Source organism: Corvus cornix, chromosome 1 (genome assembly GCF_000738735.6).
Source record: "Corvus cornix cornix isolate S_Up_H32 chromosome 1, ASM73873v5, whole genome shotgun sequence".
NCBI lineage: Eukaryota > Metazoa > Chordata > Aves > Passeriformes > Corvidae > Corvus > Corvus cornix.
Window position 1 is genome coordinate 93,929,663 of NC_046332.1, and position 72,089 is coordinate 94,001,751.

The window sequence follows — 72,089 nt, forward strand, 5'->3', positions numbered from 1 at the left end:
TAGATGATCATTTTCCTTGAAAGCAGTCGACCTACTCCGAGGGCAAGCTTTCCCAACCTTATTCACATAAAACTTCCACTGAAGGGGTACATTGAGAAAAGGAGGAAAGATTTTCCTCTGTAGTGTCTCTATTTCCCTAAATGTCTCTTCATATTCCTGGTGGTCTTGTGCACCCACAAATGAGATCAGCAAATGTTCTGCACGAGTAAGAATTGCACCAAAAGCATATCCCAAACAGTAAGAGTAAGCGATGATTCATAATCACAGTTTTACACTCTTTATTTTGCACAGTTAAATAAGCAGACAGAAAAAGAAAAGGAAAAAAAAATAGAGACAGAGAAAGAGAAGATTGGTTTTTTTCACTTTCAACAGTAATAATCCTGGAGCTATTTATAGGTGTATATATCACAGAAATCCAACAAAATAGGACTGGAGGTAAACATGAGATCATCTAGACTATCACACTGCCCTGAGTCAGGACAACTGTACTTGTGTCATTCCCGAGAAACATTTGCACAGCTTAAAATGCTCCAGTAGGGACTCTATAAAAATCCCTTGATAGCCTACTCCAGAACTGAATTACCCTTGCTGCTAGGAAAATGATCCTGATGTCAAGATAAATGATGGAGGAAGTTAGGCTACCTTCTGAAGTTTTGGGGTTTTTTTTAAGGCTAGAGGAAAAAGAGCTACTACCTAAAGTAGATGCAAAGGCCATGTGAAACAAAGGCAAATAGCCAAATGAATTGTAAGGTGGGGGGAAAGCTGAATGCCTGGAATGATTTTGCTGGGGAGCAGCCTTCAAAAAGCATTTAGAAAAGAACAGAAAGAGTGGCTGGAGTAACCTGCCCAGGGGAAAAAAAAGTAAACAAATAGATTTTCAAGCAGAATGCTCCCTAGTAAGAAACAGAGTTGAAAAAAAGCAGGAAACGGACAAACAAACAAACCCTCTTCTGTTCAAGTCCTGTGTTTTTTGAGCACGAGGCTTTGCAAATTTTCTGTAAATATTGCATCAAAGAAATATTGAATTCTATCATCCATTCTCTTCTTGGAGACAAAAATACCCTAAAGGACCCTAGATCTTGGCTATACATACAGATGAGAAAAATACATTACAAAATGTCTTAAAAAAAAAAAAAAAGCAAAGAGGGCTTTGTTTTCGATTATTTTAGATATTTATATGTTCTTAGAGGCAAGAGAGGTATTGACTTCAACTATTGCTTGAAAATATTTGGCTCTGTTGCTTCACGAACACTTTTTTTTCCCTAGGACAGAATTGGTTATATTCTATCAGGCTTTTTTCTTTAAATAACAATATTTGTTCAATCAGCGATCACTCCAGAAGGAATGAAAGACAGCATTTGCCCCGGGAGGAAAATTAAAAAAAAAAAAATCCGAACGAAACAGAAACCAACAAACCAACAACAGCAGCAAAACCCCGTATTTTGGAAGCTGTGCGCTGCTGCTGCTGCAGAAGCGCGCCCGCGGTGCCCCCGCGGTGCCGCCAGGGGGGGCAGCAGCAGCGCGGTGCCCTCCGCGGCGGGGGCGGCGCGGGCGCGTCCCGAGGCTGCTCCCGCGGCCCCGCCATCGCTGCCGGCGCGGGGGGGAGGCGGGAATGGGGGCAGAGGGAGCGGGGAACAACAACAAAACCCAACGGTACAAAAACCCGCGCACACACACACACACACAAACCCGAACCAAAATAAAACCCGCAACCAACAAAAATAGATGTTCCAGGAAGAAAATCCTGGTGATTGCGAAGCGCTGACGCATATCGGCCCCCAGTGCGTAATTTTCGCACCGGCAGCGGAGGGGCGGGAGCGGGGCAGGAGCTGATCCACACCCCCCGCACGCCCCCAGCCCCTCCCCCAGGCTCGCCCCGGGAGATTTACCAAAAGCGGCGATTTCCGCGGGAGGCGCCGAGCGCGCGGAGCCCCCGCACGGAGCGGCGCTGCCGGCGGCGGGAGGGGCCGGGGCCGGCCCGAGGAGCCCCCGCCGGGCCCGGGGACACGCTGCTGCAGCCAGACCTGGTCCCAAACCGGCCTTTTGCGGGTTCACCTGCCACAGAAGAACTGTCTCCTTTTTCAGACCCCGGGAACTTGCTCAGGGCTTTCCCCAAACAGCACCGTCGTATCCGCCTGCCCGGGGACTCCGCGGTTCTGAACTTGCCACTTGAGATAAAAATTTTGAGGAAGGAATGATCCAAATGCAGAAAAATATTGAAGTCTTAGTAAAAACAAAAAAACCCCTGTAAATAAGGCATGTTCCAGGTTTTCCTCAGCATATTCCCCCCTCCCATATAAGAACATACAAGGTAGTGACATCAACATTATATCTGTATCTATTTCAAGTAATTAATAAAAGTATTATTTGGCTCAAGAATTACTGAATATGCACGAAGTTCCATAACTGTAACCCCTATTTATTTAACCTGGAATTCTCTGGAAAACTGTGGGTGCGATATTCACCGAAGCAAGTAACCTTTACTTAAGAAAGAAGTATTTTTAGAGTCTGTGATTTCTGAATATCTTTCTGTCTTGTACGAAGCCACCCATAGATGTTTACACAGGACCAGGGGGAAAAAAAAATTGGCAGCCCCGGTTTAAGGGTAAGGTCAACTGTATCACTTAGCCTCACTCTTGCTATAAAGGAATAAAACCTGCTGTTAGGAGTTACTAAATGAGTAGTATCAACAAAGTCTTTTGTAAACCTATCTGGAAAGATGGCCTGTCCTTCCTCCCAAGTAACACGGATTTCTCAACTAGATAGTAGCACAGTCATGGTACATTAGCACTCAAAGGAGCTGAGAAAGGTAAGACAGAAACAAGTTGATGGGAGTTCATGTCCTCTTACGTTAAGGTTATGAAATGTATAACCAGAATTACACTGTATCAGGAATATGCAAATAAATGTACCAGGGAATAAACTGACTTCACCTGTTTATGTAGAAGTTCAAGGACATTAAAATATAAATCACTGTTGTGTTGGAACAGATAACTGTACTCTTGACAGTATAAGAAAATGTTGCTGACGCACATAATCTTTCTCTGCACCTTTTTCCCATGGCTTCACTACCATCAGCTATGTGAACCTGGCAACAGGTAGAAGGCAACAGCCAAGCTAAACATCAAATACATCCCTTTCAACTGTTACTCCTTATCCTGATATTGAAAGATATTTCAAAATTATATTTAAAATAAGAACAAAGAAAAACATATTTTTAAAGGATGTCAGAAATTTTGGAATTCAACCTACTCATGCATCCAGTCTATCAGAAAGTGTTTTTTGAGTAACTGGCTGTGACCTTGGGCAGTATTTAAATATAGCTACATATTCATAGGGCCTCATGCTTCAATCCCCTTAATGGAGGTGAGGGGGAGAGGGACAGGGAGCAGACACCAAAACCCCCAACTGGATCCTGTGTTAGGCTTATAGAATCAAGCTTTCAGATGTAACTAAAACTCATTGCATGTCCCTAGAAGTAATAAATTCAATCATTTAGCTATTATTCAGACAAACAGCCTTCTCAAGCAAAATTCACTGATGGCTTGAGAAGTTCATTGCTTGCAAAACAGTGTTGATGGCCACTGCTTAGCATTCATCCATATAGCTCAGTAATGAAAACACTAAGTTTAAATACATTTATATATAAATGAAATTATCACAACTTCTTTTTTAATTTTATTTTTTAAATACAGCTAAGGAACCCCAAGTATTTGAAGCATGGAAATGTGCAATCAGTAGGGCTCTGTGCCAACAAAACTGTATTTGCTGGATCTAAACTTCATGGTCATAAGCAAGGTCTATAATTTTCTAGGCATGTCATTTTAGAGTGGACAGAGGCAACATTTTATGACTGACATAACTGATGGCAAATGCCCCATACATACATAGTATATTTTGATAAACCTGACCATTACCTAACACAGTTTATTTTTCTTGGAAGAAAAAGGAGATGGCTGAAGCCTGGTATGCTGGCAAAAGCATAGTTTAGCAGGCAGGAAAGATACTAATATTAGAACTATTTGGCTGGTGTACTTAAATATTAGCAAAGCATTCCCAGTCAAGACCTCAAACTTGAAGGTGAATATGGTGAAATACAGTTGGGGCAGGATAATATGACAGAAGAAAAGGAATGGGAGGGTAAAATAGGATCACTTCTTCTTTCAGGATGATGAAACTGTTCTACAGAGATGATTTACAAAAACATCCTCTGGCAAATCTGTTGCATTACTAAAGATTCTGTCACCCGTATTTGTCCACTCCTGCGTTGTGCCTGAAATTGTTTGGTGGAAAAAGGGTGCGTGTGTTGTGTTTAACAATCCCAACTCACCGCCCTCTGTATCTCTGAAACCCCTCTTACCTCAGAAATTAAAGCTAACATGCTACACAATGCACAGGACTAGCTAAATCATAAGACATGCCAGCCTGTAGGAGCAGTGAATTGTAGCTGAAAGGTGGGATGGATGAGTGGTATTAGTGCATTTATTGTAATTAAGTGCCCTGTAATTACACTGAAATGACTGGGAAAATTTTTCAGAAGGGTATAGTGTTGAAAAACAATTCAGAGGAGTTCAGAGGAAACTCTGAATAAGACAGGTCATCTGTGTAAACTAGGATCATTCATTCCAGCATATTGGTCATGAAATAATTTACTTTTTAACCTGCATTTTACACACGCCTGAGTCCCAATTCTTGTGTTCAGTACACCAGTTATGCATTAAAAACCAAACCCCAAACATAACTATGGAAAAAATAATGCTTGTTATGAATCAACCCCTGCCAAAAATGAGCTGTTAAAGATATATCAATCTTTCCAGAAATAAAAACTATGAACTGCAACCTTGGATTCTAGTCTATCCTAGTGTCTTTGTCACAGAAATTGTTTGCAAACAAAGCTGTGCTGCTATAGCCAGTACATTGAATGTGTATTGCCCACATGGTCAAGAATAACATATATAACAACGTCGAGTAGATGAAATAATGTTTATCTTTTTTACATTTCAGACCTAAGAATGCTTACTCAAGGTCACCAATATATTTCATAAATGTCTGGAGAAAATATTTTCAAATTCCCAAGGGGTTTGCAGACAAAAGTTTGTGTTTATAGGCCCAGGCTATAGTCATATCTAAAAAATCAACTATTCCTGAGTTTTCATATGAAGCTGTTCTCAATGAGGATTGTTATATGCAATCATTACATATAATCTAAGTTTACAATTACCAATTCTATGCATTTTTGCACATACAGAAATCAAAGCACATTGCCAGGGCAGTAAGGATTGTCAGCATCATTTTCTTTGAAGAGTCCCACAGGTACAGAGAGGTCACAGGTGCCTTGCCTAAGGTTACACTCTTCTTGCTTCTCAGGAGAGGTCGGTGCCTCTGATCTCAAATAACTTCTCTTACTCCATTAACCTCCCCCAAAATTTAATAAACCCGGGCAACTACTACCCTGTATGTTAATGTTAGTATTTTCCCGTAAGATGATGTGAGAGGTCTTCCTTCAGAAGATGCTTTACTGCAGCATGCCGGTATTTACAGTGAAGTGGTCTTTTCCAATCACACTCTCCCCTCCCTCCCCTCCCCCCTCCCCACCCCGTCACAGCTGTTAATTTCTAAATGAGTTGTTATGACCCAAACCACGGAGAATTTCGTGCAGGAGGGAGCTGAGCTGCGACAGCGGTATATGCGGGCTGCGGGCGGCCCCAGCGCCTTCCCCGTCGGGAACACGGGGAGAGCTCGGCCACGGCCCCGCACGGCGACAGCTGGAGGCGCCGCATCATTTTCGTCTTTTTTTTTCCCTTGCTCATTTGTTTGCGGTGTTGTTTTTGTGGGTTTTTTCCCCTCGTCCTCACTCGCAAACCCGTTTGCTTCAGCTTCGGCGCAGGCCGACAAAGGAAAGCGTGTCCCGACGGCGCTCCGGGGGGAGACGGGAAAACACGGATGGATGATTTCGTGACCCCAGCCTCACTTCTCCTCTCGGGCATGTGCAAAGGGAGGCTTCCCCAGCCGCTCCCGAAGCGGGCGGAGATGCGGCTGCGGTTAGGAACACGGTGGACGGTTTCAGTACAGCCTCTTCCCTTCATCCCTCGACTTTTACTATCGCTGCCCTCCCCGCACCACTCTGCGCGCTTCGTAACGCGCCGCGACCGCCCTCATCGGGGGGCGAGAGCTTGGCATAACCGCCCCGCAGCCGCCTCCTGGGCCCCTCCGCTCCCCCTTCCTTCCCCCGCTCCCGCCTCACACAGGAAAATGCGGGCTGGACAGACCGCCGCCCCTCCTGGCACCCACCCCGGCCGGGGCCCCTCTGTCGCCCCCGCCCTTCACCTCCCTCCGGTGGAGCGGAGAGAAAGGCGCTCATTGATCCCCGGGCGCGGCCCGCCTGGTGACGAGCGCGCGGGTCCCCTGTAAACAAGCGCGACACTTCGCGCCCCCCCGCCCCCGTGGCTCCCCGCCCCGCGGAGCCCCCGCACGCCCGGTGAAGGAGCGGGAGCGGCCGCGGCGGGGGGAGCAGGGAAGCGGGGTGCCCTGAGGAGACGGGGGCCGCTCTGACCCTGCCGCCGCTCGTTCCGTAATCGCCACGCCGCGATCCCCCAACGGGGCCGGGATCGTTTCCAGAGGAAATGCGGACGCTGCCCTTATTCACCACTAAGGCGAAGCGCGCGGATAAATTAGCGCTGTTCCATTAACACGGACTACGAGCGGCAGCCTCTGTCCCCCGGCCCTCCCTGGGTGGCATTTCCCCGCCGCACGGGGCGGGCGCAGCGCGGCCCCGCGGGGAGCGGGCGCTGCGGGCGGGGGCGGCCGCGCCGCGTGGGCGCTGTGACACACCGGGCGGAGGAGCGCGCGCGGAGCCGCCGCGCGTGTGCGGGCAGGGCTGACGCACACGCGCGTGTGTGCGGGGGGCGCGCGGGGGGCGCCCGGCGCTCACGCACGCCCGGAAGCTCCGCCCGGCGGGTCCGCAGCACCTGATATGGCCTCGGCGAGCTCCGCCGGCGCCCCGCCGTGTCCCGAGGGATGACGAGGGGCAGCACCGGGGCTCGCCGGACGTGCCGAGTCTTCCCGCCGGACCCGCGTCCCCAGCACGTTCCGCGGTGTGCGCGCGGAGGGCAGGGGCGGGCTCCGCGGCGCCCGAGGGGTGCCGGAGGCTGTGGGCGGGAACGCGGAGGGGCGGGAAAGGGGTGGGGGGGAGAGGTTCCCGCTGTCCAACGGCGTCGCGCCGCCTCGCTGCGGAGAGCCCGCCCCGCAGCCCCATTGAGGGCCGCAGCCGTCCTTCGCGCGGCCCGGCGGCCAATGCGGGGCGGTGCCGGCGGCGGCGGCGCCCCGCCCCGTCTCGGTGTGTGAGCGCCTCGGTGAGGCGGCGGTCACGTGTTGTTTTGCTCTTTAGTTGGGGCACTCGGTGCGCGATGTGTTACTTACGGCGAAACTCCCGTCGGCGCCGGCAGCACCAGCGGCAGCAGCAGCGGCGGCGGTCGGGGAGCCTTAGCGGCGTCGCCGGTGCTCGAGCCGGGGAGGACGCCGGGCGGCCGCCGGCAGCACCCGCTGCCTAGAGGTGACAGCGGAGGATCCCGCTGCGGCTCTGGGCACCGCGCTCTTCTACGAAGGAATAACTTTATTTTATCTGCTTCCCTCCATCCTTCCCTTTTTTTTTTTTTTTTCCCTTTTTTTTTTTTTTCGCCCGCGGCGCTCGGGCTCCGGATCCGGTCAGCGTCGGCGACAGCAGCGAGAGAAGCCGGGCGGCGCTCCCGCCGCGGGGCTGGGGATGGCGAGCCCCGCCGTGCTGGGGCTGCTGCCCCCCCTGAGCTCCCCGCCCGGCCCTAACCTGAACAACAACAACAACAACAACCAGGGCGTGAGGAAGTGTGGGTACCTGCGCAAGCAGAAGCACGGCCACAAGCGCTTCTTCGTGCTGCGTGGCCCGGGCGGCGGCGGGAGGAGGCGGGAGGCGCCCGGCTGGAGTACTACGAGAGCGAGAAGAAATGGAGGAACAAGTCCGGGGCGCCCAAGCGGGTGATTGCCCTGGACTCCTGCCTCAACATCAACAAGCGGGCGGACGCCAAGCACAAGTACCTCATTGCCCTCTACACCAAGGACGAGTACTTCGCTGTGGCGGCCGAGAACGAACAGGAGCAGGAGGGCTGGTACAGGGCTCTCACCGATCTGCTCAACGAGGGCAAGGCGGCCTGCCAGGGGTCCCCCCACCGTCACCTCGCCTCCCCCTTCTCCGTCTCCTGCGGCGCGGCCGCCGCCTCCCTGGCCGCCGCCGGCGAAGACCTTAACTACGGGCTGATCGCGCCGGCCACCGCTGCCTACCGAGAGGTCTGGCAGGTGACGCTGAAGCCCAAGGGCTTGGGGCAGAGTAAAAACCTCACCGGCGTCCACCGGCTCTGCCTCTCGGCCCGCACCATTGGGTTCGTGCGCCTCAATTGCGAGCTGCCCTCGGTCACGCTGCAGCTGATGAACATCCGCCGCTGCGGCCACTCCGACAGCTTCTTCTTCATCGAGGTGGGGCGCTCGGCCGCCACCGGCCCTGGCGAGCTCTGGATGCAAGCGGACGACTCGGTGGTGGCCCAGAACATCCACGAGACCATCCTGGAGGCCATGAAGGCGCTGAAGGAGCTGTCCGAGTTCCGGCCCCGCAGCAAGAGCCAGTCCTCCTCCTCCTCTTCGTCCGGGGGGGCTGGCGGGCCCGGCGGTAGCGGCGCCTCCGCCACCCACCCCATCACGGTGCCCGGTCGCCGGCACCACCACCTGGTCAACCTGCCTCCCAGCCAGACCGGCCTCCTCCGCCGTTTCCCGCACCGACAGCCTCGCCGCCGGCGCCGCCACCAAGTGCACGCCGTGCCGGGTGAGAACGGCCAGCGAGGGCGACGGCTGCCGGGTGGGCTCTGCGGCCGGCAGCCCCATGAGCCCGGGCCCCGTGCGGACTCCCCTGAGCCGCTCGCACACGCTCAGCGGCGGCGGAGGGCGGCAGGCGGGGAAACTGCTCCCGGTGCTGGCCGGCGGCGGCGGGCTGCAGAGCAGCCGTTCCATGTCCATGCCCGCCTCCCACTCGCCCCCCTCCGCCACCAGCCCCATCAGCCTCTCCTCCAGTAGCGGCCTCGGCTCCGAGCCTGCCCACCCGCATCACCCGCAGCGCCCGTCCAGCGGCAGCGCCTCCGTGTCCGGCTCCCCCAGTGACGCCGGCTTTATGTCTTTCGACGAGTACGGCTCCAGCCCGGGCGGCGACCTCCGGCCCTTCTCCTCCTCCTCCACTGCCAGCAACCGCAGCAACACCCCCGAGTCGGTGGCCGAGACCCCCCCAGTGCGGGACCCGGGGGGCGGCACCGACCTCTACGGCTACATGACGATGGAGCGGCCCCCGAGTGGCCGCCTCTGCTACCGGCCCTGCCCCGATGCTGCCAGCGACAGGTGCCATCGGAAGCGGACCTACTCCCTAACCACGCCGTGCCGGCAGCGACCTGCCGCGCCGCAGGTTTCCTCCGCCTCCCTCGACGAGTACACGCTGATGCGCGCCACCTTCGCCGGCAGCGCCGGCCGCCTCTTCCCGTCCTGCCAAGCCGGGGCTTCCCCCAAAGTGACCTACACCCCCTACCCTGAGGACTACGGGGACATCGAGATCGGTTCTCACCGCAGCTCCGGCAGCAGCAGCACCAATCTGGGCCCGCCGGCAGTGGGGGGAGGAGGGGGAGATGATGACGGCTACATGCCCATGACCCCCGGTGTGGCCGCAGCCTTAGGGCAGGGAAGCCGGAGCAGCGATGATTACATGCCCATGAGCCCAACCAGCGTGTCTGCCCCCAAGCAGATCCTGCAGCCCCGGGCAGGGGTGGGTAGCGGGTCCCCGGGAAACGGGAGCAGCTACAAGACCAGCTCGCCTGGGGAGAGCTCCCCTGACGATAGCGGGTACATGCGGATGTGGTGCGGCTCCAAGTTGTCTGTGGAGAGCTCAGATGGAAGGCTGAGTAACGGCGACTATATCAATATGTCCCCTCGGGACCCCCAGAATGGGCCCCAAGTTCCCTCCCTCACTCCCCCAGACTTCTTTTTCGCCCCTTCAGGGCATGGGTCCAGTGAGCCCCCAAAGCCCAGCTGCTATTCATACAGCTCCTTACCCCGCTCCTACAAGAGCCAGGGCTTGGCGAAGGACAGCGACCAGTATGTCTTCATGAACTCCCCGGGGAGGATGATCCCGGAGGAGGCGGTGTGTGGAGCGGGCCAGTTGCCTGCAGGCACCTTCGCCCCCTCCAGCCACACGGTGCCTTCGCCCCTGCGGCACAGCCGGACCGAGAGCTTCCTGAGCCAGCGATGCCAGCGGGTGGCCCGGCCCAGCCGCCTCTCTTTGGAGACCTTGCGGACAATGCTGCCCAGCATGAATGAGCACCCTCTGCCGCCTGAGCCCAAGAGCCCTGGTGAATACATCAACATTGACTTTGGGGATGCTGCCATCTATTCTCCCCCCTCACTGCCTGCTGACAGCCCAGCCTCCTCCCTGGGCTCAGGCACGGGACAGAGGCGCTCCCCTCTCTCTGACTACATGAACATTGACTTTGGGTCACAGTCTCCCTCCCAGTCAGGCACGGTCTCGGTGGGCTCCTTGGAAGCTCTCTCACCAGGTTCTTCCTCCAGCACCAGCCAGCCCAATGGACGCTACTTGAAGGCAGCTGTGGGGGTGGCTTGTTCGTCCAGCCCATCAGATGGTGGTGATTACACTGAGATGACCTTTGGCATGGCCACTACCCCACCTCAACCCATCATTCAGAAACCAGAAAGTGCCCGCGTCACTAGCCCCACATCTGGGGTGAAGAGGCTCACCCTCTCTGGGGTGGAGGCTTTCATTCTCTCCAGCCCTCCCCCAGACCCGAATCGGGGGGCAAAAGTAATCCGGGCAGATCCCCAGGGGCGGAGGAGGCACAGCTCAGAAACTTTCTCTTCCACCACCACTGTGACCCCAGTGTCCCCCTCCTTCGCACACAACCCCAAACGACACAACTCGGCCTCGGTGGAGAACGTGTCCCTCAGGAAAAGCGAAGGCCTGGAGGAGGAGCAGGGTAGCAGTCCCATGTGCCGGGAGACCTCGGCTGGCTTCCAGAATGGCCTCAACTACATCGCCATTGACGTGGTGGATGGGTCCCTGGCAAACTGTGACAAGTCCAGGTTGAAAGCCAGGCACCTCCTGAATGGGGGCATCAATGGAGTAGAGATGAGCGCCTATGCCAGCATAGACTTTCTGCCTCACAACCTGAAAGAAGCCAGTGCTGTGAAAGGTGAGTAACTGCATCTGACAGTGCCTGCTGTGCGTGTGCTTTGTGTTTACCATCACAAGGTTGTGTGTTGATGTGTAGAGCACTATCCCTCTTTGCTTCCTTAAAAGTCACTTTTATCCCTTTTTACACATCCTGTAATAAGCAGTCTTACTATTTATAAGGAGTAACTTGGTGGCTCTTCGTATGAGGAAAATGTTTAATTTTGGAATATTTCTTCATGTTTCAATACTACTGTGCCATTATTATGAGTATATACTTCTGGGTACCCCACTAGAAGCTGCTGTTTACACAGTTACTATGTTTGGGCTGCATTCAGAGTTTTCTTATGTAAGATTTTGGGAAGTGTTTGGAAAATGTGACCAAAATAGTTTATGTTAATGCATCTTCTAAATATTATTTAAAAATGTAAAATGATTGAGTTAAAAACAGGATTGTTTGACTGAGGACGTCAGATTACAGTAACAATCCTTGGCTCTCTAGCTGAAAAACGCTGTAATATCAAAATGAGAAGGATAAATTTAATATCATGGTTTTGAAAAATCTCATGTCTTGCAAAAGTTTAACAGTAAATCATAGTGGGCATGGAATGTGAATTTAAAAACTGATAATTCTTTCCAGAAGTCCCTATATGTTTGAGCTGTTGTACGCTGTATCACATATTTCACTGAAGGGCCCACCGTGTGGTGGTGTGTTCCACAGTTGATGGTTTATGGATTGCAGATGTTGGGTGTCAAACTGAAGGAATCTGAAACTTAGGGTGAGAGAGAATTTAGATTTTCAGTATGTAGCTATTCCTTTTATTAGGTGCTCCTTATGCTGGGGAAAAAAAAAAAAAAACGAAAGAAACAAATATCCTTCCTTCTTCCCCAAAATAGTAATCCACCTTCTCTCAGTGAGTGAGGGTTTGTACACAACTGGGGGCTGGTTGAGGAGGGCACAGAACAGCCAGTCTGTCAGGGAGGAAGTTAATGATGAGACACTGGAAGGATTGTCTTGGCTCTTGGATTTATGCAAGATATGGTAGTCAGACCCTTGTGCATGTATAGCTGTAATATGTGTTTATGGGTCTAGCTGGGTGAAATGACAAACCATGAAAAAGTAGTTGCTTGGAGGGGAATAGGTGTTGCTTCTCTATTCACGGTGCTGATAGAGGCATCGATAACAATGAGCAGCAACAGCTTTTAAGAGCTACTTGCAGGGTTTTTTTTTCCTTGTGTTTCTTCAGTAGCTAGTTGATTTTGAAGAAGAAAATATTTTCTCTCTTGATAGGAAGTACAGGAAGATGGAAAAGATGAGAGATGCACCGTTTGCAGAGCAAGCTTTGAACCTAATTAAGACGAGAGGATTGTTGAATGCAATGTCAGAGTTTGAAAAGATGAAGGCTTATTCTGAATGACTGGAAGGGTTGAGGGCCGAGCCTTATTTGTCTCTTGCTTTTAGTTTTGGTGGGGTCGCTTTCAGGATCCTTCTGGCTTGCCCGAGCCCGGTGCGGATGCTGCAGCCCCCCTCTTTCATTGCCCGGCCTTGGGATGGCGGTCCCGGGCGCCAGCAGACGATCACGCCCCTTTGCTTTGCAAACGGATTTTTCGCAGAAACGAGGAGCTTGTCTTGAGCCACCTACAGCCCCAATTGCAAACGAAGCCCGGTGTTGGGAAAGAGCTATTTCCACAGCATTCCCCAAACTGCTGACCCTAAGGGGGGGGTGGGGGCGGGCACCGGTTACCGGGAAAACCCGGCGCGGAGCGCGGTCGCAGCAGGCGGCACGCGGGAATGGGAGCGGCGGGCGGTCAGATAAGGAGAGGGAAACGACCGCTGTCCTTCCCATCCAGTAAACAAAAGGATAATGCCGTGAACGCCACCGTATTAATGTGGTACGCGGCTTACAGCGGAGAGGCCTCAGTGCTGCTGCTGCGTGTGTTTGTCCAAGGATGGTTATAGGGTTGCCTTATTTTAATATTTAATCTGCATGTGTGTTTGTTTTTCCTCTTTCCCGTAACCTTCTAAACGCAGATCACATGGAGGAGTGGTGCGGGGAGGCTCGTTGGAATTGACACTATCTGTAGGAGGTGGGCTGTCTTCTCCAGCACCTTGCTTCCCTGAGAAGGGTGCCAGCCTGTAGGGTGCACTCAGAGGTACGGGATGCAGGGATGGATGGATGGATGGATGGATGGAACCAGAGTCAGGTCAAGGTAGTAAGGAAGAACCTCACACCACCAGCATCCTCAGCCAACAGTGGGTTGGGTGCCATTAATGGGGGGGGATCAGGTTAATTGCACTTGTGGCAGCCAAACTGAGGAAGTCAAAGCATGGGGAAGGGGAAATACATCACAAAGGTCTTCATTGGTGTAAGTTTAATCAAATCATAAACTTCTGCAAATTTCCTAGATTCCCTTTTGGTTTTCATTGGGACTTCACAACCAGAGTTTGTTTATGGCAGGTCTTCTGCCAGTGCTTAAAAAGGTCACCCAGCATTTTGCTAATGTATTTGAGTTTTAAACATTGTGATTTGGGAGACTACTAAGAATTTCAGTTTTACTGAGAAACATACTCTGTTTAAATAAAACTATACTTTGCTTATAGGCAAGATTATTTTAACAGTAGTAATTTGGGTAGATTTGAGAAAATGTAATTCTGTAAAAAATACTGATTTGCACAAGAGAGAGCTTATATAATCAGCATTGTTTAGTTTGCACTTTTTTCAAACTTTGTTTTTAGCTGCATGAGAAAAGTGAGAAGTTTTCTTCAAAAACCAAGGGTGGTTTCTAGTAATTTTAAAATGATGGATAATCCACTGTTTAATATTTAGAACAGGAGACCGTGATACAGAGTATACAAACAAGCTCCTTGTAATTACCTTCTCAGTAAATTAATATTTTGATTTGTGCAAAATACATGTAAAAACCCAGTTTGAATTCTTTCTTAAGGTCTGTAGCAGTAGTTGTATTTTCACGTGGATAAATGTTTCGAGGGAAATTATTTGTGTAATTTAAAGGTGGCTGGCTTTCACGTGTAGTGTGTTTCTCTGTTATCAGTAACTTGCCTCTGCTGTAGGGAGTGCTGTGCTTTTGGAGATCTCTGTCCATATTACCCTGTCATGGCAAGAGCAAGGAGTGCATCCACAACTGCTTTCAAAACAGAACAGTTAAAAGGTTGCTTGAAATTATTGCTTCATTTAGTTTTACTGTGTTCTGAAAATGTGCAACTATTTAGGAGCTGGAGAAACAATTGCCTTCATCTGATATGTAAATAAAATAATACTGTTACTGGTGGGTTAAAACTTGTTACTTGCTAATAATAAATTATGACTGCTTTTTTGCTTAAAAACATATGAACTGTGTATGGATTTCTTTATTTATGGAGATGTTTACACTCGTTTTTCTCGTATAAGTGTGAATTATTTATTCCAGTATATTTATGAGATTACACTCAATAATGATGTGAATTTTTATGGTGGATCTTAGTTCTGTTGAAGTAAAATGAGAGTTTTGTCTCTGTCTCAAAGGGGTTAAGATTTTACCCTTTGTGTGTAATCCTAGAATTCTTAAGATTACCATTAAATTTAGTGGGTGTATAATAGGGAATTTTCCTTAATCGAAATCACCAGACTCGAGTGGGTAATCTTTAATTTTGTTTTCTTTTCCACTCACAGAGTGCTCTGTAGTTCTAATTTGTAAATGTTTCTAGTAGTTGGTCTAGTTTTCTAAAACTGAACAGGTATTATGTGTAATAACGCAAAATCCTTGAGGGTTCTTTCCCTCCTGTGTCAGTTTTTTTGCCTTGATTTGTTTGAAGAAATCATCATCTGTAATGCTTCTACTTAAGATCATAATAAGGTGATTTTTGGTAATAATGATCCTCCCCCTGCACTCGCCTTGTCAATTAGTTTTTAGTTTTGTGAGGGTTTTATGGCTGCACCTAAACAATAAAAAGCCTATTTTAAGAAATCTCTTCCTCTGTCTTTCTAATGACATTTTAGATTGTTGAAGATGTAAACTTTGTTTTCTTTTTCTTTGGGATTACTTTGCACAATGAATTATATTATTAAGTTGTTTTTTGACCTCCTCTTCATATGCCAACTACCAAAAAGTTTTGGTTCTCAGAGTGACGTGAGAATGTTTAATTGTCTCTGTAACAAAATTAATGCTCATTTCAAAATAACTTCTTAAAAGTGTTAAAAGAACTATGTGCTGTGTTGGAAATTTATACATCTTTTAAAGTCTTTTTTGAATAAATCCATTGTAGTATTTTCTCTTTCTGTTCTGTAAGAATATCAAACTAACAGCAGAAAGAACTGAGCTACTTTTAATAACTTAAATAGCTTGAGCTTTTAACTTAACCTCAAATTTTTAATTCTAAGTGTTTCTTTTAAACATCTCGAAATTCACTTACTGTCTTTCAGATGGCACTTTGCAGGTGACCAAACCAAAATGGTTAGATCTGAACCTAGCAGTGCCACTTGTGAAACACAAAATGTAAACTGAAATGATCTAGGATTAAATGAAGCTTTTGATATTTTAAATTATGTTGATTATATGGGTGTCAAGCTTTTTACAAGCAGATAGAATATCATGATATCTATTAAACCTTTTTTTTTTGCTTTATACTTTATGTTTAGCTCTACTTCTCGTAGAAAGAATGTCATGGTTACTTTGAGTCGTTGAAGATAAATTGTTACAGACCAAGTTGAATGGTGGGTTTGTTCTAAAATGAACCAGTACAGTCATTGCTCAAGGCAGAGGAAATGCTTAGGTTGATGATTGCTTTTGATTACTTGATTTCTTTCAAGATAGCTACAGAGACTAATGTTCGTTTGTAAGTAAAAAGAATAAAGGAGTATTTGAACAGAAAGGGTATTAGGACATGTTTTATATGGTGGGGTTTGTTGGTTTTTTTGTTTGTTTTGGTTTTTTTTATAAAGGAGAGACTAACATGGGTTTCTTTACACTTGATTTACTCTTATTTTTAAATAGCGTTAATTACACTGGAGTGGTTTATAAACTGAAACACAGCAAGCATCCACTGAAAAATTTAGCCAGTTACTGTATGTAATCTAACTTCCCTCCCTATTCTGCAGTTAAATGGCAGCATAATTACATCCAGGTATTTTCTGTCTATATCAGTTTTTCTCCAAAAGCACCATTAATGTTTCTTTTTAAAGTAATAAACATCTTAAAAAATGGTTATATCTGTGGCTTTTTTTCTTCCGAATTTGTTGAAATACAGTACACTTTTTATACTGGTTATCCATATGTTTTTTTCTTTGTGTCTGTGTTCATTGTGTTAGTCATGATACAGCAAATTTTGTGGAAGTTTTAACATTAAGTTGATGCAGTACGTGTAATAGCAATTTAAAGTGTATATGTTGACTGATTTGATAAATTAGGATGTGTAATTACGAGAGGTTCACAACTCTCTGGGTTTTTTGTACTTTCTTCTGTGTATGCATGGAAATCAGTATTATCCCCTGAGTTTTCAGAAGATGGTGTAGTGACCTCCAAAGTTCAGATATGTTTTTTTGTGTCTGTTGTCTGGCATATAGTTATTTTTAAAGTTTTGTGCATATGTATGTAGGGGGTCGAGTTGTAGCTTTGAAAAGCCAAGTTCAGCTCAATAGTCCCCTTGCTGCTGGTTGTTGAAAAGGCTGGCTCTCCTGCAGCTGAGTTTTCAAAGGAAAACTTGTTTGTTTGTTTGTTTTTGTTGTTGTTTGGGTTTTTTTTTATGCTTGTGTTTGTGTCAACTGCCTTTAGCTATCCAGCATGTGCGCTTCTTGGATTAGTCAGTCTCCCAGGGCTCTGGAGAAGCACCAACAGTAAACAGAACCAGCAAAGGTGACTGGTCCCATTCTTTTAAATACGAGTTATAAAGTAGCATGCATTCTCCCTTGCATCTCTGTCAGCTTTGGAGGAAGCCAGGATTACTGGTTTAGATTGTATTTGCAGTTTCCACGCTAATGCAGATAGAACGGATCCCTCAGCTGCAGGGTTGGTGTTTGTAGTTAACGCAAGCTTTTAAGACTTAGGTATTTCAAGCCTGATGCAAACCACAGAAAAATCAATGTGAAGATTGCTTACATCTTCACAGAGGGTCACCTAAAAGTACATTTCATGGAGTGTTAAAAGTGCTAAGACATGTCTAGTAACATTTGAGGCTCACTTAAAGACAGCAGGAGTTTGCAATCTCTGTGTCGCCAGTTAAACAATAATGAGTAACTTTCCTGAAGAATAGGTAAATTCCTGCTTATTTCCATGGAGTTGTGCTATTGCTTGGTAGCTCTGGTGACAAATTGGCTACTAAACTGGGACTGTTTAGGAAAGATTTTCAATCTGATGATGAGAAATCCCTTTAGAAATTGATTTAAAAGGCCAAGGACAATACTTGGAGTTCTGTTACTATTTTTGCTTTAAAAAAATATTTCAAAACATTCTCAGTGTTTTTATCAGTGATGGTGACCCCAGACTGTGTATAGCTGTATCAAAAACAGTAATTAAAAAAAATCAAGTTCTTGCTCACAGTGCAGGACAAATACACTCTGGAAAGAGGCTTGTTACAAGTGAACAGTGGGGAGATACTTTCCAGAATAAACATCTTTGATGCTAGGGTGGGTTTTTTTGTTTGTTTTCAAATCCAGAATTGCCCATCTCAGTTAAATAAAAGTTACTTCAGAGTGTGTTTTTTCTCAGTAAATCAATCACAAAAATAGTTAGGAAAAAAACAACCCAAGCCACAAACCTAAGCCCCCACCTCTGATGGTAACATCTACACTGCAGAAGAGTAATGTAATAGCTTTATTGCGTAGATTAGGAATGATTCAGTGTTTTGTTTGCATTATTTGTCAATCTCTTCAGCATCCTAGAGGAGAACACTTCCTTCCTGGCAGATGGCAGCCCCAGGGCCATGCACCTGCCATTACAAGCACTACACAGTAGTAATCCACCCCAGCATTGCTGTTGACAAGAGGCTAATGATTGGAGACTGTCTGCCTGACAGCCTAAACAAAATAGGAACATACTTGTCCTTCAGCAAGGGTCTGAGAGATCTTAGGTAGGACAGTCAGGACAGTATGCTGAAAAATTATAATGGGACTTAGTTTAGACCCCTTTGGTGGTGTTTGCAGTATGAGCCGCTTGCAAGATAATGATGCTTCAAAAAGCAAACAGTGTCTCAAAGCAGGGATTTTCTGTTTCTCTGGCAGAGCCATAGCTGACGGGTATTAATAGCTCAGTGTTGATGGGAGGAAGGCTTGCGTGATTCCGCTGGCTGTGCCGCTGTCCTCTGCGGCGCAGTCTGCCCTCACTGGGAGCAGGGAGTTGGATGCACTTGTGCTGGTAAATGGGGCCCTGAGTGCTGTTAGAAAGTCAGAATGTGTCTTTAATTGTTTGAGTGGTGTGTTTGGTGTTTGCATAATGCATTCCTATTTCAGTAATTTGATTTGTAATTTTATATGTTTTTATTATGACATTGGACCACAATCTCTTACTTTGTTTTTTCGTTAATTTCTCTTATGCATATATGTGAGTTTGCTGTTCTTATTTGAAACTAGTGTGGGCGATGTTTCTAGGGGACACTACCCAAGGCAAGGGTATCTTTGAACTAGGCCAGGATGTTCTTTGCTAAATTTAAAAACTACCCAAATATTACCCAGAGTTTGTAGGGTATTAAGCAGGATTACATGACGCACGGATTAGACATTGTTGAGCAGCTTGTTTTTGTTTGATGGGGTCAGAAATGGAGGCACTGGGGCTCTAGTGTAATGCCAAAACAGCAAACTTGCTGATAATCACAAACAGCAGAAGTTTCTTAGAAAAAGTAGAGCACTTTGGAGAATTTTCCAAGCTTTCTCCAAGTGATGCTTTTGTAAATTTGTTTGGTATGTGCTGTGATGTTGAATGTGAGGTATAAAACTCATTGTTCCATTGAGTTTCAGTTACTTTAAAGTAGATTAAAAACACCACTCTAAGTGCAACTTGAGCCAGAGGACTTTGATTCTCTTCAGTCAAAGACAAATCAATAAATCATTCCAGTAACAGTGGGAAAATCATGTCAATGAAATAAGATCTAAGCTGGTTTAGATTTGTCTCTTACGTTGTGTCCTCTGAGGCAGTATATTATTTTAAAAAGTGTTTAAGACAGTCATGATGTCTACCTCCTTAGATTGAGTGGCATTGTCAAGGTAATGTATGGAATTGGAATTATGAAGACCTTTTTTTATTTTGGGTTTGTTTGTTGATTTTTTTTTTCCTGTTTGTGTCTTTTTGTTTGTTTGGTTTGGTTTTGCTTTGAATCTAGGCTTTTTCTCACCAGAAATCACAATATTGATTGAATGAGACATATAACAGTCTTTTGGGGCTGGGTTAGGCTTAACTCTTAAGTAGAAGGCAGTGGTGTTGAATAGTTGATCAAGAACAAGAAAACAGTGGTGTTCTTGCTTTGGTCTGACCTCAGTGATGGAGGTAATTGAAGCTACAGAAATTTACTTGCAATAACTGGTAATATTACCTTTTAGCATTATTTAAAAGAGTAAGAGTGGAGTTGACAAATGGATACAAACCTCATCGGTTTTCTAGTTAATGCAAAACTTTTACATCACCAAATTGACTGCTTCAAATACTGTGGTCTCTCCCATGCTTGAATAACTGAGATGTTGTGGAGTGAATTTCTTATGTATTCTTTTTACTGGTTTGTCTGGTACTGATTTTTTTCAAAAACTCCAGTGAGTGCTTTTTAGTTTACTTCAAAAGTCAAACCAAAGTCAGGTAATGTGTCTAGCCAAAATTTTCACTTACACCTAAAAAAGACTTCTCGTGATGGAATAATGAGATCTGGAACTGAAAGGTGGAGGTAAAGTTCTGAAAGTCAGTTGCACTCAGTTGTGTTGTAACATCATTCAGTTTACATCATAAACATTTGGTAAAGTTTATAGGAGGGTGGACTTGCATCTTCTACAACATCTTTCAGTCCTGAGCAATTAGTTCTGCCAAAATTTATGATATATAACTAATAATACTGTCTCTTTAACATAACAAAAAGAAAAGTTACACTTTCATTGTAAAAATCCTGTACAGAAATGGTAAAGATTTGTCTTGTTGATTACCATGAAAGTTGTTTGTGAACTATGAAAAGTCACTTTGTATAAAATTATTTACAATTAATTAGTTTTAATCTAGCATAAAACTTCAAACATTTGTGTTTGGATTTGGAGTCAATCTTGTATAACAATACAAGGTTACAGAATTTTCTGAATGTTGAAATTACAGAATTAGTGCTCATGACTTCAACAATAGTTATAGAAAATTAACTTTGTGGAGGAGCATTAGGAGTGTATATATATATATATATATATATATTTTTTTTTTTTTTTTACCCTGATGCACAGAATACTTGAAAAAATTGGCCATAAACTTAAAACTGTTAGTACTTACTGTTTCATTATCCTAATAGTCTAGCAGTTACTCTCACAAATACCAGCGAGACTCTAACATGCTCTAGTGAGTGTTAGGATAATACTACTTTCTTATGGATATCTACAGAAAGGTGACTTCTTATACTGTTCTGTTTTAATCTTCAAATGTCAAATGAAAGTTAAGTAAAAATAAGCTTTTAACTTTAACCTTAACTGATATATTTTTAAATAAATGGTAGATTGTGTGGGCTCTAAATAAATAAATAAATTGATGATACTTGGATGTCGAATGTTAGCCAGTAGGATGATTTCCAGATACAAATGCACTGATGTCAGCACTGTAAGTGATTTCTAGAGTAGGTCTTCTTCCCCAACTTCTACTCCCCCCTGCCTCCCTGCCCCCCTGTTAGTGTGAATATTCAAGCAACAGTAAACTGAAAAGTTTGTAACATATGGTAACATGAGATAGTATATCTGTTATTCAAAAAAAAAAAAAAAAATCAGAACTTGATAGTAGTGAAATATTATTGATTTTTAGTAGAACATGGATTCAGCCCCCAGGAAATAAATTGATGGACATTTATTTTAGTGCATGTACACTTGACTGTGCGAGGAAGTTGAAACAACAGCTTAGATCTTGCAGCTTGAGTGAGCAGAGTGGAACTGGTGTGCCTGAATGCAGAGAGCAGGACCGCGGTGTGAATGAGCTGTGTAGGATGTTTGGATGCCAGGCTGCTGTTTGATGGAGTCATTGTGAGGGGTCATTTAGAGGTCTTTGGAGTCTGAAATTATTCCTTAAGTCTTGAGCCTTCTTCATCAGTCACAAACATGGCAAACTTTGTCATACTGGTCATGTGGATGCTATGTTGTCATGCTAAGAGAAAATGCTGCAATATTTTCTATTCCTCTCACTCCTCAGTAGATGTTTTCTATTTTCTGTGTTTTCATAGATTGGCTGTTGTCACTTTTACAGGGTGACAACGTTTCAACCATACGGTTTTAAAAAACCATACTGGGAGTAATGTCCATGATATTTTGTGTCATGTAGACTTGGGCTGGTATTCCACTTACTTTGCTAAAGTATGCTACTCTACTGTGCTGAAAAATAGTATTGATTTAGTGCAGCTTATGCTGCTTCCTTAATAAGGCATAGGAAAAAGAGAATGAAGAGTTTATAATAACACAAAAGAAAAAAAGAAAAGGTGCTGGGACTTTAGAACATGTTCATAGGAAACTGAGCTCTTTCGAGAAGTGATGCATAGGAGACAACTTTTAACTCTCCACCCCTAGTGGAATGAAGTGTGTGCATTCTGTCTTTGGTCAGGTGTCTTAACCCCTTTATCAGGCACTCATTTTTTGCCTGTCTTCTTGAGGGATTTTCCAATTTGTTTTCTGTGGGTTACCTGAGCAGCTGACACTTCATTCTGTTCTGAAGACAAAGTTCTATTAAGTTCTATTAAGAAACAGTGGACAAAGAAGTCTTTTATTGAATCTATATGTTAAATTTCTTTGCAATCTTTTATTTTTTCTACCATGTAAACCCATTGTTTTATTGGGCTGTGAAGTGGCTTTATCTTATTCATTAGTATAGCTGTGTTTTTCTGTGTGTGTGTACCTGAGTAAGATCTTGATTTTGAGTCTGTATTAAAACATTTTACTATGTCTCAAAATATATTACCTCATTATTTGCATCAGATGCACGTTATTTTCTTACTCCAGGTAAGAATTAGCCTTGTTTGTATTTGATACAGAAATGATGTTGTCTCATCAGTTAAGAAAAGCACTATGCTAAAAATAATTATATTTGGTAATTGTAAATTAATTCAGGAGCAGGAGGAACTTCTGTAAATTCTGTGATTTAGTTTAGGAAAAACGTTGAGAGTAAGTGGTACAGGATATAGTGTACAGTGGTTATGACTATAATGGTTGGAATGAACAGCCTTACCATCTGTCTTTTAAGTTTGGAATTCTGTTTCTTCACTGAATCATGTGCTACTGGAGGTTTTTTCCTAGTAGGTGTATTTTTCTTGGTGTATATGGTGACAGTATTCTTTAACTTCTCTGTTTCTGGAATGTGGTAACTTTTAATTTGACAAAGATTTCCAAGATTTTTTGTAGTAATGATGAGATTTTAATAGGGAAGCTCAGAACCATTTCTCTTCTTTGTCGTGGATTGTCTTAGGTCCTTTTTTTGGCCATTTGTAACCACATAATATCTTTCTGGAATAGTAGTGATTAATTGCTTTAAATAATTTTTCAAGGTACTTTATCTAAAAATAGCTACTGGAAATAAGGACCTCTAATACAGTCCACAGACTATTTTGTACTGTAATTTGAAAGGCTTTGATATAGAGAAACCAGTCATTTACAGCCTGTTCATGCTGGGTTTATTTTATGTGTCTTTTATGGATATGGTTAGATGATTTTGTCCAAGACTTATTCCTGCTCTATGGGAAAGTGTATCTGTGGTCTCTTATCTCAAACATAGATTGAATCTGAATTTTTTATCTTTTTTTGATGATAGTTGGAGAGGCATCAAAGTGAAAAACACTCAGAATTGCTGTACCTTTTATTAGTCCCTCAGGTTGCTTGGTTGCTTGATTTTTTCCTCCTTGTAAACAAGCTTGTGTTCGCTGTGGAAATGTTTTGGTAGGATTGTTTAGCCCAGACAGCATGGGATTATTTGCAAGATGAGGGAGGCTGTTCCAGAGGAGGCAATTTCTCTGTGTTTTTCTTAATAGGCTTTGTGAAATTCAGCTGTGCTGGGGTCCTGTTTTGGTCTGATGGACATGACTATAATTAAAAGGCAGAGGCTATAGGTTAACCGCAGGATGTGAGAATCTAAAGGGACCTTCATGTATGTGTCCTGAGTGAAGCTGCTTAATGTCTTCTGTGTTGCAGATTGCAATCAAGTGTCTCCAGTATGTCCTAAGGGTCCATGTTCCTGGTTTAGATTTCTAGGTATATAGTGGGGTTTTTTTTCATCTAGCTAGTGTCCTTGCACTTTATGCAGAACTGAGAGGTTTGGTTCAGCCTGTAATCCTTGCATTTGCTCCTTAGGAGCCTACCAAAAGACTCCTCTTCAAAGAAGGATCTGCCTTCTGTAAGTGGTCATTAGAAGGATATAGGTGCCTTTTAAGTATTGAAGAGGCTGGTCAAAGCCAGACTTGGAGATTGGCACAAAACCACCTTCCTTGACCATAGAGGGAGCCTATATGCTGTGCATAAATGGAACATCTAACTTCCAGAGATCTGCAGCTTGTGAGAACAACTTTGCTGTGTAGAGTCTTATTTTAAGCAGAAGGACTTGAAATAAGACTAATATTTGTATGTGGATCAGCTAGCATAGCTAAGTATTCCTGGCTGACCTGGACTGTACTTTAGTTAGTTGATGATGCATTGTACTTGTTCAGTAAATGTGAAATTGAAAGGGATTTGTGTTCTCTCTAGCTCTGCAGCTGCTGCACTGTTGGCTGAACACTTTTCAGTGTTATTTCCTGGTCAATCACAGTATGTGAAATATACAACAGTATCGGGGCCTTGGCACTTGCAAGCAAACTTGGGCTTTAAAGGTGCAGATGCCTTGGGGGAAGTGCTGGTGTTTTGCAAAGCATTTCTTCATGGCATTGCCTGTGATCTTTCTGTTCTTCTAGAACAGCGTCATAGCTTTATCAAGTCTTTGCTACTGCATTGTATCCTGCAGGAAGTCATAGTGCCTTAATATGATATCCTGGGGTGTTCATCACACCTATTTGCGATGTCCTAAGCAGCTTTTAAGAGCTGGGATGCTGGCAGTAGGAGAAAATGCATGCAGGTCTTGATGTACTGGAAAGCCTCCCTGAAGTTTAGGGGAATTCTCTGCTAAGCATTGTGAGACTAGAGCCGAATTCTAAAGTATTCCATCTTAAGTGACAAAGATGGGCTTTAATCTGTTTTATAAAAACAGTCCTGGCAACATAATACAATTTCAGAACGATGACAGTGTCAGTTATATAGTTGTGTGGTCAGACGTATTGCTATAAGTAAAACGTATTTTTAAAAAATGCTGTATTGGTACTGGTGAGCATTTTTTAGAAAATTAGGTATAATTGGTTGCTTATAAACATATTTGCTGGCAACAAATATGGGGAGCCATAAAACAAAACAAAGACACCTATGTAAGAGCACTTGGGAGAGGAGGAAAAAAACTGGTAAAACAGTACAACTCTGTTTCTGTAAATATTTACTGAGAGCTCTTATAATTACGGAAGAAAGTGCATCTTGCTCTGGAGCTAGTGATGTTGCATGTAATTCGCACTATTTTTTTGGGTCTTTTTAAAGAAATCCCTTTGAAGCTTTGAGAAAAGTGCTGTGAAAGTGCACTGTGCTCTGGCAGCACAGTATTTTTCATATCTTAACAGGTTGGGGTCTTTTTGTTTGCTCGTTTGTTTTTCTTGAGGAAGGTAGCATTTTGTACTGCAGTCTCATGGCTGAAAAAACAACGAAATAAGTGCTGTTTTCTAAACTGAGATTGACTGCATGTCTCAGATATTCTTGTTCTTGAGGGTGGGTAAAACTCGGTGCTTTGCATTTACCTTTACCTTTACCTTTCTTAAAAAAACATGGTCTTAGTGTCTGCTTCGTCTTGCAGAGCAAATCATTCTGGGCTTGCTTCACTTTCTCTGCAGTAAACTGGGGAGGATTCAAGGTGCATCCAGTGGACCTGGCAACAATCGCATTCAGTATAATCAGTGTTTCTTGCTTGAAAAAGAAAGTAAAATAAGAGTAAGAAAGAGGAGATAATTATATTCTTTCTGCTATCACAAATTGTTTTATGACCAGCTTTCAGTTTTGAAACTGGTGTTCTCAGAAGATAAATTTTAACCACCTAAATTACTTCTCTAAACAGTTCACTAAGCTTTTTGCCTCTGCTTTCCAACTGAGTATCAGTTAGCCTCTGGGAGTGATACGTAGATGGTATTTATCATGCCCATGTGACAAAAATACATCTTTTCCTTTCATATCTTAATAGACTACCAACTTCTGTATGTAATAAAATCAATATCAGCTTCAGAAAGGAATGCTAATTCATCTCTAGATTAAAATCAGAGTAAGAAGTTACAGATGGCCCTGTTTGCTTTGAAAATGCAACATAAAATATTTTAAAATTTTTTCTAGCATTTCTCAGCAAAATATTTGATGCAAGGGAGAATAGAAGAAAATTTGTCAATACTAAATCTACAAGTATCGTTCTTTGAGACATCATTTTGGTTTGAATTCTGGGACGTTTGTTTATTGAAGGAGTAGTGGGAAATGTCTGCTGGGGGATTGTGTTAGAGTGGCTGTTTTTGAAGAGACTTAGTGGGCTTCTGTAGAGTGATAAATATTAAGGTGACGTTGTTGAAATCAACAGAGATGGGGCACCTTGCTAAATTTGTGAATCTGGCTTTTGGAAAGTATCCACTGTGCCAAGGGCTGCTGTGTGTTGCTAGTCTACAGTACCAAGGAAATTAAGAAGAGCTTCCCTCATGGTCTTTAACAAGCTGGTTTGTCCTTACAGGTAAATCATTAGAAAGTAAGTGAGTACTTTGGGTAGTATCTCCATTTGCGTGTCTTGGATTTTGTATGCGGCTGCTTTTGACCCACTGTCAGAGAGAGGAAAGTGGATTGATGCTTCAGTGCAGCGCTTTTGTGCTGTATCGCTCACTTCACTAAATGGTTTCAGGGAGGATGGGAGTGGTGATGCATTTTCATCATAGAACATGATGAAACTTCCTGACTGGGTTCATCTTTTCCCCACTTCTGTTACTGACAGATTCACATTTACAAAGGTGAGACCACAAAAGGTTTTCTAGAAACCATTGATAAAATTGGAAAATAATCTTTTAAAATCTTCATCCTACTTCTGGATGCTCAAGAGTTTTAAGTGAGAATGTGGCAACAAGAGAAAGCTGTAGGGAAAAGGTTGCCCTCCTGTGCATGCCAGGTTGTTCCTCTTACCCCTTCCCTGCTTTCTTTTTATCTCACTTCTCTCCCTGTGTATCTCTTTTGCAAAAAGATGGATTTCTCTGGACTTGTCTCCTAACCTGAAAGTCCAAAAGCTGTAGCAGCCAGTTAACATTTAGTGTGTGACCATCCAGTGTGTTTAGGTGGCAGGTGAGATGCCTAAGTGAATGTATGTCATGCCAGGGCTGTCTGTCTGCTTGGTAAGATGTCTGAAGGTCAGTTTACAAAACAGGAGGGTGGTTGACTGTGAAAGTTGAGGAGAGCCTTGTGTTCTAAAACATGCTGCTCTCTGGAAGATAAATATCTTCCTCTAGGATGCTCTTATAAATGTGAAGCCTCTTTTGATACTAGGTGCCTAAGCCCATTTGGCAGTGACGGAGGCAGGGATTAGTCTTTGAAACAGAGTGCCTGGATGAAGTGTTTCTGTCCCCCTCTCCGCAATATTTATGAAGCAAGAGCACCTACCTGGCACTGACCAGTGTCCAGTACCTTTCTTGCTGAAAAAAGATCTCAGTTGTCTTTTCCCCTCACCAGTTTATAGCATGTCTTAGCCATATATTCTTCGGTAGAGTGCTCTTGTTCTTTCTTCCTGCAGCTGTTTTCACGGAATGATTAGATATCCACTGTAATGGAAGGGGAGACTGAACATGACTTCCCACAACTTACATGAGTCCTTATCCCTGTTCCTATGAATATTTAAATTTTTAATGTGAATATTTCTTCAGTTTAACCAGTTGAAAAGATTGCTTTTTGTCCCAAGTGAGAGAGGGAAAAAGCATATTTTTAAGCTCTTTGAGAACATTCTAATATTGTGTTTTCAGGCATGTGTTTTCAGCCTAGTGGCTCAGGAACAGCTCTTGAACTTTGGTATTGTCCATTGATACCCAGAATGGCAGTCAAGCTCTCACTTGTGGATCTGAACCAGTAGTCTGAATGTACTTTGTTTGGTTTTTTGGTTTTTTTTTCCACCTCACTGTTACCTGCTGGAAATAGGACAACTAACTTTGATGACATTTCAGTTGGCAGTTGTGTGAGAATATCAAGTTCTGCTTCACAAGAGCTCTTCCTTGTCAAAACTTGTTGACCTTGTTAATGACTACTGATACAAATTAGAAGAGGCACAAATATGCCTTTGACATCCCAGCTGAGCAAACTTCCCAGCAATTGTAAAGGTGTGTAAAAGGATATCATCTCTGTTCCTAAAATGAATACCAAGTTTATACCTCACAGAGTTTGAGATCTTTCAGAACTCTTACTTATCAGAGCACAGTATGAAATAGGGCAGAAGAATTGTTGCTTAGAAGTTGCTGGTTTTAGCCCTTGACTCTAAGGAATAGGAATGGCTGGCTGCTCATAGGATGTGTAGGTCAGAAAAGCAGAGGTACCCACAGAGTTTGGTAGAATTTAGCTGAGTGTAGCCTGGTATGTGCTTTTGGGGCAGGCATGCTAATTCAGTTGTTGTTGTGTCTCCAGAGATGGGGTTGGTAGGTAGTTCAGTGTGTTAGTCACCGATCCCTTCCACCCTCACCCTTCATCACTTGGAAGGTGAAAATGTTGTTTTGCAAAAATTCTGTCTCTTAAGAAACTTCAGCCTCACTTTGTGTGCAAAGTGGTATTGCTGGAGTTCCCACATTGCTGGCAGACTGCATGTAGGAAAAGCTGTTCTCTCTCCCTGGTGTAGTGAACAGAGCTGTAAAATCGAGCCAGCAGCCAACATTGAGGCCGTGTTTGTGGTGTTGGGTCTTGAATCTACACTGGTATGGGAATAGAGTGATGGTTGTAAGGTGGGAGGCAATTTCACATGTATGATAATGGTCATCAACCAAGAACATGACTTCTTGTTCCATGATGGTTAAGTGCTGTGTGTGTGTATTGTAGAGTGGATCTTTGGCTGGCTGCCACAGACAAATCTCTCCAGTGGCAAATTTTCTAAGTATCTTCCACATCTGCTTCTGCATATTTGTTTCCGTCCGTTTTACAAACTCCCAATGGAAGGGCAAAAGAACTAAACATTTGTATTTACTAGCATTTTGTTTGTATGGAGAAAGCTGCTTGATTTTGTTTCATTTCAAGTAATGCTTTTGAGTGGTTGTACACCCAGCTTGCAAGGGAGAGGATAATTGAACATATTTCAGACAGTTCTATATTGGGGGGTTTCTGTCTAATTTATTTTATTCCTAATCATGGGATTAAATCACGTCTATACAAACTTGTTTAATAGTACACAGTGGCTGTAGCTCTGAAATTAAGAGATATAATAGCAGTTGTATTAAATTAATCCTGGGAAAAATGAGCATGTCTAGTTTCTTAATTTTAAATTAGAAGTGCCTGTATTTATTATAATTGATATGGAAAATGTATTTCTGGACCAGCACTATAAATTCATTGTAATTACATTTGTAAGTTTAATCCTTTATTTTCCACATAATTACATTTTAATATTTAGTTATTAGTACTACAAAATCTATAAAAACCTTGACAAAATTATATGAAACACAAATTATATCAAATTCTGAAGTCAGCTAAGCATAGCACACATTCTCATCTGTACTTCTGCTATAGACTCAACTGCTTAAACTCTGATGCAAGACTATAGGTAAAATAAGCATTAGTCATGTAAATATATGGCATCAAATACAAATAATTTTGTTTTTTAGTACCTTTGATTAAAAGTTGATGGTCATTACAAATTTTGGGGGATTTGCCCATGATGTCAGATGAACATTTTAACCTCTTGACAGTATGCTTGGGCATACAAACCTGAAAGGTGTTTACATGGAACATCTTTTTCCAGATAATCTAGCAGTTTGTTTCCCACTTTAAAAGTTAATCTTTCCCCATGGTTATATTAATGAAGTTCGAGGTGATACCATTTCTAACCATTTGACACAAGAGTTAAAAGTACTGTGAAGCTCATTTTAATATAGATTACTGTGGATGCAAAATCCCTACTTTACTACTTTAAAGAAATTTAGTGATTTTTTTATTATTTGCCATGAAGAATCTATGTTGACCAGATGCTTGTTTTTTAAAATTCATAAAACAACAGAGACATATCTGAACAACATTATGTACTGTTTCTTAGTGGAATAACATATCAAAAGAGCCTAGTGACTTGGTGCAGCATGTTTCCAATTATGATCAACCATGACTTGTTTAAAAAATAAAAATAACGTGGCTTTTTCATTTCATGGTTTAAATTGTTTTTCTCATCAAATGTGGAAACATTTTACTTTGGATGGATATTATTCATGAGCTTTGTAAAGTTTTAGAGCGTAGTACTTCATGTTTTCCTGCAAAGTGTTGGTAAAGTGAATGTTTAAGCTCTGATTGAAACCTGTTCCTCTTACAGTGTCTGTGCTCAGCTTTTTTTGATAAGAGTAGTCCTCCTGAGTGGAGCTCAGGTTCCCTGGAAGTACTTGTGGAGAGCCGTAGCTCAGCACATGAGTTGTTCTGTTATCTTTAGCAGGGTTACCTATGATGTTAAGTACAGTATTCATTGCATTGCTTCATGAGAGTTGGAGCCAGGTCAGGATTTGGTTCCCACTGTGCACTTCCCAGTAGTGTCCTGGGTAGCAGTCAGGCTCCATCTGCATTTGGATGCTTGGCCAAGTTTGTGACCGTATGATGTGTGTGCATCCTGTGATCCCTCCAGTAAGGAAGCCCTTGGAGACTGTGGTTCAGACCACCTCTGGTTGCTGTCAGTGCCCTGTCAGCAGGAGTTTATTACCATCAGACCCTGTGCTGTTCCTTCCCACCCTCAGCCTCCCTCTCTGCTCCCCTTGCTTGCAGACACAGACTGCTGTAGGCATGGGGACGGTGCTGCCAAGGCTCAAGGCTCCAACCTGTGTGGGTACCTTTGACCCATCTCCTGCGGGGAGCTCAGCCAGTGCGTTGCCTGGTGCTGGAGAAAGCTGCAGGGCTGGGCGGGCAGTGTAACCTGCTGATGGAGGGTGCACTGGCCTTTTATAGGTGGCCAGCTGCCTTGCCCAGGGTCATACATCTCCTCTCAGGTGTCTGGCATACCAAATCCTCCCTGTGAGTGGGGTTCAGTTCCTTGGGTTGTGCTGTTTAATGGCCTGGCCTGATGCCCACAGACGCATGTGTTGTTAACCTCCAGGTTCAGTTGTATCAATAGGGTTGCTCTTCCAGGAAAAGTTAGTTAGCAGAATCACAGCCTTAATCAATTTGGCAGACGGCATGTGGAGGAGAAACAAAGGGATAAAGCCACTGAGTGATTTGCCTGGAGTCAGGGCAGAAGCCTGTAGCAGAGCTGGCGGTGCTGTGTCCAATGCCTGCTGTACTCTGGCAGTCACACTGCCAGTGGAATAAATTTACTGATTATGAATAACCAGCAATGTGTTTTGCCACGAACCACATGAATAACTGTTTCTGCCTGCGTGCTTGTTAGCAGATGAGAATTATTTTTAGAAATTTAAAAAAAATTGTATTTGCTGCTTACTGACTTTGAAAATTAATTAGCAGAGTAGATCTTTAATTGACTAACCATTGTATACTCGTCACAGTATATTTAGCAAGTCTATGAATATTTGGTAGTTTCATAGCAGTTTGTGTGTGTGTTTATTTTCTGATTTATTCCCCAAGAAGCACTGGCAGAATCAGATGACTTAAGTAGTTTTGGAAATTCAGCAATGATCATGGATGCTTTTCTTAATAAAGCCCAAAACCAAGAGGAAACCTTTTTTTATTGAGACAATGCTGGACTTTGTATTTTGATTAGTGCGTGCCCATGGGGAATAAGCTAGCAAAGAATATATTTGTGTCCTGTAGGAATTTTGAGTTCCTGGGTAGAGACGGTGTATGCTGGTGTGACTTGCTGTGTGAGCAGAATGTTGACCTGAGGCTTGAAATAAATAGAAATACTAATCACTGAGGTAAAAATTAACATGATATTGATTTTTTTTTTGTTTGGTTAGTTTTTGTTTATACTTCAGCATGGAACTTGAAAATTTTTTTTCTTCCAAGTGGGCTCCCTCTGAAGCTGACATTGCTATTGCATGGGTCAAGTGGTAACAGTAGTTATTTTTCCTTTATTGATTCAAAGCTTATTCAAAACGTGATTCAAATCTTATTGAAGTCAGAGGAAATTGTTTTATTATTGAAGACTATGTTTGGGGTGGTTTTTTGAGTTATAGGTCATCATTATAGACTCTTTGGATGATGTGTTTATTGTATCGTAGGCTCTTAGGCTTGTGCTCACAGTCCTATCATCCACCTACAAAACCAAGCAAGCTAAGTTTGGAAGTGCTTTGAAGCATCTTCCACTTTACCTCCTCCAGTTTAATTCTGACTGTACAGTATCTGTTGTACTGTAAGAACAGCATCAGATTTACTCAGTTGCTAATAATCTTCCCTCATGTCTGCCCTAGGCTGGCATACTTCTGGAAACATACTTGTTTGTGTCCTTTGCATTTTCCACCAGTTTCCCTATCTGAAGATGAGGATTTAAAAAATTTTTTTTGTAATACTTTATTTGGCTTTCACTCTGAAGTGGCCACTTTGGGGAATGTAAATTTAGTTGTCGTGTTGGTTTCCATGTGAAGGAGGAAAGCAATAACATAGAATTAGCACATACCTTTGAACACTCACTTGTTTGCCTACATGATGCATCTATGCTGCTTCCCTAAACAAAAATGGGAACAAAGTGGTTTGTGAAGTGTTTCTTCCTCAAATGAGGAATTTCTGCTCCCATCTGAGAGCTGTCTGTCCTGCCCCATTGTTCCCCCATGCAGCCCTTTGGGATGGTATTGGCAGATTTGGAGCTCCCCCATGGACACATCATAAGCCAGTGAAAGGTCTTAATCTGCAATACCCTTCCAGAACAAACAGTGAAAACTTGTTTACTGAAGATTGACTGGATTGATTTGACTTAGTTTCTGACCAGAAACGTGGCAGTGAATAAATGGCTGGCAGTGGGTGGGGGCAATGAGGTGCTTTCCTTTTGGCAAGCTATTAATTCATCTCAAAAAAAAATGAAATAAAATCCCAAGTAATATCCTAAGTATTTGATCATGTAGTGGCTCCAATTGACTCCAGCAGGACTAATGCCTTAGGTAAACCTTAGCTCTCAGAGATTCAAAGCAATTCAGCAGGTCTTACATAAAAGCCAAGATACATCAGCCTTTGTTTCTGTGTAAACTTGTGGGAAAAGACCACGTATTTTTGTCAGAGGCTTACATGGATTTGAAACTTGCACAGATAAGCACTGGACTTACTTTGACATCCATGTTTTGTATTTAATTTGTTTTGGTTTTATGGTCCCAAAGGAATTAAAAGATACAGAAATAGTGACTTCTTGTATCAATACAGTCAAAACTATAGACTTTTCTAAGTAACAGTGTTTGTTCCCAAAATGTTCCAAATAACTTCAGTTTTTATAAAAACCTGTGTAATACAGCATCTAGTAAAATTTTCATTTACCTTGTAAACTTGAGGGCAACATACAACAAAGAAAATTTATATAACTATTACATTTTGATTTTTAATGGCCACATTATCAAATCATTTTAATGTTGTGAGTTAATCAATGTAATAATGTCCCTTTGTGGGGTAGGCACATACTATCCATTAATTCTTTGCAATGAAGAAACACTAAAGGAGTCAGCTGCATTCTTTAAAATAGAATGGGTCTCATTGTAATCAGTTTCTATTTTACTCCATAATTCTCAATGACTGTTTAAAGCAGCTTTGTAGACAGTAGTTGGGAGAAGATTCTTTCCTTTTGCATACCTACTCATTTTTTTACTTCTGGAATAATAGTTGTTTAGTAAATCAAATAACTAAATTAAAAGAAGGTTCTTTCTATACGTTGCATATGTCTTTAGTAGACTCGTCCCTAAAGACAAAGTAGTCTCAAACTTGTTTTTAATGTCTGGAAATGGAAAGCTTTTTGTAACATCCAGCTGACAAAAAAGGAAAGAGTTAAGCTTGTACCTATTTTCTCCAACCCCTTTTCCTTTCCACTGATGCAAAAATTGTGATGGTCATGACTTGAGTTGGGGGGGATTTTGTGTCAGGTTTTCTAACCCATTCTGTGTCCTGCAGTTTGTTGATGTGAAGAGCCTTAGCTGAAAGGTTCTGAAAAAAGGGAGTGGTGTTGGATTGGGAAATACTCCCTTTATTGCCTTTGCAATACCTTATGGTGTATACACATATGAAAGCAATTACTGCACAGCTGCTTTTTTTCCCCACGTGAAAACCCATTCTGAATAAGCTCTTTATGGTATTTTTTGTGTTGTCTGTATCATAGATATGAAAAAATTTTGCAGCTTTTATTGACTTTCTTTCATTTTTCTTTTCAGAGTGAAGGAGTTAGTTTTCTCATCATGACCTCAAACAACAGAGTACAACATTCAAAGAAGCTGCTCGGCATATACCTTTTTGTTTATTTGGTTTTGGGTTTTTGTTTTTGGTAACTGAAGCTGCTTAACGTTTACTTTTTATTGTTGTTATTGTTGGTCCTAACAGTTGCTTAACTGTTGTGGGCTAAACTGTACAACAAATCTGGGAGGAAGGGAAAGCAACCTGCCTAACTCATTACTTGTCCATGGCATCTGTTATCATTTTGCTGCTGTTTTGACAGAAGCTGGAGATGCTCTTTAAACCATAGGAACTTTTCTGCTGGCCTCTTTAATTAATGGCCAATGCCTTCATTTTCTTTTTCTTCAAAGACAAACTGTATTTATTCTCTGGCATATTAGGGGATTCTGTAACACCTGCTGAAGCAGCAAGATCTGGTATTTACTGGCATAATTTCAAGCCTACGACAGTACTACCTCAGTTCAAAGTAAAGCCGGATTTGCCGTGTTGGTGTATGACAGGAACTCCTGTATCTCTGTGCTGAGTCTCTCAAGAACAGTCGCCAGCCTTACTGAACTTGCAACTTGTACAGCTGCTGCTGCTGCTGGGTTTTGAATCACTAGCTGCAGGGTTTACTTCTCAGACAAAGCCGAAGTAGGGCACTGAAAAGTCTAAAATGGGATGAAACTCTGTGAATCAGACTTAGAGGATTCAGAGTAGTTAAAAAGTATAAATGTGTAACTGAAGCAACGTAAGTTAAAAACATCAATCTATATTAGGGGTATCTCTGTACCTTTGACACACTTGTTTAATCCTCTCTATGTAGGTGTTTATGTAGGTACTTCAGATTGCAAAAGCCTTTTCTTCTATTTACAAGCTCACTTTTGTCAGCTAACTGTTCTTAGCTGCATTTCTTGTAACCAAAAAAATCCACATAGGCATGCTAGGAATGCAGGGATGGTAATGGGTATCGGGCAGATTCAAGAGCTATGTTAACACAGTATTATCTTGCCATCTATAAAGTCCTGATATTTGCCTTTTACCAGGAAAGCACCATTGTAGCTGCAGGCACTGTTACAGGGAAGAAGAACCATTGCAGTCACTTATCCTGAGTTCTTTTCAAGGCTAACTGTGCATCACATTTCCAGTGGCCTGAAAATCTGAGTGGTGTGGCAGCTACTGTCACGAAAGTCACATACAACTGTTGCACCAGACTAGCAGAATGTCATGCCACCTTGCTTCTCCTTTGATTGAAGTGTTTGTGTACATTTTAAGGGTACCCCGCCAGTGCCTGCTCTGATAGACATGTAAGTATTACTAAGTTATGAGTTATGTGAGACTTTTTTCTTTTCTTTCTTTTTTTAAATCATTGTGCTTGTTGGAACCTGTACTTCACTGTTAACAATGCATCATCTTCTTTTGGTTTTTTTTTTTTTTCTGAGGAAGACAAGAGTCAATGTCTTAAAAATACAATGAATGGCAATGCAGTCTTCCTGCTTACATGCTGAATTTTTAGAACTGAGGATTGTATTACAAGACAAAGATGAATGTAAACTAATTCCTTCCCTACTTCATGGCACACTTTATTTTTCAGTGTAGTTTTTTGGATCTTAAATCACAGCAATGCATAGGCTAATACAATATTGGATCTAAAATCAATTTAAATATCTGATCTGATTGAGTTTTTCTCTAATACTAATGCTATAAATGGTTCTAAGACATTCTGAAATGCTGCTTGTTCAAGTCTGGAACTAAAAAACCCGCATACCTTTGGCATTTTCTGTCTGACCCCCTCCTGCCCCCGCCAGCACTGAGTGTGGTACCTGCTGAATTCAATGTTTTGAATGTGTCTATTTTGAAGAATCCCTCTGTATCAATTAAGAAATTATGCCACTAAAACAAATGGCTAAACAGCATAGAGCAACTTAAAAAAAAAAAACCAAACTTGACTAAATAATCAATTATTCTCTATCCTGTATATTTCACAAAGGCATATGCAATACTTACATTCTTAATTTAGTTTACAGAATGGAACCAAAATGTATAAATGTTATGTTTGCTAAAACTTCACAATGTATATTGGGTCTTTGTACATTTTGCCTGACTTACCTTAAATTTAAAATATTTTTTGCTATATAACCTTAACAGTTATTAAGCAGTGTTTTCTTTTTGGGTACGTATTGTTTCTGGATATCAAGATGTTAAATATATTTCTTGCTATTGTGATATGACAAGAGACTTAACTTATCTTGCTGTGTCTTCCAATGTACACGCTGTATATAAGGATAAATGTGATGCTGCTGGAGACCAGAATAAATGGAACTAGAGTAGTGTATTGTATTTAGTCTGTATTGATTATGGATGCTCTCCTTAATAGCCATATGCAATAAAATACGTTATTTATGAAAGGAGTAAAGCATTTGTGTGCCTATTTTCTCTAGGGGTGAAGTGGATTTTTCTGGCTGTTTACATAAAATCAGTTTATTCTCTCTTTTGAATGGAAACATGCTTTCTGTGAACAAATGTTACTGCACTGCACGTACCTGCTTTCCTTTTAACTCCTCAAACATCATGAAATAATTTTAAGTCTTGTTTAAGGATAAAACTATTGGTTTTATAAAGTGAAGTTTGTGTATTTGAGGAAATAAGTAGGAGCAGAAATCATCTTAATTTTTAATTCCAGTTTTAAAAGTGAGTGGAAGACTATGGGAGTCCTTCTGGCAGCCTATTTAGTGAGAACAGACTTGCCCTATAGAAGCTGTATAGTCTCTTACACTGGTACAAGGTGAGTGGGAACCTAATGCTATTTGTAGTTATGTCCTGCTGCTGGTTTGCATGCAGGGACCGTGGCCTGCAGTCAGAGACACCACAAGGTCGCTGTAGCCTGATTTGATCAGCAGGAACGTCTCTTACACCTGACAGTAGACCCTTTTTCAATTTTCCTTGCATCCAGGAAAGTCATGTATGCGGGTCATGGGCTCATGTCAGGGAATGTGGTGATGAGGAGCAGGGGACAACAACAGTAGCTTTGTAAAAAGCTTGATGTCTTTTTTGCAGCAGTCTTGGTGAGTACTCCTTTGCTTAAGCTCAAGAGTGACATATGTTTGCTCAGATGCAAGGCCTGCTGGTGCAAGGAAGAGACATGATCTCACTGTCTTTCATGTTTAAACTCATTTGAGGTGAAGTCCTGCCTTGGGATGTGTATGTTATATTCTTCTGGTCACATCTCCTACTAAGTGGCTGGTATTTTCATGGTTACCTGATGTTTTGGGGATGGTTGAAGGACCATACTTGTACAACTTGGCCTTTAAAGGACAAAACCTGGCTCACTGTGGTATGATCCTTTCTCTGAGAGTGGCTTGAATAGAAAAGAGCAGTTCTCTTCCTTGCAGCAGTAGGATCATCCTGTGGCTGCTGGAGTGTCCATATAAGCCACAAAGTGCAGAAATGAATGTGTATGTTCCCTAAGAGAGAACATTCAGTTCCTTCTCTCATCTGCCCTGACCTTCTTATCTGTAGGCTTTTCTAGGGGAGAGAAAATGGGACACTGTGAGTTTTGTGGTGCCTACATCCTTGGCAAAGAAAAACAATTGTTTTAGTCTTTGAAGTTGCTCTGGAGAATACAGCTATCCAAAAGAACCTCCTCATTTTTTTGCTGTCAGCAGGGTATGAGAGTGGTACCTTACAATACCATAGAAGAAGAATGTCTTTGATAAGACATCTGGAAATCCAGTATCAGATTCTCTGGAAGGTACAATTTCTGATAATCAGAAAATAAAGAAAACCTTTGGGTCCTCCACATCCCTGCAGCAATTTAATGTGGTGTAGGATGCTTTCAAACAGAGCAACATTTGCACTGACTGGAAGTGGTGCTCTTCAGTCGTTTCCCAGTGTCTGTACTTCTCGAGGATAAGGAGTCCATGGCTTCCAGCCTCCTTGGGAAACCTGCATTTACTCTGTGTTACATGGTTCAGAGAACGGTTGATACGTGTCCAGATGTCACCCCAGCTTGCTTTCCATTCTCAAAGACCGTGGGAATAGGAAAGGGAATAGGAAATTTAGGTCCTTGCTGCACTAATTCTGCAGTAATTGTGAGTGTTCTGGTGTTTGCTCTTGGGAGAGTCATTGCTGAATAGTGTAAAGGGAACAAATTAGGCTGGAGGTGCAAGCCTTAATACTCTATGGGAGGCAAATCACCCACCAAATCTTTCAGTATATTACTACAGCTTCAGTCTTTTATGGATGGCTTTTCCAGCTTGAGAAACTTCAGCTTCAGCCAGCTCTTGCAGAGAGCAAAAAAGTAATAGGGACAGAAAATGTCATTATTTACTTTTGAAAACATAGATCCCAGTTAGGCTTTTTTTTCTTTTCAACTTTTCTTTTTTATTTATCATTGTGATGTGTCCTGTCTATCTGTAAGAGTAAACATATATTTTATAATGTTCAGTGTAGGGATGGCCTTTGGGATGGATATGGCACATAATATTGCTTCAAATGAGCTATGGCCTCATTTTTTTTCATTTTATCAGGCAACATAGTGTCATGTGTTGAATGCATGGCAGCCAAAGTTTTTGAAAAGTCCACTTGATCCTCAGTATTTCTTTACAAGGCCTCCTTGTGTTTTCTCTTTTCATGTTCTCTTTTCCCGTTTGCATAAAGTGAGTAATAAATACAATCATAAAAATGCATTTTAAGTGCTAAACTGAATGTAGAAGGTTTATCTGGGAGATGAGGAGCACTACTGCTAAAATACGAGCTCCTGTGTAGGAAGAGGATGTAAACATCGGGCTATGTTTACATGTCTCAAATGGAGGAGGCAGAAGGTGGAATTAAGCACACCTTGAAACATCCGTTAATGTGAATACGAGGAGGGACAAGATAAAGGAACAGGATTCCCTTAGTTGGAAACATGCTTTCTGCAGATGGACCAGTTAAATTGAACTCCCACATTTGACAGCAGTTAAGCATTAGTATATTATTCTGTCTCAACCTTTAAAATTTCTGCTACTGCTCGTAAAAATAGTTTTCCTTCTCATTAAATAATGATCCTGTCTGAAAACGTGGGTGCGCCGAACAATTCATTCATAGTGAGTAAGCTATATTGCAGAGCTGAACATCCAGGCCTACCATTCTACCTCAGACAAACTTCAACATGGAAATTTTGCTCAGCCAAAAGGGTCCAGACTTAGATCTTGTAATATGACTCTCACCCCAAAAGGTGAGCTGAAGGGTACACTTAGTTCAAAATATTAGATCAGCTGATAAAACTTGTGTATAAGGGATGAATTAACTACATCTCCACTAGAATATTGTTGTGTAAAAGTCTGACCTTAAAAGAGTAGAGTTAATATGCTCCTAATTAGTTAAAAAAAAGATTCACCAAGGCATAGTGACTTTTTGAACAAATTGATACACTCAGTGACTGTGGAATGGTGTTCTGGTACCCCCTATAAGGTCTCCACAGCATAGTCTAAATATCTGATCCTACAATACATTACAGCTGTATTCGACAGAGCAGTTACTCCTGGAGGAAAAAGGAAAAAAAAAATTCTGTATCACTGGCCCTTTACTGGTAATTTAGCTGATTTAGATGCAGATGTTGAAGAGAGTGGACTATCCTACAAAAGGACAAGAAAGTGCAGGGACAGGGGGTGTATTATGCCATTACTTGAGCTGTGTGATAAACATCGGTGAAGGTGTCATGGTTCACGTACATGAGTATACACTTAAACAAGCTACCTAGATAAAGGAGAAATAAGGGATACAAGGCAACAACATTGCCTTATCTGTTATTTTACTTAATCCAGTCCAGAGGTAACCTTGAGGTGTTTACCCCTTCCCTATGGAACAGTGATTGCCTCAAATTATCTCACACTTGGGATCAGGTATTGTGACAACACAAACACTGGGGACTAAGTTTACACTGGTCACCTACAACATGGCCACCAGTTGCCCTTCCACTGCTGCCCGTTTGTCGTCTAAATAGCACAAGCTATTGCACAAAGATAAACTCTGGAGCCCTGGTCCCAGTGGCCACAGGTCAGGAATATGCCACCATTGCATTCATGGTGATTTGCTGCAGCTCTGATTCAGAGTCATTTGGGAGGTTGTTTATGTATTTGTGATACATTTTTTTTTTGAAAACTTATGTCCTCTAAAGGCTGTTCTGTGTTGTGGTATAAGATTGCCTTTGGGCAGTACTTCAGGAAATGTAATTATAGTCAGTTATTTATCATGTCTATCAAGCTGTTCCATATAAATATCTTGGTTCTTAAGTGGCATACATGAAGAATTTTTTTTTCTAGAAGGCCAAACCTCACAATGATTGCCCATTTTCTCAAGGCTAAACTGCTTTTAAATGACTTTTTTTTTTTTATTCTAGTTCAATGTGTCAATGGAAGTAGAGTGGAATTTTCACAACTAGTCTATGGTTTTAGCCAATGAATCAATAAAGAAATCCAGCATTAATTTCAACTGCAGATAAATGAATGTTTCTGTAAAGGTTTCATAAGAGTAAAGGTTAAATTTTAATCTTATTTATCTAAACAAGTATTAAAATGTTTCTACTTTTAGTAGAGCCTTTTCTTAGTAACAGACTTGACAGAAGAGGAATAATGTTTTCCTTTGCCTGTGATGCAGCATGTTTAATATCCCAGTGCTGGATTCTATATTATTTTAATCAAATAATGGTTTTACTATTTCACAGGAAAGACTTTCACTGTATAAACATTTCATTTTTTTATTGACTATGCCTGTATTTCTCAGATGGTAGCAGGATTTTTTCTGCCCTAAGGGAATAAAAAACAAAGGAAGTTTCTAATTTAGTATCTGTAGTCCATTGCCTTCAAAACCAGAGAAGAAGCACCACAAAGAAATTCAAGACAGCATAATTTTCATTTTGGAAACTTGCTCTTTTGTTTTTGGACAATCACACTTACGTGATGTACCTGGAATACACCATTGCCAGGTTATTTCCGTGATCTTTGCTCTTCATTTACAGACATGCAGATTAGGAGAAACATCCAGGGGCCGTGGACAGAAGAACCTCATTTATGTTTGGACTTATCTTTACACTTTCCAGCCATTGAACTCCCTGTCCTGTGACAAATTATACATTCCAGAAATTCTGTCACTGTACACTGTGATTGTCCTCAATTTGATGTGTAAAGCAGTGATATACCATCTCAGTTTGAGGTGCATCATCCCTCTGTGTGTGAAGTTCTGAAAAATGCTCTGGTTCTCCTCTTACGCAGCAGCAGGACAAGGATATCAATGGGTACTCTTGACAAAGGCCTAATTATACTTGTTACTACACAAGAAATCTGGTGCTTTGTGTGCATTCAGATAGTTTGTCAGATGTCAGTGTACCATTGACATGTATCTGGAGGATGTTGGTTGGTTGTTTGTCCTGTTTTGCTAATGAGAGGGTGGCTATTTAACTTGTCCTCAAGCACAGAAGATCCACAAGGTGAAATCTCTGAATGTTCCCTGAATGATAATTCAAATGACTGTCCAACTTTTGTCAGCCACCAGACTTCATCTTCCTGCCTCAGAGCCTGAAACACCGGCTGTGCCCCTCTCTTAGTGTGTCTATGTAAATCATCACATTGATCTGTGGGACAGAGATGTAAGTGAGGGTAAAGCTCTTTTTGAACCCCTGTCTCACTACATTAATCTACAGGGAGGCTTTGAGAGATGTGTGACTTGAGCAAAAGTGGGATTTTTTGTATTTCCTTTTGCATTTCAGGTTTTTCAGGAGCCTTACAAGAGAAGAAATAACCCCTCCAGCTAAGCATAGAGCTGAGTGCATCATTGCACAGGAAACCTTTATGGTGGTGGGTATGGAAGCAGTGTACTACTGTATGCAACTTCCCCGGCCACTGGGGCTGGGAGAACTGATGGGATGGATGCCTCATCTGCCAGCTCCGCTCCAGCTGCTCCCGCTCCAACCAGCCACACCACTCGGGAATGTCACAAAACATCAAACTCAGCCTCGGCGGTTCCGCTGTCTGCTCTCCCCAGTGAGAGGGCACGAGTGGGACCCTGGAGGTGTTTTAGCCCCTTCCTCGCAGGCGGCTGCGGAGGGAGGTGGCCCCGGCAGCCTCCCTGGCTGGCTGCGCTCGCAGCTTCGCGCTCGCCGCTCCGCTGCGTGTGTGGCACGGCCATCTCTCACATTGTGTCTGCCTCATTGACAGCACTAAAGAGGCTTTGTCAGCTGCTTTGCTGTGCTTTCAGGGATCCCCTGCTTATTTCCATGCATGCCTTCTTGGCGAGAAGCCAGCATTTTGTTTACCTCTTAAAAGGAGATTCATTAATATGTTTTTCCTGTTCAAATTTATTTGTGTGTCGTTTACCCTGCATAGACAATTTTGCTTGCCTAGTACTGTTTTTTTTTTTTTTTCTTCTGTTGGCTGGGGAATAGGGGAGGTTTGTTTTTATCAGTAATATATTGGTGAGTTAAGTAATTATTTGCAAAATGAACCACATACTGCTTGTAGTTAAAGGATTTTTTTATTATTATTTTTTTAAGTTTCTGAACCAAGTTTGGCTAGCAATTATTTTTATGCAGCCCCACTTAAGTCAATAGAATTCCTTAGTTATAACTGAGCATCATATTCAGCCTGCTGTAGTTTTCTCTCAAGCCTTGTATAAAGGGTGTATTTATGTGACATATCCAGGATTGCCAGACCCAATGGCCCTGGAAACGGGCTAGATGCAATGTGAATGTTAGCAAATGAAGCCCCATATCTCTAAACTGCCAGGATAAGATAACCTGACAAATCTAAAGAAGCAATGCTGAAGATTTTGATCTGCATTAATATTACACTACTGCCAAAAGTGGTGGTGCTATTTTAGCAGAGAAATCAGGTTCAGGGTTTTTGATGGTGTAGATAGGCTCATCAAAATGGTGAGAAACTAGTAATTTCACAACTTTCACTGCACTATTCTACAGAATGTGTAACTTTTTTTTGTATTTTTAAATGATGACACAACAATGAAGCTAGTGGAGTCCCTTCCCTTCTTCTTACATGCATCAAATGATTTTTCAAGGTTTCTATGATCAGTTTGTGTATTCTTGATGGGCTGTGAAACGAGAAGATGCTAAAGAGACTCTGCTCACAGTGCACTCTGCTCCCTTCACTCTGCTTTTAGGGAAAGGAGCTGTGTCTGAGGCAGTGAGACAGGCAGGGAGCAGTAACCTATGGCTGCTGGGGCTTGGAGAGCCTGCTAGGTAGAGGGGAATCAGGGAGGCCAGATGTCCAACATATTTCAGGGGATTACAATGGTCCTCATGTGTTTATTTAAGCATAGGAGTTCATACAAAGTAGGAAGCATAGCACAAGCTTTTCCATTCTTCAGTCCTGGAGCTTAATTAATTTTGTCCTACAAACTATCATTTTGGGATGAAATTCTTTTAATCATTTAATCAAATGCATTCAAGGTCAGATTGAGAGAAGAAGCTAATGAATATATTCTGGAAAAAAGAGACTTTCTGTTCAGTGCCACTCTGTCAGGGAATAGCTGAGATCAATTTCCTCTTCCTGTAAAGCCATAGCACTGAGGCTTAAAAGATTTATGTTAAAAAAAAAATAAATCTCCTCCTTTCAGGATGGAAAAAATGTGATTGATTGGGTCCCTCAAAGAAAGGAAGTCCTTGTCTAATTAACACCCCCATTTGCTTTCTTTTAAGGTAAAGCATTAGGAGATGATGCGGAATGATCTTTTGTTCCATATTCTGTTTCCAGTTCTGCTAGACCAGTGAGTCAGGGTCAGCAATGCAACATTTTCCACTGGCCTCATGACCACAGTGAGGAGGATTTTGAAAGCCAGCTTGCACATTCACTCCTCAGAGAGACGTTCCAAAAAAGTGTAAGATCTCTGTTGTCATGAATACCTATGTTTCATGTTTAAAAACCCGTTTCCTTGGTAACTGGACTTGTTAGGCTGGTCTGCTCATACCATGCATGCAGAGGCCACCAAATACTGTACAAAGCTTATTGAGCCATTTAGCAAAAACATTTAATGCATTAGACTTTTTGTATTAATTGTAAAGAACTCCTGAGAGACAAAAGATAAACTTTCTCTGCTGCTTGCCTTGTGCTGTATAAAGTCTTTTCCTGTGATGCCAGAAGGTATCATGATGGAGGATGGCAACAGTGACTTCGTGAAAGGAAAGTCATTTTTCTCTGGACTTGCCTTTCCATTGCAATTCCTTCCTGAATGCCTCCCAGGCATGGTCAGCTGTGACACCCATTTACTGGATTTTTTCTGTCTATGAATGCTGCTGTTGCGGAAGACATTTTAAACTTGGCTATTCATGGCATATCTCTGTGCTGTCGTCACATAGCTGTGTGATGGGCATTAACTTGGATATCCCTGAGTGGCAATTTGACTCTCCACACCCAGACAATGTACATTCATAGCATCTTGGTTTCCTGCCATTTAGCCCATCTGTTGGATTGACTCTTTGCCCATTTAAAAGTCAGTCAGACAGGGGTGTAGGTGCCAAGAAATGTGAATTGAGAAGGGGAGTCTGCATAACGCTGCTGGCAGAGCATCTTCAGTAAGAGCCTCCTCCTTTGTGGCAGCCATCACTGCCAGATGCCTCCCTACAGTAGGTTACAACTGCTGACATTTGCGTACCAAGAAAAGGATACACGAAGCAGGGAAAAGGAGGGAAGAGTTTCAGGGTAGCCTTGGCAACTTGCAAGATAAGCTGTGCTCTTGCAGGTACTCAGTTCACAGCACAAGTAAGAGATGCATGGAGATTGCAGGGTATTAAAAAGTTATTCAGTAGGGAGAGCACATTGTTAGTGTGCTAAGGTGAACCTGAGGTAGCTCATTACACTTAAGGAGAGAGCCAATGACCCAGCAGAGGTAGCTGCAGGAGCCCAGTAAAGGTATTTCTCCTCTTCTTCCATGTAGTAGACTTACACAAGAGTGTTAGTCCTGCCTGGAGAGCGTTTCTGAATGTAGAGTAGAGATCCAAAGATAACATCCCTTAAGGTCATCTCTCTCTTAGCCACAGTTGGGTTGTGCAGTGAATTAACTCATCTGTGTGTAAAATTTATAATCCAAATCTCGAGAGTGTCGGGCACGTGCATGCTTGCAATAATGTCCATAAATGCATGTTTCACTTCAAGTTTGGCTCACCAGAATTACTTTATCTGTGAGACTAGCTTGTGTATCTGTCTTTGTCTGGACAGCCCTTCATTTCTGCTGAATAGGCATTATTGCTGCTGCCCTTCATACCAGAAGCACAGGTAGCCTCTTTCCATCATCATTATTATACTTGAATATAGCAGAGAAATATCTCCAGTCTGTCAGTGGCTGTGGTTCAGCAGTGCATTGCAACCTAACTAGTATTTAATGGATAATTTTCTTTTCCAATTAAACTTAAAATATAAATAGATGTGAGAGGCCAGTCTGAACTTAAGATTGTTTTAGGTAATTCTTTATGAACTGACGAAAAGTATCATCCCAAGCCAGGTGAACAGCTCTCTTTGATTTCAATTACTTTATTATGTTTCCAGACTTTTTTCAGTTTGTTGTTTGGGTATTTTGTTTCTTTTTCTGTCAAACAAAGATGTGGCTTTCCCAGTTTCCTCATGAAATACAGTATGGCACAAGGAGCCCATAACCAGTGCAGAGATGGTGTCTATGTTCTCATGAACCTGAGGAAGAAGTTTGTGGAAGGAACTGAAAGCAAAGAATTGCCCAGTGTTTTTTATTTGAGGGCCTGCTTTTTTATTTGAGGGAGCTTTCAGGCACCAGAAAAGATTGTTTTTGTGATCATCCAACTCCTTTTCCATCGTCTGTTATTTTCTCTTTCTGATGTCTTTTGCCCAATGTCTAATCCCAAGCAGGGAACCCCAGCTTCCATGAGCCTGGGCTAATGTACTGAAGAAGTAGCACACCAAAAGTGATGTCTGATGCTGTGCTCCACTTTCCCTGATGTCAGCAAGTAACACTGAGGAATCTGGTATTCAACATTTTGTCTCTGAGCCAAGAACTAGGGACCACTGCCTGAGGGGACAAGAAGCAGATTTAGTGTGCCTACTTGTCACTTAATAGTCAGCCTTATGCTGTACAGTAACCACTCTACTTGCTCACTACAAGGGAAGATAAAAACCTGTTAGAATACAGGACAAATTCCAAACAAGAGCAACAATTGTCCCCCCATCCCCTATTTACATCACTGTTAGGCAGCTTGCCACAATTCTAAACACACATGGTATCAAGTAGTACCAAAATTATTGGGTGCTGATGCATGTGTAGCCTTTGTAACACCAGTCTTCTGTTCTGTGGTGTGCTAGCCATGTGGTCACCTTCTGTGCCTCTTTCCCTACCCTCATCCCCTCTGATCTTACACCCTTGATCTGTAAGATGCAGCCTGCACAGTCCTCTGCCTGCATGGTGTAGATGCATAATGGGGATAGATAAGAAATGAGTGCCCTTGCTTGTCCCCAGCCATGTAACTGATCCATACTCCAGGAGGGTGTTGTGGGGGGCTAGAATGAGTCTGGAAAAGGACCAGAGCTTTAGGGATAGAGGGACTAATGGGGATAAGGTAGGCCATGTTTCCAGAAAAAGGAGAAAAGCAGAAAGACAGGTTGGAAGGGAGGATTTCAGTAAGCCATGGGCTGAGAGAGAGAAAAAGAGAGTTCTAGGGATAAAAGAGGAGGAGGCTGGAAGAAGAAGAGAAGGCACTGGAGGTGCATGTCTCATGGTGCTACTTTCCTGGGATAGTCCCAGAGTGGTCTGCTGGGAAAATCCCATTGTCAGGAAAACAGAGGTGTTAATTATTTAGTGCAAGGTGCTGCACCTGGGTTGGGGCAATCACAGACATAAGCACAGACTGGGAGAAGTAGTTGAAAAAAGCCCTATGAAAGAAGGACTTGGGGGTTCAGATGGGTGAAAAGCTGGACATGAGCCAAAAATATGCTCTCACAGCCCAGAAAGCCAATTGCATCCTGGGCTGCACCCAAAGCAGCGTGGCCACTGGGTTGAGGGAGGTGATTCAAATGGCAGTGTGTAAATCCAAGCAGTCAAATCCAGGTAGTTGCTTGTCAATAGATCAATCCATCCTGGGAAAAGAATGCACAGAAGAATGATCAGCATCACATAGGAAATACTTAATATTCAGTCTACCTGGTACTAGGAAATAGGAAAGTTCTAAGAACTGAAAAAGAGTAAAATACCCTCCTAGTGTTAAAGTGCTGCAGTCCAATAATAGTTCCAGTCAATGAAAGAAGCCTTTTAAAATAGCACAGCCTAATTCCTCACTCTTCTTCCGTGTACTCTACAGGCAATCTTGCCAGCTGTTGAACTGCTGCTTTTCGGTCCCAGAAAAATATTGGGTTTGTTTCCCCTTATTAAAAACTATCCTCAACTCAGCTGAGAAAAATATTGTTTATTTAAACTGTTTGTTAAAATCAGATTAATTCTTTAGGCATTTATTTTTCACTAGCTCTTTTTCAAAAGCTCTGTTGTATCTATTGGTAGCCATAGATTGTGAAGAGTCCTAACCTAGGTCCCTTCCCATTTTGGATCACTTGTTGTTACGCCAGTGTTTGTAAAATGCATCCTTTTGAGTTCTAGATATGGATACTCAGCATTAACATAGTTAAAACCATTTATAAACCTCTGTAATAAATGTACGCTGCATGTTCTGTATATTTCCTTTGTGTAAGCTTTATGCTGTCACTTTTATAAATATCCTGTATAAGTAACATCCTCTTAACACGTTTACAGCATGTCGCTGTGGAGGATGTACTTCCAAAACAGGTCAGTGAATTTGGAGGCTGCAGCAAGAAGGAATGACTCTGATGCCACAGTCATTCCTAGCCAAGTTTAACTAGCAGACAGCACTGCCACTGGAATAGGCAGTCCTGCATTCTCCTTGCCCCTGTGCATATTTAGAATCATAGAGTGGTTTGGGTTGGAAGGAACATTAAAGATCATCTTGTTTCAACACCCTGCCGTGGGTTTGCCCCTCGAACTTACACAATCCCTGGTGCCTCCTGAGGTTTCATGCAGCTGCACAGCACGCTAGGCAGGGAAACCCACCCAGGAGAAAGCTGTGTCAGGAAAAGGGGCTTGGATAGCTCAAACGTGGGTCTGGTCTCCACTCTGGTCCACTGCAGCAACATGCACCTTCTGAATGCCAGAACAAGGGAGAGGGCAATGTTGAATCAGAAAAAAATGGAATTGCTTCTTTTGGCCCCAGTGTTGGACCAAAGTGTTTGTGGAATTAAAGTCTCTGAGTGGTTAAACCATGAATTAAATCCTATTTTGGCTGAGAATTTTCTCTGGTCAATGGTAACCAGCATCCATTCCATCAGGCTCCTGGAATACAGGCAATAAATCTATTTATTTTTTATTGGTTTTTTGTGTAACTTTGTGTATTAATGCTTGACTGCAGCAAGTCTTTTCCAGTCTGAGTTAGGCTGCTTTCCCTTTGCTTGCACTCCAAACTGAGATATTAGGGACTGACACATTTTTGCATTTCTTGGGGGGCCTTCATTGTCTCCATGACAACAGTGCCCTTCAGCAGTCACTGATGGGGTCTTGGGTACTTCCTGGCCCAAAGCCCATGCCGTGGTGTTCTTGCATGTGTGTAGTTAGCAGGAGACAACCAGAGAGCAGTAGGAATGACGACTGCCCTTTGGAAAGTTGATCTGGCTGATGTCTTCCAATCCAAAAGGCAGATGAGGTTAATGTAACAGTCTTCAATAAAAGACACTTTTTAATGTAATCACATGGGGATGTCTCAGGCACTTGCTGGCTTTACCAGTGGCATTTATGTGTGTAAGCACAGCTTTTACCCCACACTTAGACTACAGCTGTTTGCACAATGTGTCTGAGTGAGGTAACCACGTATGAAGCAAGGTCCATCATGACCAGCAGTCCTCAATGAAAATATGTGCAGTTCAGCACAAAAATTGAAGTCTTCCAAACATTGCACAATCTCTCAATCAGGAATCCCAATTAAAAAAAAAATCAATCCAGGTACCCTACATTTAGGGAGGAGCTATGGGTTTTATGGCCTGTGTAAGGGGTTAAGAGAGTAGCAACGGGAGTCTTCATTCACAAGAGTGCCAAGGGTAGGTGGCAGACAGCCCCCAACAAAACCAGGCTGGGTGATGGGTAAGAGAGTGGCCTGGTGCAGCTCAGCTGAAGCACAGGCATCTCAGGTGTTTGGAGGAGATACCTTAGAAGGCAAATGATCTTGGGATTCTGTAGACAGCTCAAGGTGGACTGTACAGCAATGGGAGACTGTTTTTGTCCTCTATCCTTGTTAAATCAGACCAACATATGGATATCTGAGGTTGGAGGAAAACACTTCTATTGATATGCAAAAATAGTGACACCATAATAAGTAAATAGATCAAAATACAAGTTCTTTTATCAAACACACTGTCAATATTACGGTTGTGAAGTGCTGAGAATATATAAGTAACACTGAAACAGCAGGATATAAAAGTGCTTTCCCATCTTTACAGACTTTTCCATCCCTTAAAAAACCTGTATTTATTTTCTTTTATAGGGTAATGCATTTCTTCCTTCCCCCTTCTCCTCTGCTCCCCCAACCTTTTGTTTTACTATATTTATGTTGGGAAACATCTTCTTTAGTGTCAGTGTTGCTTTTGTTTGTAGTTCTACTTTGTTTTGCAAAATAATTCAGGAATTCTTGATCCAAAGGCATTTGTTCAAAAGCATTTCAGTAAAGTCCGTAAGAAGAAAGACATCTATTCTTCCACTGTTCACTTTCCTGTAATTTTTCTTCTCTCCTTGTCTTTGCTAATGAGTACTGATTTATCCATTTAGAATCCATGAAAAAACCCACTTTTACGTTTTTCCGAAAAAGCCAGTGTTATTTTCTGTCCTTTGCAAGATGCCACATGTGCAATTTCCTTCCTGCCTGGAGGTCTGAAATCACCACAACAATGCCTTCTGCATCAAGGGCTCAGGGGCTCCTCTGCAGCAAAACACTTGAACAAACCCTCAAAGTTAAGCCTCTGCATAGCCTCATTGAAGGAGGTGAAGAAGTCTGAATGTACCTTGAAATGCACTGAGTTCTTGTATAAACATTTGGAAGATTTGCATTCAAAAGGGAACTGATGAAATTTTTACACTAAAGGTTGCTTTTCACTTGAAATGTCTTTTCCTTGATAGCAAAATCATTTGACTTTCCACAAGAAGAAAAATGACAAACTCCTCAAAGCCAAGCCTCCAACGGGAATAATTATTGTTTTTTTAATTCTCACAAAACATGAAAAATTACGCATATTTTAGCTGGACTCTTTTTTTTACTCAGGAAGACGAAAACCTAAGACCACTGGCCCTAGGTCTGAACTAAAAAATGACATGAAGAGAAAAAAATATGTGGAGTTTTATTTGTTTATTTCTCCTGCTTTGTGGTATATAAACCAGCCTGAAAGTTTTGAAGATTAGATATGGTGACTCCTGAGTCATAGTCCACTTCCCCATGTTCAGCATGGCTGAATTTGACATTCAGGTTTGTTCAGACTGTTCTCTTCTTTGGAAGGGGAGTCTGCAATCCCTGCTTTCTGGGGCAGTAAATGACTGCATAAGCTGTAAAGTACTGGAAAGCTCACCTGAAAAAACTCTTCCTTTTTACTTAGCACAGTCAGATATGTGTCAGGGGTTGCTGTACATCCCTAGACATGCTTCTGAGATCACCATGCGGATTAGGGTATCTTGAAATCTGATAGGATGTCCAAGGAATGGAGCTGCCTAATAAAGAACTGTAAATATTTGCATCAGACAAATGCACTTGAAAATAGATGAATAACCTGTTTCTGATGCAGAGAATTAATCAGGCAGTCTTCACACAAAGAGTCTGAAAGATCAGGCCCCATGTCATTTGGATTAAGATGTTGCTATGTTGTTATCTGGGATGAAGTGTAGGATTTATATAAACATCATCTTCCCCTTGCTGAGGATCAGCCAATTCAAACAACTTGTGTAAGTGGTTTCCACGCTAAAGAAGACTATGTTTACATTAGTAAACACAGCAGCTGTTGCTGTGGTTTGGTCCTGTACAAACCCAAACCAAACTGCTGTTTAATTTCACATTTGTTACCATGTTTCCAGTCTTCTTGGACATGTTGGTAGTTTTGTTCATCTGTCAGCATAAAGCCCAGGCAACTTGGCCAGGGAAGGAATATTCCTGCCTAGTGGGACCACCAGGTTTTGGGAAGGGCTGTTGTGCTTCCTCTGCCACCTTCCAGAAGTGAGAAAAGAAGGGAGAAAGAAGGGGAAGTGATTTCTTTTCCTTCTAGTTGTCTTTGTGTGAGCTGTGTAGAGACATCCTCTACTGACATCTAACGTAGCCATTGCAGCTCATTTTCTATCTCTTTCTGAGATATAGGGCATGAGGTGGTATGGGGCAACCTCAAATAGCAGGACTCTGGATGGACAATCACTCTTTTGATATTAAATACTGAGTGGCCATCACAGCTTCATTTGGCACCTGCAGTGGGGTGACTTGCAGAGTGCCTTCAAGATCAGGGACTCGGGATTAGGCATTCGTAATCAGTAATTTCAAACCTGTTTCTGACCACCCTCATCAATTACACTAAGTTTCCTGAGAGAACATCAGGGTCCTTATTTCTCCCTGAAGTATGAAATATTAAATTTCATTCTTTGGTGTTTTTTTGCTTCTGTATACAAATCCCTCCTTGGGTAACTGTGATAGCTTTAGTACTTTAAACAAATGCAAACATAAGGAAGAACACAGCTCTTTATAGCTTACTCATTTTGCAATTCATATGGCCCTGATGAGAATGTTTTTGCTTTAAAATTTGGAACCTGCATATATTAATGCGCTTTATCTTGCCTAGCTAGTTCAAGCCAGGTCTGATGAATGCCACCTTTGACTTGATTTTTTGTTTGCATTAAGTGCCTTTTTGAACTTTGGTGTGGATGGCTGACCTTTAGAATCAAAAGCTATACTGGTGCAATGCAGGTAGAAGCATTAAAACATGTGTCCTGACAGTTAAATAAGAAGTGACTGGCTGGGCTGAGGTACACCTGTCACATTAATGCTGCCAGGGAAACTTGGTGCTCACATGATTGTTTTGTTGTTATTTTTCTTTTTTCCCCTGTAAATCTCAGTTATATAAATTTGCTAGGGGGATTTATATCTACAGCTCTGGCTTCAGAGGCACCTCGCATGATATTTAAAAGAAGTCTAGTTCCTTTTCTCTGGAATGCAGGATCAAGAGAGGGCTTAGACATTAAAAATGAAAAACTAAATCAAACAGCAGTAGTTTATTCTTTAAAGTAAACAGAGCAAAGGCTATCAGTGTCAGCCACAGCAGCAGTCAGGTGCATGCTGACAAAAGAGACTGAAGACATTTTTCCTAGCAGAGGAAATTATTGGGTTTTATTTACTTTTTCCAGGGAGAAAAAGATCATTTTAAAGGATGCAGGATATTACTACTACTACTAAATCAGAAGGCAGGCTTGTTTGCAGCAAAACCCCTGAAATGATCCTGCTTTTGGCCCTTTTTGGAAAACTATTGATCACTCCAAGTGCAAAGAGGTCAGTAGAAAATTAGGTAATGCTCTCAGAATCCAGCCCAATGGCGGGATGAGGCAGTGCTTTGGGGAATGACTCCCTGATTTATCATTGATAAGCTGTAGGCAAGGAACTCCAGACTCATGCATAATTTTGCCAATAGGTAAAGCTTTTTTGCACAGTCATGTTAAACCAATTTTCTGGCAGTGCTGCTGTTTACCTTGCTTCTACATGAAAACAAAACTGGTTTGTTCCTTAGGCTGCCTGGATTCTGTAATCTATTTTGGATTTCCTAATGCCATGCTGAATTACTGTGGGCTTGACTACTGTTTGCTCCATCAAGAGTTAACTCCAATGCAAAGGAGTACAAAAATTGAGCATGCCAATGAAAATCAAAGTCTCCTCTATGAAAATGGCAAAAATCAGAAAGAACTGTATTTTCATATAATGGCGAGTATGTAACAGACAGATTTTAGTAACTTATCAATGATAACATTTTGTCACTGGAGTCACTGATTTCAGGGTTTTTACTCCTTTTTCCTTTGCAAGTCTGTTACTCTTGAAAAGAGACTGGTCTATCCTTATTTTGAGTCATGTAGTTATTGCAAAGAGGACAAAACCTGCCTCAACAGCAGCACTGCAGTGACTTTTGGCAATGGCATCCTGCTGTTTGTTCTTGCTTTGGAGTCATGTGCAACAAGTATTGCTGGATTAAATGAAGTTTAGGAGGAGTTGAAGGAAGTGCAGGTTGTAAGCTGGGATGTTGTGGAAGGAAGAGTCCCTGAAAGATGGTTCAATTTCATAAAGTTGCCTCTCAGTTTTAAAAATTATGTCAGACAATGCACATGTTTACAACTTTGTTGCACTCCCTGCTCCGAAGTCCAGCCTGGCAAGGTTGGGGTGCAGCCCCTTGTCTCCACCTCTGGAAGTGCAGTAGAATAGACACACTTCTGTGAAAATAGTATCACACAGAGGAGTTTGGCTTACTAATGATGATCTATTTCTGTCTTGTATACAAGAAGCCTAACTGCAAGGGAATAACTGTTATTGGTTGCAATGGTTATCTTCCTATTAGTGCTGCTTTTTTTTTAAGGAATAATGGCAAATTTTCCTGACATAGCTGAGCCAAACTGATAACTGCTACCCTTGAAGGAAGAGATTCCATCCTTGTCCTTCTCCACTTTTATTTTCCCACCCTGATTCTTCCACACATCTCATTTCTTTTCCCACTCACAAGCATAAGTCCCTTCCCCTTTAAGCTAACTCCCTCATTTGGGGAAAAAACCCCTAACTCAACAACCCCATGTTTTTGGTTCCACTGAATATTTGTATCATTTTGATGAATGGAATTCACTAAACTTCTTGGTTGTCCCTCTGTGCTGCCAGACAACCAGCACAGCTGGCACAAGGTAAGCGACAGACATATGTGTCCAGTGCGCCATGGCAAAGGTGTGTAGGCTCCTTTCCTGTAGCAAAACAATTATTTGGCTCATCCTGCTGAACAAAGCCGTACTCCAACAACTTCATCCTAGTGACATTCTCCAGTAATAGTTTTCCTATCATCAAAACCAGCTTAAGAGGTTTTAATTTTCCTATTCCTCTGTCTGTTCCCACTGTCAGCAATGTTTTTCCTACTAGTTTCTCAGCTGTGCTGATGCAACTATTTGTAGAGATGTGTTGCAAACTGGATCACTGAAATTATCAAAATCCCTTTTCAAAAGTAGTTTTAAAAAACAAAAAAGAAACCTTACCTCTGATCCTGCTGGTGATTGTGATCAGAGTGCAGCCAAAAGAGCCCAAGGCAGCCCTGCAGCCCTTCCAGTCAGCAGAGCTGGGAGGGCACTGAGCTGCAGCTGTGAACCAGGTGGATTTGCAAAGTAGGGAACCAAATGTCCAGGAACAGGGAAGCAATAAGCTATTTTACAGTGCTTTGCCATTAGAGAAAACAAATGTCTAAGTTATGTGGATTTAGGTTTTTTTTTCCATTAACGGCTGCAAGGAACACGACCAGGTAATGTTGAGCAGCAGATGAAGCAGAACTTCTAACCACTGATGTAAGTATAAATTTTTACACTGAAAACAAAAGGCTAAGGACATCAAGGTGACACCTGTGTTTTCAGCTTTGATCATATAAATTGAGAACTGGTGCCAGCTGGGAACAGTTCAGCCTTTCCTGGGATCCAGCTTTAACAAAGAAGCAATTTTACTGTGGGAGCTTGTGGGCCTTATTTGTCACACCTGACTGACCGATACCTAAAAATACATATAATAAAGAACAGTTTCTCGGTTTGGAATGAAAGAAATGCTCATCATCATTGCTGTGGTTGCTTGGCATAGGAGCATGTGAAGTGCAGTATAATATTCTGCTAAGTCCAGGTTAAGGAAACCTACTATTTCCTGATAGATCTTTGTCTAGTGTTATGTCTAACCTCAATCAACAGTGTGTAATGAGCACCTCATGCTGTAATTTATAGGCTTGTATAAAATGCAATTGTCATCTTAGATGTTTACATGGGATACAGATTTTTTGGTTTTAAAGAATATATACACTGAGAGCTGAGTTCTTTGACCACCATGCATGAGGGAAAATTGTCTCCCTAGGGTGTTGATGACTTGTTTATATTAAATACATAGTCCCTAGCAAGTTCCTGTTAATGGGGAGAGGACTTCACCTGAAAGAGACCTTAGTAAATCCCCAAGTTAAATGGGGAGAGCAAATAACCCCTCAGAAGAAGTGTCACAATTATCAGTCTGATTAAATTATGGATCACAGGTGTCTGTGATAGGGTAAAGGTTTGAACTTGAATATGAACTCAACAGTAGCCTACCTTCAACAATATTTTCTTCTGAGAACAAAAGACAATAGTTTCATCCTAAGAAGAGTGTGCATGCGAGCATTTTAGCAGTACTTGAAACAAAGAAGTAAAATGTCATTGAGTGGATCTAAAGTACAGACACATATAACCATTATTCCCTATTTTATTTCTTGAAATTTGAATTTAAACCAAGTAATCAGTGTGCCACTATTTGAACCACATGAAACAGTTGTTTTCCATGACTTTCTACATCTATCTCTAGACCTATTTTTAAGTCTGTCTTGGGATGAAGTTGATTTGAGGGCAACTAAAACACCAGAGCATTTTTTTCCTCTGGATGTGATGATCCTTAAATCCTGGATTGTTTCTTTTCTGTGTCACCACCACGTGAACATATTCTGAAGAACCAACAAGTTAGTGTTCCTTCCCTAATTTATAAACATGATTTGAAATGTAGAACACCACTGTAAAGAAGATCTCTTTCAATAAATAGTGTTAGCCAGCATTTCAAAGTCTTTCGTTGATACAAGAGAGTGCTCATGCCGAACCTTTGGTGTAACTGGATAAAAGATATTTCAAAGAACTGGAGCATAGATGAACCATATTCTCATAGTAGGAGAATAAATATTTTTTTTTTAATCTCAAATACATTAAATAAGCAAATAAAGAGCAATGCAGCACAGGCCAGCTATTATTAGCATGTATTACAGTGATATGGAACATATCAGGTCTGCAATTATGTGAATAAGAAACAAAAAGGAAGAATAGTTATTGTAGAAATTGCTGCAGGTGTATGACATTTAGGGAGCATTCTACCTAACTTAACCTCAGTTCAGCCTCAGAGTTTCAAGAAGGTTTTAGGGCCTGTGCAGATGGGATTCTAATCAGGAATGCATGTTCAGTGCCAGAGGGGATAGAAGTCTCCTTTGTTTACAATCAGAGCTGCCTTCTGACCTTCAGCCATTGAAAGCTCTCATTCAGCTTTAAAAATATGAATGTTCTCACTACTGATGCTTTCCAGGCTTCTTATTTCTTGTTACCATGACTAAAGCTGAGCTAGGCGCACACTGTTTACAATTGCTACTCATGCTTTGCTAAGCTGGTACCGATGTTGTTATCTCAGACTCTTCTAACGCTCTGATTTTCTGATTCTATCTTACAATATTCAATACACTAAGGTCTATTACAAGCATCCAGATTAAATTTTTGATCTGAACCTCAGCAAAATCCTTTTGGAAGGCTTCTGTGGAGTTTAGAATTCCGTTTCTTTCTGTTTGAACATGTCTGTCTAGCTCCTGTAGAAAACAAGAGCTTCAAAGGAGCTAATAAGGTTTGCGATTTTTATGAATGATAGAACCACAGCAGTGACATTATATAGGCTAAAAAACATGTAAGATGCACGCTCTAATGCTTTAGAGCCAGTGTTGTCCAGGTAGAATTCAGAAAAACCAGCATCTGTGAGGCTATTTCATCTGTCTTAGATGTTACTGGAAGAATTTTTGTCTGTTTCCAAAGATGTGTATGGTCTGCCACTTTGAACTGTTGCAGGCATTCTGGGGCTATGAAGACTTATTTTTAAAGCGCCAAAAAACTTGCAAGTCATCACCAAAAGCTAACAAACATATAAAGTATGTCCTATCAAAACTTCAAAGCAAGGAGAAAATAAAAGCAGGTGCAACTGAGGACTTCACAGGAGGTTTATTTTCCTAGTGCTTCTGTTTTGACAAGGAGAGGGCATAAACACTAAGGTTGTTGGCACGGGTGGAGAGGTCTGTTTTACTACAGAATTACCAGGTCACATTAGCCAGCCCTGTGCAGAAATGCAATAGAAATGTAGTAGAATCAACATTTTCTTACAAGGCAAGTGAGATATTAACCATGTGGATACGCTTCTAGTTACTTTGGGTGATACTTAATTTACTACAGGATTTTAGCAAGGTGTGTAACTGGAGATAATTTCTCAGAAGAGGTGGTGCTAGAATGCTGTTGGTGGCTGGGGGATGTGTTTTGCTCTTGACTGGTCAAAACAGGTCCTACTACATGGTCCTTTATGGTTTGTTCTAGCTGACATCTTCCTCTCTTTATAAATATTCGTTGTTAAGGTGAAAGCTTTTGAGTTTGTGAATATAAATCCCCAGATGAGATAGGGATAAGAAGATACAGCAAATAGAGATAAAACTGAACATTCAGGAAATAAGACCAGGCGTAGATGTGAGAGTAGGAATGCAGAAGAATTGTAGTCCGTTTGGACATCTGAGGAAGTTGTTTAGGAGAGAGTAAGCAGGAAATTACATTACTGAGTAATTTTTTTTAACTAGTCTAAAAAATTTAAGGATTTTGAAATTGGGTTCTGTGTGATTTTTAACTAACATCTATAGAATCCTTCTGTCTTAATCCAGGGATATAAAAAGGGATGGAATTGATCCATCATACTTCTCCTTTAAATGAAAAGCATGATTTCTCAGTTTGCACACTATCGGGTTTTTTATCCCAAGGTCTAAAGAGCATGTTTGAAACAGTTTTCTATCTGTTACTAGTACTTTGTCCTTTTTTCCTTTCCCATAACTCACAATTGGCCCTGAATCAGATTCCAAGTACAATTCGGACTGTTGTACAAAATCAATAGGAGCGTTTTATTGCTTGTTTTCCTTTCTGCTTTATTTCCTTGTTCCTTACTGTGCTGCTGTCCTGTGATTTTTATTTTTATTTAATTGGGAGCCTAGTAACCAACTTGTAAATTGTCTTGTTGGTTCCTTTTCTACTTAGTCAAAGGAGAGTTCAAAATATAGCTTCTTAGGAAAATTTCTTAGTGGAGGTAACAAAAAGAACTTCTTTCATTGCTCCTGGGTAGGAGGAGGGTGGTTGGAAGAAATGAGTGCAGGGGATTTTTCTTCCTTTGAAGCTTTGTTCCACTCTCTGCATCCCTAAACAATACCCTGATAAGAAAGACAGGCTTTACTGCTGGTTTATGAAGGACCTGTTCCCACATGTACAGAACATCTCCTCTCCTATAGGGTATGAAGAAACATTTCAGATATGCCTGAACTGAAACTAAGTCATAATTCTGGCAGTCACTGTGAATAGTCATTACTTCTGGGTGTTCATCATCTTACAAAGTTGTGCTCAAAGACACTTATCGTGAGATGAGGGAAAACCTTGGCCTTTAAAAGTCTTAGGGAGTTTTGCTGCTGACGTGACTGAAGTAAAAATTTCACCCTGAATATACTTAGCCTGTTCAAAGTCCTACATTCCACTGTCAGGTAGAAGCTTTCCCGTCTTTCTCTGGTGGCTAATGTCTCAAGGAGTTGTAGATCCCTTCAGAAAAAGAAACTGAAATTTAAATTATTATGAGTTTGCCTTAGAGTCTTTTCCTTCAGGTTCATGACTCCAACCTTATGTATTGAAATGCAAGGGATTAATCTGATTTTAAATGACAGGTGAATGTCTTCAGATCAGGCATATGGTTCATTTCTGTCTATGCAGCAATCCTGCAAATGGATCCTTCCTACATAATTAACAGATTTCAATTCAGTGACACAGTGATAATAATTCACTCTAGAGTTCAGATACATACTTGATTGACTTTAATTTAAATATGTTAACATAATAATAATAATAAATTCTATAATTCAGGCATTGTAAGAGCTTAAAGGCAAGTGTCAGTTTGTTCCACACCTCCTAGTAGATTAGTTTTCTAATATATCTCTTTTCTAATGATATTGCAGTGGCGAGGCTGTAATTTGGGTTATCTGCCAAATGTTCTTATGCCTATTTACATTTTAAGCTTCAACTGGAAGTGAAACGTATCAGGTATTTCCAAAATACATGCCAGATTTATACAGCACACAGAGAGAACGAGATCCTTTTCATTTAAGATGGAGACTCTTGCTGATCATAAGTTTTTCTCTGTCATTTCATCACAAGCTTCTTTTAATAAATATGAACAACAGTATTGTTTAGGTAGAATCTGAAAATACCAAATCTCCTGCCACAAGGCTGAATGATCTAGCTGCTCGACTAGTAAAAAGAAAACACACAAATATTATTTTTTTCCTCTCAATAGTCAAACAAAGACATGTGGACCAGGGTTTGTTTGGGTCCCAGAAGACTTTGGGGCTTAGTCGAATGATCTCCAGTCCCTGAGAACGTGTCGGTCACCACCACATTGGTAGCCCCTCTAGACACATGGAACAACAACATTTCAAGCATCTGAAAAAGCTTTAACCAGCAAATATGGGTGTTCCTAGCACTTGTCTTTGGTGCACTATGTGTCACTATATTGACCATCAAAATGCAATGTTCTTACTTGGTTTTTTGGCTTAGTCTGCAATTTTATGCTCCATATTTCCTGCAATATAACTGGCAAGGGGCAACTCTTCTGCTTATGAATTACTCACTGATTTTATCATCTTATATCCTGCCTTTTATGCAACTGAAAAGAAAGGGGTGCTTCTGGTGTGCCTACTTCTGGTGGCAACAGTGTGGAGGTTGACTCTGTGCCACCAACTGCTGCTGCATATGGCGCTGATACTGACCACGGCCAGGATTGATTCCCAGAGCTACCTTTCCCTTTGAATGCCAGGGCACACCTCCACAGAAATGTAACAGCAAACTGCTCTGTTGCCCTGGCTATACCTTTGTTCCTTACCCTCCCTTTACCGTGTACCCACTCCTCCTTACTACTCCCAGAGCATTTTTTACAAGCCTGTGTTGTTCTCTGTTTATGTGGTGGGCACCCTCTGACAAATTGGAGAACTCATGAGCAAGTGCCCTTTGGAAAGTCTTTATGTTACTGAAAAGAGTAAAGGGAGAATACATCACTGAGGTGGAGAAAACCTAAAGAGTATAGCTTGAGAAAAAAATACATAACGACAAGAGTTTTTCATAAGGGGAAGGAAATGTGTCAAGATTTGGTGCATGGTTTTTTCAGACTTCATGCACTTAGTTTTGAGTCTGAATACTCAAAACCTTAAAGAGAAAAGAAATCCTATTAATTATTCACATTAATAACAGGAAATTATGGGATTTTTGTATATGATCCTTATATATGATTCTAGGTCTGGGATCTTCGTGAGGAGTGTTGTCCTCACTTAGTGGGTCTTAGGGTTTCACTTTTCAGCTCCCAGTATGACCCTCAATATTTAATGAAAGAAGTTTGGTCACAAAAAGCTTGGTTAAAAAAAAATCTGCCATTGTGAAAAGCTAGATATTTTCTTCAGAATGGTGAATAAATAGTCTGCTCCTGATTTTACTGATGCTGGGGTAAATGTGGAGAAACTTTAGTGAGGCCATGAAATTACATTTATATTCATTCAAATTGAGGGAGAGATCAGAATCAATAATATTATACTTTTCTATTTTAGAAAAGATTGCCAATATTGTCAATATTTATTGCAGTCATATTTCTTAAGGAACTGTGCCTTGATCTCATATCTTTAGTGATTAGCCCAATGAGCTCAATCAAAGCAAAGAAAGCTTTTTAGCATTATGTTTACTAAAAATAGATCTGATTCTTACAGCCTCATATTAAATTATACTTCAGGTGGTGAAAGGACACATTTCTGTGGCACGATGTTATTATTGAGTTATTTCTCACTGAAGCTAAACTTACATGCAGGGGAAAAAATAGATATTTATTCCATGCTTCTCAGAACTTTAAAAGAAATCTCTGTTGTCACCTCCCTGTGTTTTCATGTTGGGCTTTTTCCTACCTTCCCACCTGCCTACAACACAAAAAGGATTAGCATTGAATATTCTTTATTTCCCCAAATTGTTAATGGATGATAGATTTGTTCTGCCTGCCTTTCTTCTGATTGCATGTTAGGAAATGATTGCAATTGTTTCACATTCACATATTTTTGCACAGTAGGTCTTATAGTCAAATTAAGCAATTTTCCTGTATAATTTTATTCTTGTTTTAGATTTAAAAAAATCCTTTTCCTAAGCTTTTCTTAAAAACACTGGTGTCTATAGTATAGGGCTAAAAGCATTATCTGTCTCACTGCAGCAATTAAGCTGCTCTGTGATTAGCAGCAGGTTATGCAATAGAATAAAAGACATTGCATCTGCTGTTTTGCCTTTTCTCTAAGGCCTGGTAAAGTAACCTTTTATGCCATCAAGGACAGGAGCACCTTAGCACCTAATAACAAAGATTTTTGGTCCTAGGGAAAATACAAGTGCTGTAAATACAACGTTTTGTATTAACTAATGTTTGTGTAACTTATTGCTTAGTCCAAAGCTTTTGGAAATGAAAATCTTTTTAATGGAAAACATTTTTTGATAGCTCCTGTATATAAATACCTATTATTAATATGCTATCTCTGCTGTGAAACAAAACAAACTATAAGAAACTAGATGAAGCATTATTAGGAGAAAACAGGTAGAGCACTGTTACATTTATGATATTAGTGAACTAGAACTTAAGCTCTGAGACATTTAAGTGCTTAACTCCTACTAGTTTCAGTGGGAATCAGGCATTCAAATATATTTTTAAAATGCACAATTGTGCAGGTACTGTAAAGAGTACAAAGGAGATGCAAAAAATGAATATTTGACACAACATTTTTACTTTGACACATTTATTTCTTACTTTTTAGCAGTTTTGGGCTAAATCTTGAGAGAGGTAAACAATCTGGGAACTGCATTTAATTTTTAAAATACATTCTTAAGTAAACTCTCAAGAAGACCTCTAAGATCATCAGCTCCAAGCATTAAGGTAGCATTGCCAAGTCCACCACTGAGCCATGTCCCCAAGTGCCCCATCTGTGTGGCTTTTGAATACCTGGTTCTCCTCTTTCTTTTAGATCAAGGGGCATCAATGGCATCACTCTACTAACACCAGAGTGAAATCTGTCCAGATGTGTTACTGTCTCTTTTTACTCTGACATGCCCTCCTCCTCCTCCTCCTCTTTCTCCTCCCTCTACCCCATGATCTGTCCCTCTGCCTAAATGTTTGCAGGTTAGGCAGGCAATGAATGAGGTAGCATTTACTCTCTAACGCTCTGTGATCTGATTCCACAAAGAGTTTCCCAGGCACAGAGTCCTGCTAAGATCAATGAGATCATTCACATAAGCAAATAAAGATTTGTAGGATCAGGCCCTTGATTATCTCATCTCTTCTCTTGGGACTAATGTCCTTTCCCAGCACCACCATAATAACACTCCTCGGCATCTCTTTCTTGTATTGTTTTCCTGCCAGTTTGCCCATTCAATCTTTCATTTCATCCCTTAACTTTTTTGAAAGCCCCATCTGTCCTTTTACCAAATCGTCCAAAGGTGGGGGTTTTTAAACAGTGGAAACTGAGGTAAAATGATTTAAAATGGTTGATTTCTCCTACGCTTAATTGCTGGAACATAATCTCTTCTCTGAAGCCTGATGTATTAGTACATGCTTTCTCCAGAGGCTTGCTATCCTTCAGTGGTTCAGCTCCCATGATTGCTGTGCCACAGAGAAATATTATTATCACTGAAAAATCACTTCTCTATTTCTGAACATCTGTACACACCAAGAGCATAATTTTTACAGTGGGTTGCATCATGTGATGTCAGAGCTTTAACAAGAATGATTTCTTATTGAGAAATATGGAGAAAACACCAAAGAGCCTAGGGCTTCTTCATTTGAAGTCAATAGAGATTTGGCCACTGACTTCAGTGGGAGCAGAACTGGGTCCCGAGATTACAACTACAAGGCCCCAGAGGGGCTGATTTGCACAAACACTCCTTATTAAAAGAAATAATAAATTCCCCAAAGCATTAGGGAGAAGAGCATATGAATGCTTAAATGCTTCCCCCTGTGCCACCAGTACCTTTCTACTTTGTTGCCCCCACTCAGTCCTTTTTATTGTGAGTTGGGCAAAGGAGAGGCTTTCAACCCCCAGACAAATCTCTCTCTGGTAAGAGAGGGGTTTACAGATGTGAACCCTGGGAGATCAGTGGCAAGCTGTTCAAAAGGGAGAGGGATCTTGGGAATTTGAAGGAAATGGCATGGAGCTGGAGACTGTGGGGAGGGTCACAGAGGAAAAGTATTTCCACGCTTCCTTTCTGTTTTGAGACTAAGAAGCTGGAGCTTGTTATGTATTTGTTCCTTTGGAATAGCTTGCAAGTGATATACTCAACTGTCATGTAGGTATTCTGTAAATCTAGAGAATTTCTAGCAAAGGACCTGTGAGGACCCTGAAAGCCTTCCACACTTGCTCTAGAAGACTTCTGAAAAGGAGGAAGTTCTTTCCGAAGATGAGGTGTTTTGTGGAGAATGAAGAGGGCTGTGAGCAGATTTCCTTCTCAGCGAGCCATGGCTGAGCGTAGCTCACGTGTGTGGGCTGTCAAGAGCTGAGGTGGGAGTTTGCAGACTATCAGCTGCCGTGTCAGCTGTCCTAATTGGGCTGTATGGTCAACAAACAGCCAGCTAGAATCAATATATCCTCATTTAGAAAACTCCAGAAAGTGCCTCTATAGGCCTGGCCACAGGTATTTCTGTAGACAGGACATAGAGTTGCCAAATTCATCCTGAGATCTTTTTATGGGAAAATAAGAAGAGCTGCTTCCCTGAACAGCCCATCACACTTTCAGGCTAGTACCCCATCCTTGCTCCTGGTATTTTCTCTGACACCTCCTGTGCAGTGTCCTTTGCCCTTGTGAATGGAGATGGGGTTGATTCTATGAATGCCAACCCAATGGGGCTAAATACCATGACAGGTAGATAGAAATGCATCAGGTATAAGCCACAAGCTTTGGAAACCTACCTAAATCCAGTCCTGAAGTTTACCCTAATCTGCTCTATTTTATTCTGTTGCATTATCCCTGAATGGCTAAGTAAGCCTGTAGGATGGCATTATTTGTTACTGGCAAAACATTGGCTACACGGCTTGTCTTTCAGTATGGTGAAGTAAAAAAAAAAAGTGTAAAAACTGTGAACTAGCTGTTCCTGGGCTTACAACCATTATATTCCCAATGGGCATGTTGACAAAGATCTTAATGGTTGTGAACCAGCTATTTCTGTGCTCATGGCTATTAGAAAGGCTCCACTGAGAAGCCAAAGGAGTTCATAATGGTCATGAACCAGCTATTTCTGAGTTCATGGCTATTACAGATTCCAAAGAAATGCCAGTGAAGTTTATCATGTTCATGAGCTGCATGTTTCTGTCTCACAGCGCCTATAAACTCTGCTGAGAAAGTGAAGGGGTTTGTAATGGTCACACATGAGCTATTTCTACGCTCAGTACTATTACCAACTCAGATAGGAAGCCAAAAGTTCACAAAGTGGTATTTCTTTTGCCCCTGGCAAACTCCATGTAGAAACTGATAAAACTACTAATGTTTCTCAGAAAACCACACTCCAATTCACAATAACACCTCTCAGAGTACTACAGTGGTGCAAAGTCTCTGCTCTGCTCAGAGCCACTGTGGCAACTTGCCAGGACCCTGAGGGCTGCAACTCATTTATATATGCATTTACATAAATTTACATGAATTTTGCGTCAATTTGTATTCCATCAATGTTGCGATGAAACCTATACTGAAGAGAATAAATAACATATAGATGACTAACACTAGTACTGTTTCTCTGTTTTTAATTTTACTTATTTCACTCTCATTTTCTTTGCATCTTTCTGATACCTGTCCTGTAGCTGAATTGACATCCAGTCTCAACAAGAGTCTATTTTGTAGAGTAAAGAAAATTCCTGTTTCATCTACGTTCAATTACAGGGAAGCAGAGAGCTGTGGCTTTGGCAAATTGCTTATGCTGCACACTTAGCAATCTCCCCAACCACCAGTGGCTAATATACATATTAAAGAGGGCAGTGCCAGCACAGTCCCTTGCTGACCTCCACATGTGAAGCCCTCAGAATATTCATGAGATTTTAAACATACACATTAAAAAAATCCTGAAAATAAGAAGTAATAGGTCTCCTTTTTTTTTTTTTTTGTATGAAAATTACTGCTAAGACAGAATTTTAGAGATAAAAATAACTCAGTGGACTGAATTAGTAATTTAATGGCAACAGTCTCCTTTGTAGCAGGATCTATCAGTATTTAATAAAACTTGATGCCATTATGCACCTTTGTTTTCTCTTACGGATCCACAGTTTATAAAATGCTGTTTTATTCTTCAGTGATGCTTTAAAAAAAGGTCACTATGACTTTGGAGAATCATCTGTATGAACCACAATCTCATATTCTGCCATCCTCATGAAAACAGTGGCTTTGAGATGAGCATAGTCCTCCACTTGTTGCCTGAGGGCATGACAGTATTTTAAAGTGGAGACTGATTTAAATCTTGTGTGGTTTTGCCAAAGTCAGGAATCAACAAATTGCCTTAAAGACTCAAGATCTCCCTGCAATTACCAAGCATGAAATAGCTCATAACACTTAGCTAAGAAGCCTTGCTGGAGTAGGAAAAATCAGCAGAAGAGGCTACAGCTAACCCCAGACAGCTTCCGTGCTTGTCAGTGCTGCAAGTGCAGTTTATGTTGGCTGTTTAAAACCTATTTTTAGAGTGCTTTCAGCTCTCTGCTGCTATAGTCCAGTTAGCATGATGCTTGTGCTGGTGGACAGCTACAGCAGTGAAAGCATTTTTTCACAGGATTGCTCATTTGGATGACCAGGCATTCACATTGAGACCTGTATCACCAGAGTGCTTGTAATATACTGCTCTCACCAGAAGTGGAAACTTTAAAACTTACATTTTAAATTGCAGAGAAAAAACACTAAACATACCGGGCAAGAATTTACTGGGTGTAACCAAAATTTCTTGTCTGGTAGTGTAGAAGTCTGTCAGATCTCTTCTTCAGTGTAAGCCAACAAGAATAGTGACCAGACACAAGGAAAAGGAAAGTGATGTGGTTATCAGATTGTGAGGTTTCCTGTGTTTGGCATCTGACTGTCTGGCAATCTTTGGAATAAGGACTGCCTGGTATCAGGTAGTGCTATCAGTATCCTGATGGATTTTTATTTATTTATTATTTATTTATTTAATTGCTTTTCAAACCCATTCACAGCTCTGTCCTCCCAATTTTATAAGGAGTAATGAAGAAACATTTATTTCCTTTCTTTACAGAGTCTGCAGCAAGTGAAACACAAAGTGAGATTTAGCCAGAGGGCCTCTAAGCCAATTGGACATACATGAGTCCATGGGACCAGAGAGGAAGCACCCAAGGGCTCCGTGGAGCTCTTTGGTGTCATTGTGAGGTCCCTCTCTGTCATCTTTGAGAGATCATGTCAGCTGGGGGAGGCTCCTGGTGACTGAAAAATCTGTCCTTGTAGATATTCAAAGCTCAGGTTTGGACAGGATGATCTGCAGAAATGCCTTCCTACGTCTGGGATGCTGTAATTGTGTGCCTGTACAGAGGTGTGACTAAGGGAGTCTGTCAGCTTTTCAAAACACTTCATACTGCTCCTCTGATTCATTGCCTGGGTAAAAGAAATTCCACAGGCAGACAAGTTGAACTGTTTAATTGTAAATTACATGAACACTACCATTAAATGGAACATCTAAATAAGTTGATATGCAGTGTTAGAGCTTTGTGTAAATTATTATGCTTAAACTATATCTTGCTCCTCATGAACTCAAAATCATTTGCAGACATTAAATGAGTGTCATAGACATTCTACGGGGGTAGGAATTGTCCTGTTTGCAGTGACAGCAGGTAAAGAGAAGCACAATGTGGCTGCATGGCTGGGGCAGGGCTGCAGAAGTAGGCAGATTAGGCCAGGTCAGCAGAGAAGTCACAGCGTAGAGAGAGCAGGAGGAAAAGGCAGAAGCTTGTCTTATGTGACTCTGTACAATCTGCAAGCCATGATAGGGTCTTTCACCACAGTGGGTGCTTGCATCTTTGAGAGAAGAATGAGGAGAGGTAACAGGCCTCTCCCACTTCCTTTCCTCCCATCTGCCAGCAGAGGCTTGTAGGCTGCCAAAGAACAGGGACAGCACATCTTCTGTGCTGCTGCTGGAGGTGCATGGGGGACATTGTGCCTTCTTCATACGTAGTGGCCTCCAGAGCTCCAGCTGAGCCACTTCTGTGGCCACTGGTCCTGTCTGTTAAGGGACCTGCCTCTTCTAAACCCAGCCCTTGAGGCGACAAGCCTTCCCCCATTCTAAAAGAAGCCCCTCATTTCAGTGTCGCACAGGGAAAGAGAAGATTGGGTTAGTCAGTCAAATGATCAGACATCCACAGTGCGATGCTAAGTAATATAGGTGTTGATTATATGTTGCTTTAAGTGCAAAATTCAGCCTAGATAAATCCTTTAACAAAAAGTAACTGTCAAGCCCCAGAGAAATAAGGCTCTTCTTTTCATGTTGTCTGAAGATTACACTGAATTGAATGCTTTGAAGAAAATAATCATGGATTTGGCTTCCTGTTCGAGATTGCTGCTTAAAACACAGTATTTCTTCACAGTTCTGCTTTGCAATTCATACAAGAAATTTCATGTAAACAAGGAAATGTATGGAAAAAAAGCGATGAAAGCTATAAAAAGAGCAAATGTTTGATGCTCCCAGGTAGGTGAGGGTCAGTGAGTACTAGGTGCAAGGTACTGTTTTGACATGTGGGGTCCAGACAGATTCTTCTGTCAGAGATGGGATATTTTAAGAATGGATCTTTGCTGGAGCTCTCTGGAAATCTTCAGCTGGCTCAGTAGCTTATGGCTGGAGCAGAACTGCAGCTCCTTGCTGGGTCTGGAGCTCTGGGTGCAACTGGAGAGAGAAATGGGCTCCCGTGCAGCTCCAGGCAGTGTCATGGGGAGGGTGACAGAGGACAGGGGTAAAAATTACATGGTTGGGGTCTCCTACTTTCCAGGCTGACATGCTGTTCAAAGGCTGAAGGGTCTGGCTACTGCAGGGTTGGGAACAAAGAGTAAGTCAGGGAGACACCAGGATTGCTTGCTCACTCAGAGCAACATTTGAATGATTTGATATGAGTTACCTTTGCTGAATGACATTTCATGTATCAAAGCCACATTGTGGCTTGAAATCAAAGTCTATATATTTGATAGCAGCCAGCAGCACTTTAGATCTTACATAACTCCTTTAAAACCAAAACCTGTTATATTTCTTTACAGACTGTATACAGAAATTATCAAATCATTGCTGAAGTATGAAAAGGTGAACTAGAAATGTAATGCCCAGGAGAATTGTGACTAGATTCCCATTTCATCTCAACTTTTGGTATGTGGAGTTTGCCACTTTCTATATATGTAACACAGGCTGAAACCTGCTGTATGGGAACAACACTCACTGCACACTGTGTGTGTGTTATCTGAGACAAACTGGTCCTGTGCAATGCAGAACAGATCAAAGTGTCAGGGATCTGAGGCTGGGTTGAGGCACAATTTCTGTATTTTCAGTTGGCTGATTTATTACAGTCTCTTGTGGACTATGACTGACCACAGACTCAGCGGCCATATTCTGATGAGAGGTGGGGGTATACCCACTAAAAAGGCAGAAGATGGAACTTTGTGGAAAGTGGAGAGAAGTGATTTTGCATGAATCAGAGAGTAGGGGTTACCATAAAACATATCACAATATATACAGAGGTGTCTCTGTCAGTTATAGCAGTCTGTCAGTTCAAGGCCTGCATACAAATGGAGCAGATGATAAAAATAAGACTAATCTGATTAAAAAAAAAGAGGAAAACATCTATAGTAAGAAACATGAAAATACAACATATAACATTTTTATTCCTTCAAAGATGACAAAAATATTTTCATCCACTGTCAGCCAATAGATCACTTGATTGTGATGGGAGACAAGAACTAGCTTTCCAGTTTTGTGTATAGCTAGAACGATGCATCTTTTTGTGACAAGGTTTTATGTACCACAAACACTATATTAGTCTTCTTTTGATTAAAAATTAATTAAAAACTTCCTTGAAAGTTTGTTGATTTGGTTTTTACGTTGGGATGGGGTATTTTTGTTTGGTTTTTTGGAGGTTTCTTTTGGGTTTGTTTATGTTGGTTGGTTTTTGTTTGTTTTTCTTTTTTTTTCTGTGGCCAAGGATGCCTCAAGCCATGGAAATACAGGACTGCTACTGGTAGTTCTTGTCCATATGCTACTGATGCAACTGCAGCACCATGTCATCACAGAAAAAGTTGTGCAGACACAACCAGGGGAATAATGAGATTTAACTCAAAGTTATTGTAACTTTAAAGTGAAACAATATGCTTTGTATGTTCCCAAGTCTATGAGATGAAGTATAAGTTTAAATAAAGAGCTGTTGATAGATTTTTTTGGGTAAGAAATGTCGCACTTACACGAGGAAAAATCTTGACTAAGCAGAACAAATGAAAAGGGATTTCTCTCCCACATGTATATTAGCACAAAAGTTCCCGATTTCCCATTTAATTACAGCAAAAATCATGTTGTTCTGTCTTTCCCACGTCTCTTGAAAGGTACTTCAGGTATTACTGAAGGATTAGAAAATAAGATGACTTGGTATGGATTTCTGGATTTTAGGATAAATTTTTTACATTCACAAATTATGCAAGCTATGGGTAAGTACCTCAGGAACCAGTCCAATATTCTACCTTCAAATTCTATTCGCTTAATTTTTTTAAATGGCTGGAATGTTTATTCCAACTTCTACATCACAAAAAAGTTTTTATTCAGATATTTAGAGTCAGCCCTACCAAAAATAGTGAATGATGAGCCAAATGTAGATCAAATTTTTTCACTCAGAAAGAATTTTTATGAATCAGTTAAAATGAGCTTTTGACATAAATTCATGCTCTCCATAATTTGCGTTTGAAGTAACATGCTGAAACCGAAGGAAACTGCATAGCATATATGAAGGCAACTGAAATGTCCACTAAAGAAAAGTGTCTGTTAGAATAACATACTGTTTAGGTGGTGGATGTTCCATTCATGTGTTTGCTCTGTAGTTATCTTCCCAAAGTGGGAATACATAAGTAAATTAATTTTTTGTTTGTTTTTGTTTTCCTTTTTTATCTTTTTTCTTTTTTTGTTGTTTTTAAATTTAATTGCAGAGTTATTTCTCCTTTTCCCTTAGAATACTGTATGTTCTCTCTAACAGGAATTTATGGTGTTTAGTGTTTTACAGGATAGAGTCCTCCTGGCAAAATACAACAACTGGGATAGTTCTCTGTGGTTCATTACTGATAGTGCAATGAAATGCTCTGTTTATTTTAGACATCACAGCACACTTGTCTCTAAAGTATTGCAGCAGCTCAATCTTTGAACTTATCTCTCTCTGTGAAAAGCAGGATTCCTTCTTCTTATGCATGTACTAGTGCTTTATCCAGGGTTGCTAGTGATGTGTCAAGATATGGACTTTCCATTGCTTCCCTTAGGATACTGTTTTACCCCAGCTGGTCTCCCTGGCAAGTAGTTATTGCCTGAGACCCAGGCTGACTGATTTCAAGCTAATACTTTGAATTGTTTCTTCACTATTAAAAAGCTTTCTGGAGATCTCCTGTATGCAACCTGAATGCAAAAATTCGTTTTTTGGGTTGAAAAAGTGTCTTAAGCAGCATCTTGTGTTGAATGCCCCAACATTACTAGGTCAGGAGAGTATGGAAATTCAATGAGTGGTGACTCACATGCCCCTGAGCTCCCATTCTGTCAGCAGTTTCCATTCTTCTGCCTAGCTGATGTAAACAACAATGAATCTGTACTGGGTTACCAAAGGAGAATTTGGCACTGCAGTGTTTTTGTCTTCCTAGATTTAATATTAATTTTTGTTTGTTTTCTTACCTTTTTCTTAGATCTTTTGTTGTGGCTAAAACCCAAGATGCAGCTACCCATCAGTAACTTCCAGGTAGGGCAGCTGCTATTTTACTTACTCTGAGGCACAGAAGCACAAGAAATATAAACACTGAGGATTAGGGAATCACAGACTGCCTCCCACATCCAAGATCCAAGAGCAGGGTCCCAGTTCTACCCCAAGGGAGCACACAAATAAGTAGCATCTCCCTTTCATTATTAGGAAAGGAAATGTGGGCAGCTGAGGATCAGAAACTTAGGGAGCATTGAGTCCCCTCTCCTTCTGCCCCAGGTAGCTCTGGAGCAGCCTCACTGTCTGCCCTGCCCCTGTGGAAGGTCAGAAGCAGCAAATAACATCTTCTAAACTTGCCTATGGTTTTGGACATAAAGAAATCAAAATAATAACTGCTAAGCATTCTGTGTTGTTCTTATGACTGCATGTTTGAGCATATTCAAATAAGAGTATTGCAGTCCTGGCATCACTGCTAAGAAGAGATCAGAGAGGATTACTAAGTATTTTGACATAATAATAGCTAATCATCTGGGCAGACTCAGACTGACCCGATCAGTAGAAAAGATAATGAGATTGCTCTTAAAATAAATAAAGTAATAAGTAATGAAAGAAAGAAAAGGAAAGAAATGAAGAAAGGAAGAAAGAAAGAAAGAACGGAAGAAAGGAAGAAAGAGTTACTCACATGGCCCGTAAAAGAAGACATCAGGATTTGGGAATATATGATGATAACACTCACCACACAAATTAGTTTTTTAGAGAATTCACCAACTATTTCCCTGTAAAATCTGATGAATGTGGGGATCAAACTTGGGAAATTCTTGCTTTTAATGTATGCTGGTGACCAAATAAATCCAGTGATGAGAGAGCCCTGAGCTTGTTTCAGTCTGCCTTTTAGTGCTTGAGCAAAGCAGGAGGTGTGTGTTAAATATTTGTATTGATCACCAGAACTGAACATAATCTGGGCGGTCAGTCCCAGTGCTGGCGAGATCCATTGTCACTCTGCAATGCTGCTGACAGATGTTA

At 41.6% G+C, this 72,089-nt stretch overlaps 1 protein-coding gene across 1 annotated transcript; it reads left to right on the top strand.

Moving 5' to 3' along the window:
- The first annotated feature begins 7,355 nt into the window (after positions 1-7,355).
- IRS2 (insulin receptor substrate 2) lies at positions 7,356-36,383 on the top strand. The gene is given in 4 exon segments (XM_019282701.3): positions 7,356-7,931; positions 7,934-8,793; positions 8,795-11,267; positions 33,975-36,383. Coding segments are annotated over 4 exon segments (3,507 nt in total). The 5' UTR covers positions 7,356-7,762; the 3' UTR covers positions 33,980-36,383.
- Positions 36,384-72,089: the final 35,706 nt, after the last annotated feature.